At 46.8% G+C, this 72,089-nt stretch overlaps 1 protein-coding gene across 1 annotated transcript; it reads right to left on the reverse strand.

Annotated features, from left to right (window-relative positions):
* Positions 1 to 30,403: 30,403 nt before the first annotated feature.
* Positions 30,404 to 37,088, reverse strand: LOC140076169 (protein-L-isoaspartate O-methyltransferase domain-containing protein 1-like). Its single transcript, XM_072122679.1, has 2 exons — positions 36,161 to 37,088; positions 30,404 to 30,469 (listed from the first exon to the last, which is right to left on the reverse strand). The coding sequence occupies exons 1-2, from the start codon at positions 37,019 to 37,021 to the stop codon at positions 30,404 to 30,406; spliced, it is 927 nt and encodes a 308-aa protein (XP_071978780.1). The 5' UTR covers positions 37,022 to 37,088.
* Between the last annotated feature and the right edge of the window lie 35,001 nt (positions 37,089 to 72,089).

Consider the following 72,089-nt stretch of genomic DNA (forward strand, 5'->3'; position numbering starts at 1 on the left):
CGTGCGCCCGATATCCTGCATGTGTCGCTTCCCCGCTCAGGTCCCTGGAGTTCACCTTCTTCTTCCTGGTGCATCTAAGTGCATTGTCCGTGTATAATGCTCTGTGCGGGGAGTCACTAAGATTGTGCGCCCGATATCCTGCATGTGTCGCTTCCCCGCTCAGGTCCCCGGAGTTCACCTTCTCCTTCCTGGTGCATGTAAGTGCATTGTCCGTGTATAATGCGCTGTGCGGGGAGTCACTAAGATCGTGCACCCGATATCCTGCATGTGTCACTTCCCCGCTCAGGTCCCCGGAGTTCACCTTCTTCTTCCTGGTGCATGTAAGTGTATTGTCCGTGTATAATGCGATGTGCGGGGAGTCACTAAGATCCTGCGCCCGATATCCTGCATGTGTCGCTTCCCCGCTCAGGTCCCTGGAGTTCACCTTCTTCTTCCTGGTGAATGTAAGTGCATTGTCCGTGTATAATGCACTGTGCGGGGAGTCACTAAGATCATGCGCCCGATATCCTGCATGTGTCGCTTCCCCGCTCAGGTCCCCGGAGTTCACCTTCTTCTTCCTGGTGCATGTAAGTGCATTGTCCGTGTATAATGCGCTGTGCGGGGAGTCACTAAGATCATGCGCCCGATATCCTGCATGTGTCGCTCCTCCGCTCAGGTTCAACAGAGTTTAGCTTCTTCTTCCTGGTGCAGGTAAGTGCATTGGGGCACATTTACTTACCCAGTCCCTGCGCGATCCCAGATCTGGACTGTCCGACGAGGATGAACTCTGCCGCGATTCAAGAAGATCAAGCGCCCGATTTCCTGCATGTGTCGCTTCCCCGCTCAGGTCCGAGTTCACCATCTTCTTCCCGGTGAATGTGAGTGCATGGCTTGCAACACAAATTTAAATGTTAAATCCTGCGCGTAGTCTGAATCCATCCGATCGTCCAACGGCCCACCCCCCGATTTGTGGCACGTAAAAGCCAGCACGATTGGGACACAAAACGATTGTATGCGACAAAATCCCCGGCACGATCCCCGAAAAGTCGGGAAGCACGACGAAAATGCCTCATTGTCTTACGACATAATTTGAAAGTTAAATCCCACACTCAGTCCGAATCAGTTGGATTGTCCGAAGTGTGCTACACAATGCCAGCCCAGACCCCTGTTAAATACCTGTCCAAGCCGTGTAAACCCCAAAAACGTTGGAAATTCTGACGAAAGTGCATGCGTGGACCCGGTCCTGCGGATCGCACTTTCATCGGATTTTCGAAATTTGGGGGATATGTTGCGCTGTCACATGTATTTAACTGGGGATTGTGTCACACGTGATCGGATTGTGGTGCAATTGCGCTGCTTTCATGCCACAAAAATCAGGGGACGATCCGACTGATTCGGACTGAGCGCAGGATTTAATATTCAAATTGTGTCGCAACCAATGCACTTACATGCACTGGGAAGAAGAAGAGGTGAACTAGAGCGGACCTGAGCGGGGATCAACACATGCAGGAAATCGGGTGCACAATCTCAGTGAATCGCAGCAAAGTTCATTCTCGCCGGACAACCCACTTAATGGCACTTAATCCAGAAACTTAATCCAGAAACTTAAATCCAAACACTGTTGGAGTCCAACACTATCACCGGTTACAATGTTACCTTCTGATTGCCCACAGAAAATCAATTCATAAGGTAACACCAGTGATCGATACCAGTGCCAGTCATGAATATTACCAATCGGGGTAAGAATTTGGCCTCAGTACCTGGACCTGGATCCTGGACCCAACTTTCAGGTTTGGGCAAACAAGCCTGAACTTGAATACCCATCAATGCCCTAGTGATAAGTAGGTAATTTCCCAGGAAGACCCTTTAAACAGAATTGCACTGCCACCCACATCCTATAGGCAGGTGTTGCACTATTTTTGGAAATATGAGTAGGGATTATTTTTCCATCTCCATTTGGAAAAATATAATTTCATGGACATAAAAATTGAATACAAATTAAAATGCCCAAAAAAATGGCTTCCAAATCATGAACTGAGGTTGTTAGCTACACATGACATATGCTGGGGGCTGTCAGGGTCTCGCTATGGAGATTGCTAAGCGCCTCTCCCTGTGATCCGGCCATTTGTAGCGCAGGGATCTGGTTCCCGCCTTTCCGCCCTTGAACGTTAAGCATTAAAAGAGAGATCGGCGCCGAGTCTTCTCTGCACACGTTCCCGCCGGTGGAGATGGATGAAGCTAATTTCAGATGGCGAGATACGTTAATGCTTTCCTGAACTCTGGGAAGGGGGTCAGACATCCAGATGAATTGAATCTCTAAGTCGTAGCAGTAAATGCTTTGAGATGATATTTTTACAATTTTTTTTTAAAAAAAACATTTTTTAGCCCCCATAACAGCAATTTCTATTCTGAATAAACTCAATGAAATGTCATTGGTAGCAGTCACCGTCTGTGACATTTACCCAAATTACCAGCAGCTAGAGTTCTATGAAGACTCTTTTTTCTCTCTACAAACACATTGGGGGTCATTTACTAAGGGCCCGATTCGCGTTTTCCCGACGTGTTACCCGAATATTTCCGATTTGCGCCGCTTGTACATGAATTGCCCCGGGTTTTTGGCGCACGCGATCGGATTGTGGCGCATCGGGGCCGGCATGCACGCAACAGAAATCGGGGGGCGTGGCCGAACGAAAACCCGACGTGTTCGGAAAAACCGCCGCATTTAAAAACCGAAAATGTGTCGCTTGGGGAGCGCTCACCTTCACCTTCTATGGGATGGTGCATTCCGGGGCGTTAAGATTATTTTCGGCGCTGCAGCGCCACCTGGTGGACGGCGGAGGAACTACCATCTTAAATCCCAGCCGGACCCGAATCCTGTGCAGAGAACGCGCCGCTGGATCGCGAATGGGCCGGCTAAGTAAATCTGCCCCATTGGGGCAGATTTACTTACCCGGCCCATTCGCGATCCAGCGGCGGGAAAACGCGAATCGGGCCCTTAGTAAATGACCCCCATTATATATATATTTTTATTTTATTTATTTATTTATTTTTTTTAAAGTTCCGAGCAATGTTTGGTGTTGAAAGTTGACAAGGACGATGGAATATTCCTCCAAATATTCTCGAGGTAACCTTATGTGACTTTAGACAGTTATTTTAATGTATTTTTCAGGGACGGATCGATGGATGGTCCTCCTAATGAACAAAAATAGTAAAAAATAGAGAAAAAACATCAGGATGTGGGCTCTTTCGAGCAGTGAGGTCAGGCACAGGCTGGGTTATTATGCAGTGAAAGGGATTGATGAAAAGTGAAAAGACTCCGGCAGTTTAAGTTTTTTCTTGAAATTTTTATTAGGTATGCATTAAAAATGTCTAAAAACACCCTGGATGGTGTATGTGTTCATCACAAGCAAGTTATGATACACAGGGGCTTATTTACTAAGGGTCGGGCTGCTCATTTTCATTGGACTTTCCAATGTTTTCAGGGATTACACGGCTTTGACAGGTATTTAACAGGTGTCTGTGCTGGGATTGTGTCGTACACAATCACTGTGCCTGGCACTGTGACTACTGGCTACCATGTTGGGGCACTGTGACTACTGGCTACCATGTTGGGGCCCTGTGAATACTGGCTACCATGTTGGGGCCCTGTGAATACTGGCTACCATTTGGGGGCACTGTGACTACTGGCTACCATGTGGGGCACTGTGACTACTGACTGCCATGTTGGGGCCCTGTGACTACTGGCTACCATGTGAGAGCACTGTAACTACTGGCTAACAAGTGGGGGCACTGTGACTCCTGCCTACCATTGGGGAGCATGGTGACTACTGGCTACCAAAAAGGCACACTGTCACTACTGGCTACCATGTTGGGGCACTGTGACTACTGGGTACTGTGTGAGAGCACTATGTTTATCATGAAGGAGCATGGTGAATACCGGTTACCGTGAGGGGCACTGCTGCCTACCATGTGGTGGCACTGTGACTACTGCGACCATGTTTGGACACTGTGACTGATGGCTACCATGTTGGTTTCACAATATTTATATTCAATTTTAAAGTTTTTGGGAGGGGTACAGAAAAAAAACAAGGAGAGGGGAGGGGGCTACCATGTGGGGGCACTATCATTAATGGCTACTGTGTGGGGCCACTGTAAGTACTGGCTACCATGTGGGGTCACTATCATTAATGGCTACTTTGTGGGGGCACTGTGACTACTGGCTACCATGTGGGGCACTATGACTACTGGCTACCATGTGGGGCACTGTGACTACTGGCTACCATGTGGAGCACTGTGACTACTGGCTACCATGTGGAGCACTGTGACTACTGGCTACCATGTGGGGCACTGTGACTACTGGCTACCATGTGGAGCACTGTGACTACTGGCTACCATGTGGAGCACTGTGACTACTGGCTACCATGTCGGGCACTGTGACTACTGGCTACCATGTGGAGCACTGTGACTACTGGCTACCATGTGGGGAACTGTGACTACTGGCTACCATGTGGGGCACTGTGACTACTGGCTACCATGTGGAGCACTGTGACTACTGGCTACCATGTGGGGCACTGTGACTACTGGCTACCATGTGGAGCACTGTGACTACAGGCTACCATGTGGGGCACTGTGACTACTGGCTACCATGTGGAGCACTGTGACTACTGGCTACCATGTGGGGCACTGTGACTACTGGCTACCATGTGGAGCACTGTGACTACTGGCTACCATGTGGGGCACTGTGACTACTGGCTACCATGTGGAGCACTGTGACTACTGGCTACCATGTGGGGCACTGTGACTACTGGCTACCATGTCGGGGCACCAAGACCACTGACTATGTCCACAACATTCCCCCCCCCCCCCCCAAAAGCCAATTATATTCTCAATTCTACAGGCTCCTATGGTCCATATGGCTGCTGTAAAGCAAACCTCTCAGGAATGATGAAAACTGTGAAAAAATATAAAATATATATAAATATTTTATTATCTGATTTTAATTAGTAAAAAGGAAACCTACGTGACACATTCCCTTTAGAGACGATTTTCTTTTTGTCACTGGGAGAAAAATTAACTTCTGTCTCAGAAGTTTCTTTTTCGCGGAAGACGTGAGTTATTTCTCCAATAAATGTGCCGCGACTTTCTATCATTTCAGAAAATATTAGCACCTGCGTGCTGTCAGGCGATGGCGGCAGCTGTGTGATCAATACCGAGCGCGTCCTTGGAGCCGCAAATGGAGCTTAAACGGAGGAGTCCGTGATTGTCTGGATGTGACAGAGCAAACAGTCGGATAATGAAGCGCTCTGCCGAGACATGTTACAATACAAGAGAACCCTAACAATTATTACTGGCAACATTGTAACGTGTTTGTTTTTGGAAACCGTGAAGTGAAGATTGCTATGACACGTAATTGTTTACAAGGTTGTTTACGTGGTTGTTTAGCGGTTTTGCTCATGCATATCGTGGGATACAATAGTCAAGTAATGGCATTTCCAGATGTGTCCTACAAAAGCTTTTCCTTGGGCTTCAAATATCTCGAAATGTTTGACATAAAATGATCAACTTTTTTAAAGGACACCTAATACCAGGATGAAGGATTGTAAACCAAGCACACTCACATACTGGGGTGTGCCCCCTCTGGCAGGATCTGCTCTTCTTTAAGCTTCCTATGCACTTGTATTTAAGAAAAAAGACTCTATATATTATGCAAATTAGCCTGAGGGGCTCTAGATTCCATTCACAGATGTGGGGGCCAGAGCCCCTCAGGCTCATTTGCATAATTTGAAAAGCCTTAAAAAGAGAAGAGCAGATCCTGCCAGAGGTTGCACACACTAGTATGTCAGTGTGCTTAGTTTACAATCCTTCATCCTGGTCCTTTAAAAAAGTTTATCATTTTATGTCGGGATATTTGAAGGGTTTCACTACTCTTTTACATAAGTTGCCCATGTGCCTTTACTGTGGATAATCCCTAAATGTTCATCAAGTGATTTAGCAGTCCTGCTACTTTTGTACTGTGTTCAGAACATCCATGCTTCTTTGTTAACATGTCTGAGCTCTGATTAATAGGAGGAGCTGCAGCAGGAGATTATGATTCCTCCTGCTTCCTCTCCCTCCAATCTTCCTGTCTCTGTCGTTGAGGACCTACAGTGAAAAGAGAGGCACGGGGGTAACGGCATGAGGGCGCCCTAGAGCAGTGGGACAGAGAAAGCAATGACAGTATTAGCTTCCATTTTTAATTATGAAATATTCTAATTTGATAAATTGCATTAAAAAATTGCACCAAATCTGTGAACCATTGAATAGGTTCACTCATCTCAAGTAAGAACCCAACTGCCAGAAAACCCCACCCCCCGCCCCCCACTATTCATTAAAGGGGGAAGTTATGATCAGAGCCTTCCAGACTGGGTTTGATAGTTTATAATTCTGTACACTTCATCCTGTGCTACCGGAAGGGACAGAATTACTCAACTCCCACATTTTGTTTTAAGCAATCGGGGGTGCAGATCAATACTTAGACCTGGGGGTCCATTAAAGACTTTTGAAGCCAATCTTAGGATTACTTTACATGTCATCAGTGAAAAAAACCTTGGTGTACCTAATAAACAGAGATAATGGGGGTCATTTACTAAGGGCCCGATTTGCATTTTCCCGACGTGTTACCCGAATATTTCCAATTTGCGCCGATTTTTCCCAAATTGCCCCGGGATTTTGGCACACGCAATCGGATTGTGGCGCATCGGCACCGGCATGCACGCGACGAAAATGGGGGGCGTGGCCGTACGAAAACCCAACGGATTTTAAAAAAACGCCACATTTTTTAAAAAAAGTGTCGCTGGACACGCGCTTACCTGCACCCAGCGGAGGACAGTGAAGTTCAGCGCATTCCGATGAACTTCAGCGCAGCAGCGACACCTGGTGGATGTCGGAGGAACTGCCTTAGCGATTCCCATCCGGACCTGAATCCTCCGCAGAGAACGCGCCGCTGGATCGCGAATGGACCGGGTAAGTAAATCTGCCCCAATGTTATAAGGGAAGATTTCCCCCTTTTCTGTGGGTACCACTATCCCACTGTGAACAGGCCCTCACGTTGACTCAAAAAATCATTAGTTTTCTTTCTACTTTCTGTAACATTTACATTAGAGATGGAAAAAGTTGCCAAAACATGATCTAAATACAACCCAGACAAGAACAATAGGAAGAATGTCTGGAATTCTCTTCCCGTCTTATGCCATCGTTAAGAAGGTGTTTTCGAAGCGATGCAGAAAGTGTAACACAAAGACAAACACAAAGATAAAAGGAAAGTGAGAAAATAATTTCTGTAAACATAACATTTTTGAAAGCGAGCGTTCTCTGCCAGGTTGTTGTCCCGGACGCCATTATTTGTCTGTTTGATGCGAATTCAGCCGGAATAAGTAAATACGCGGCATTGCATGTGCCACACAATTAGATGAAGTTCCGGGAATCATTGTGCTGCAATTTGCCGCTACTTGTTTTGACAAATATATCGTTTTATTTGCCTTGAACTGTGCGCCGCTGCAAAATAGCATCCTGGTTTATTTAGCAAATAAAGTAAAGACGCAATATACGTAATTAAGTGCAGGAAAGAGAACTTGGCAAAAGAATGGATGAGAACTGAAATGTGAAAAGCCACAAGACAGAATGTTCATTCCATGTGTTATAAAGCCAAACTGCAAATTTGTCTCTTTCTTGGCTTCCAGTATTATAATTTCTGTCGTAGGGGTGAGTGCTGAGCTATAGATAGTAGCACATAAGATGCAAGGTACAGGGGGCTCGAAACGGCCCAAGGATGAACAGGAGGGTCCACCAGTGGGACCCTGAAATAGGTGGGCCCCCAGGCACTGCATTAGGAGTCCTGGACACAATGGGGCACATTTACTTACTCGGTCCAGTCGCGATCCCACGGCATGTTGTCCAACGTAGATTCAGGTCTGCCGGGATTCACTAAGGTTGTGCGTCTGACATCCTGCAGGTGTTGCTGCTGCGCCGAGGTCCGCCGGAGTTCACCTGCTTCTTCCTGGTGCGTGTGAGTGCTTGATCTTGTGACACAAATCGTTTTTTAAAATCCGCGGTTTGTCCGAATCCGTCATGGTTGTCCATCGGCCACGCCCCCCGATTTCTTTGTGTGAAACCCAGCGCCAATGCGCCACAATCCCGGGGCAATTCGGTGCAAAACGGAAATATTCGGCAAAACCGGACTAAAGTGCGTTCGGACCCTTAGTAAATGAGCCCCATAATCCTCAATTTACATCATACAGATATAATACAACTATCCTATGTATTCATACAATTATATGGATAAACTATGTAACAAACTGGACATGTACCTATGCAATGGTGGACCCCAAGATCAAATCATACCGGTGGACCCTTAGCATCCCAGTCCCTCACTACAAAAGGCACTTGTCCCCGTTACTTTTATTTTACATGACTTGCATTTCTGTATGTGGTACTTATGCTGTGACTTGAGGGGTAGAGATTAGTAAATCAACAAAATTTGCTTCACTGAAATTTCGCCACATTTTTAGGTATGAGTCGATTTGATTCAGGTTGGACCAATGTTGTTTGAATTAATCGGGAAATTGGCATACAATTCGCTCTATTCTTCTAATAAAAGTTTTTTTTCACTTCCCATTGTACTTTTGATTGACAATTAAAGGGCATTGGAAGTAGTTGTTCATGATCACTGGTGAATTTACGATTGTGAGTCTTAACAGTAGCAAAATTACAGTTTTGAAGTAGGGTCAGGGAGTAAGAGTCCTCCTTACAGAGATTTTGCCAATAAAGGCCACCGTTCAGGTTACCTTGCAGGCGTGTAGAGACTTATAGCCATTAAGACTCCATTAGGGGGTTCTAAAAAATATGCAAATAATTTTTCCGGGATGGAACAAGGAAAACTATGACTCTTTTCTTACCTTGAAAAGCACCCCCTTGCCATCAAGCATGACTTTCAGGAAGCCTAATGACTAGAGATGAGCGAGTATACTCGTCCGAGCTTGATGCTCGTTCGAGTATTAAGGTACTCGAAACGGCTCGTGGCTCGGACGAGTATTTCCCCTGCTCGAGATCGAGCATTTAATTAAAAAAACACAGTGAAGAACAATGAAGAATAGAATAAAAACAGTGAACACAGTGACCACAGGATCATTTAAGTGAAAAAGACAGTGAAGAACACAGTGAAGAATAGATTACAGATGTTCGGCACATCTGCTTACTTGTCGGAAGATACGCGCGGAACGGCTGCAGGGAGACATCAAGCAGCAGGGAGACATCAAGCAGCACGGGGAGACATCGGGCAGCACAGGGGAGACATCGGGCAGCACAGGGGAGACATCGGGCAGCACGGGGGAGACATCGGGCAGCACGGGGAGACATCGGGCAGCACGGGGGAGACATCGGGCAGCACGGGGAGACATCGGGCAGCACGGGGAGACATCGGGCAGCACGGGGGAGACATCGGGCAGCGCAGGGAGACATCGGGCAGCACGGGGGAAACATCAGGCAGCACGGGGGAGACATCGGGCAGCACGGGGAGACATCGGGCAGCACGGGGGAGACAGCGGGCAGCACGGGGGAGACATCGGGCAGCACGGGGGAGACATCGGGCAGCACGGGGGAGACATCGGGCAGCACGGGGAGACATCGGGCAGCACGGTGGAGACATCGGGCAGCACGGGGGAGACATCGGGCAGCACGGGGAGACATCGGGCAGCACGGGGGAGACATCGGGCAGCACGGGGGAGACATCGGGCAGCGCGGGGAGACATCGGGCAGCGCGGGGAGACATCGGGCAGCACGGGGAGACATCGGGCAGCACGGGGAGACATCGGGCAGCACGGGGGAGACATCGGCCATCACGGGGGAGACACCGGCCAGCATGGGGGAGACATCGGGCAGCACGGGGAGACATCGGGCAGCACGGGGGAGACATCGGGCAGCACGGGGGAGACATCGGGCAGCACGGGGGAGACATCGGGCAGCACGGGGAGACATCGGGCAGCACGGGGAGACTTCAGTGGAAGAAGAGCAGCGGATCCCGGGACAGCGTATCTCCCGACAAGTAAGCAGATGTGCCGAACATCTGTAATCTATTCTTCACTGTGTTTTTCACTTAAATGATCCTGTGTTCACTGTTTTTATTCTATTCTTCACTGTTCTTCACATCTGCTAACTTGTCGGGAGATAATATACGCACGGAACAGTGAAGAATAGATTGCAGATGTTTGCATACATCTGATCACTTATCAGAAGACATTCTTTTTCAATTAAATAACACATTTTATTCCTGAACCATGGTCCCTTTGAAAAATGCTCGGGTCTCCCATTGACTTCAATGGGGCTCGTTATTCGAGACGAGCACTCGAGCATCAGGAAAAGTTTGTCTCGAATAACGAGCACCCGAGCATTTTAGTGCTCGCTCATCTCTACTAATGACATAAACCAGTTTATATATTCTAGAAGGATCAGCCTCCCAACTGTAGAGAGCACTGTTTCTATGTGGTTGTGTCTCTTCAGTACAGTGTAGGGAACTGGTTTGGCTGAGTGAGAGGATATTTAGAAGGATTAGGGAGTAAAATTTTTTTCCTTGCGGAGACTTTGCCAAATAAGACTGCCTTGTAGGTGTGTGACTTATAGCCATTGACAATCCACTAGGGAATTCTGGGTAATATGCAAATAAGACTGCCTTGTAGGTGTGTGACTTTTAGCCATTGACACTCCACTAGGGAATTCGGGGTTATATGCAAATAAGGCCGCCTTGTAGGTGTGTGACTTAAAGCCATTGAAACTCCACTTCTGGAAAACATGCAAATAGGTTTTCCAGGATGGCACAAGGAAAACCATGACTCTTAGACAGCCCTCTTACCATAAAGCATGACTTTCAGGAAGCCTAATTACACGATGTGGGATTAAAGCCAAACCTAGTCAAAAGGTTTTCAATCAGCTAAACCAGTTCCCTACACTGTAATTAAGAGATGCAACTGCATTGAAACAGAACTGTCTACAGTTGAGAATCTGATCCTTCTGGAATAGATATACTGGTTTGGCTTTAATCCCGTATCATATTATTAGGCTTCCTGAAGGTCATGCTTGATGGTAAGGGGGCTGCCAAAGAGGTACGGTTTTCCCTATACCATCATGAAAAACATATTTGCATATTTCCCATTTTGAAGTAGCAGCAAAACAAATTTTCTAGTTGGGGGTCACCACAACATGAGGAACTACACTCACCGGCCACTTTATTAGGTCCACCATGCTAGTAACGGGTTGGAGCCCCTTTTGCCTTCAGAACTGCCTCAATTCTTCGTGGCATAGATACAACAAGGTGCTGGAAGCTCCTCAGAGATTTTGCTCCATATTGACATGATGGCATCACACAGTTGCCGCAGATTTGTCGGCTGCACATCCATGATGCGAATCTCCCGTTCCACCACATCCCAAAGATGCTCTATTGGATGGAGATCTGGTGACTGTGGAGTCCATTTGTGTCCAGTGACCTCATTGTCATGTTCAAGAAACCAGTCTGAGATGCTTCCAGCTTTATGACATGGCGCATTATCCTGCTGAAAGTAGCCATCAGATGTTACAGGGTACATTGTGCTCATAAAGGGATGGACATGGTCAGCAACAATACTCAGGTAGGCTGTGGCGTTTTTCCAATCTTCTACTGTCCAATTTCGATGAGCTTGTGCAAATTGTAGCCTCAGTTTCCTGTTCTTAGCTGAAAGGAGTGGCCCCCGGTGTGGTCCTCTGCTGCTGTAGCCCATCTGCCTCAAAGTTCAGCGTACTGTGCGTTCAGAGATGCTCTTCTGCCTACCTTGGTTGTAACGGGTGGTGATTTGAGTCACTGTTGCCTTTCTATCAGCTCGAACCTGTCTGCCCATTCTCCTCTGACCTCTGGCATCAACAAGGCATTTCCGCCCACAGAACTGCCGCTCACTGGATGTTTTTTCTTTTTCGGACCATTCTCTGTAAACCCTAGAGATGGTTGTGCGTGAAAATCCCAGTAGATCAGCAGTTTCTGAAATACTCAGACCAGCCCTTCTGGCACCAACAACCATGCCACGTTCACAGGCCACAAATCACCTTTCTTCCCCATACTGATGCTCGGGAGAACTGCAGTAGATTGTCTTGACCATGTCTACATGCCTAAATGCACTGAGTTGCCGCCATGTGATTGGCTGATTAGAAATTAAGTGTTAACGAGCAGTTGGACAGGTGTACCTAATAAAGTGGCCGGTGAGTGTATATTAAAGCGATTAAGATGGTTGAGAACCACAGTTACACTTCTACATCCTACCATAACATTCTTATGTATTCATGATGCCACAGTCAATACATTATTGTACCAAGATATATACATGAGCATTTAAGTAATTAACCCATGTAAATTGCTGAGAAGTTTGTTCCTCTTATGATCTACATCAATATACAACTGCATTTTTGATAGACTTTGCCTGGAGGGGAACCTCTCATGTAGGATGTTTATGGCAGGGAATATCTGTTTGGAGTTGGACAGCTCCATTTACATCAATTCCACTGTGTGAATATGTACACCCAAAATGTCAAGTCATCATCGGCCGGCCTAATGCAGGGAGAAGCATCCGCACATCACCAGAAAGCAATCTCATATCAGCTTTAGAGCATTTACAATGAAATCTGACTTCATTGTCAGCACATTTGCATGGAAACCCCCATTCGAAGGATATTACACATCACTGGGGCGTTTTTAAAGGGGATGTCTCCATTTTCTGTACATTCTTTGATGCTCCATTAGAAAAGTTAGGAAATCTATATTAAGATCCCTAATACTATTGGGAGTGAGAGCGAATATTTGAAGACCCGGTGGCTATTAGGGCCACCCTATGAATGGGTCATGTGAGCTGCTGACAGGTACTGGCTGGCACGGGGAAACTTTGTGGCTAAATTTCTGCCCTGGGGTAATGAGTTTTTGGTTATGAACCTGGCATGGAGGATCCAGAATTGCTATTTTATGGGGAACAAGTATATACAAATGTGACCCAATGTCATTTCATATAGCGCATTACTTAGAAATGTGAGCAATGATATTTTATGTATATAGAGTCCCCAGTGGTACCTGGAATTTTAGGGATTGGGGGACCAGGACTACGACTTCCACAGTGTGGAGTGCCAGTAATATTTTTCATCATGATCACTATGGAATAAGAAATACTAACAAAAAATAACTAATTTACCACTTGAAGAAAACTTAGAGCTAGTTAAAGGGAACCTGTCATTAGGAGGCTTTTATCTGGCTCCCCTGTGTCCCCATAGAGAATAGTGTACATATTACTAAAGTGTTTTTATAATAAAACTGTATTTTCTCCATCTTCAGTCTTGTGCTCCTCGTTGTACTTTCCAGAGGTCCTGAATTTGATCATTGTTTTTTTTAGCAAAACCACTTGGATCAGGGATTAAATAAGATATGTTTCTGCAACAATGTAGCTACGGCATTCTCAAGATATGTTGTGCACACAATGCATAATAACAAATGATAGCTTTCCTTTAACTATTTTGTATTTACCTTAACAATAACTCCTTTATTTATATAGCGCACACAGATTAGGCAGCTCTGCACAGAGATTGACAAATCAGTCCTTGTCCCCAATGGGGCTCACAATCTAAACAACCTACCAGTATGTTTTGGACCCGGAGGAAACCTGACGACCTGGAGGAAACCAACACAAACACAGAGAGAACATACAAACTCTTTGCAGATGTTGACCCTGGGAATTAAACCCAGGACCCCAGCGCTACAAGGCTATAATGCTAACCACTAAGCCACTGTGCTGCCCTTATATGTCTATAACAAATGTTTTATCCTGAGGTTTTCAGAGGATGTCATTGGCAGGTCCCCTGAAGTGTAACCACAGACCATGGCTATAAGGCTATATTCACACTGCCGTTGCCCGCCTGTACCGTACCGTAGCAGGCAACGGCAGTGTACGGGGAGAGGAGGAGGAGGTGAGCGCAGCTCACCCCCGCCCCTCTCCATAGCAACCTATGGCGCACGGCGCCGTATTACGGGAAAAGATAGGACAGGTCCTATCTTTTTCCCGGGTACGGAACGGTACGGTGCCGCACGTGTGCTGCACCGTACCGCTCCCGTAGGGTGCCGTGCGCCCATAGAAGTGTATGGGGGACGTATATCGGCCGTATATACGTCGGCCGTATATACGTCCCCCATACGTTAGTGTGAATGTAGCCTAAGGGAGACCCAAACCTACAAAGTTCAGTGCGAACCCAAACTCTGCAGTTCAGGTCCTCTCAACAGCAGTCATTTGAACACAAGTTTCAAAGCTCTTTTCTCATGCAATTCCAAATTCCCTTAAAATATTGTGATCCTGCATAAAGTGGTTGGTGGTGGGATTTTTTTTTGGACCCGAGTCCTCATGACATTATCCTTTAAATAAGTCATTTCTAAATCTCCAGTCCAAAAAATGCAAAGGACAAATATTCTCCTGACACGAGGATTTAGCGCTGTTGGGTTTCTGGCATTTTGTTTAAATAAGAGTTCAGTGCACTTCACACCCCGGGAAGTGTCTCCTTCACATTCTGCCTGAGCGGAGCGTCCTTCAGCGTTACATGGTGGTAAAACTGAAATCCACTTTACATACACAAAGCTGCAAAAACAGCCGGTAATTTCGGCACATCCCATCTCAGCGCTTTGACCTATTTTTCCTCGCAGCAATGTAAAGACTCTAATAAATAAACGGTGGCGTTCCAGGAGCGTACACTCACTTCTACTGTGATGAATGCAGCCTCAGACTTTGACAAATAGACCCTTCTTCATTATTTAACATAACCGCTGCGCCTCCTGCAATCTTGCCAAAATTTAAATATGCACAGACGAGGCAAAGTGAAAGGGAAGCGGCGCTTTGCCTGAGCACCGAGCAATTACTTCCAGCATATTCAGGGCGTCATGTAAAAGGTAATTGTATCCCCTCCTGAGCCAATTTAATTCTGTAAAATGCATTAAAAATATAAAAATAAGACTTAAAGTGGCTCTCAACCCCAAAAACAAAGGGGGTAGGGGAGTTATCAAGCGATGGTAGCCGTCCCTCCGTAGGTTGCGCCAGGTATTCCAAGAGGCTTCATATAAGATGATATAATGTTAAGGTCTTTCAATGCTGCGACAGATACTAATCCCAGGAACTTCTAGTGCCTCGGACCTACCACCTGACACTTAAGGAGAGTCCGGAGACTCTAGCCCAGAGCTGCAGCTTCCACAACTTGGACACAATTCCACCTCAACTATCCCAACCTGCGTCTACTATCAGGCTGTGTGCACCTTTCCTGCCGACCACTCTCCATGACCACTCCAGCAACCAGAACCTGCCTTTTAACCATTTTGGGCCGTTGCCTGCTGTGCAATAAAGAATCAATTTGCCCCAGTCTGATTCCTGGATACAACTGTCTACCACCACGGGCTCCCCTACCATCACCCAGGGACTCATCCTACAGATACTCAGGGGTTTCCCCAGGGAGAACCAGTACATCAGCCTCTTCCTCCATCATTCTTGCACACACCACCTGCTGGAGACCTGCCACACTATTGGACAGCCCTGTGTGCAGCTATGAAGCTCTCCTGAGTGTCCGTATAGTACATACAGACCCCCCTCTGCATCATCCCCACATATCTTCCCCCACCACTGCATTTCTACATTATTGTGAGGTTCTGCAGCAGCTGAGATACGTAATAGCTAGGACCAAGACAAAATTGTGGTGAACATCAGTAATAAATGTGGCGCATGGTATGGCTAAGCAGTAACAGCCCCTTTAGGTGCAGATTTTTCTGTCCAGTGGGACACAGAGCAGCCATGACACAAAAATGTAGCAGACACGTTATAAAACATGTACAAGCGTCAAAGATGTTCTATCCAGTGCAAAGTCACCAGAAAACTGGTGCAGACACTTTAATGAATGTGTATTATAATGTTCTGCGGCGGCTGGTGCGCATATTATGGTGTCTGCGGCGGTTGGCGGGTGTATTGGGTGGTTCTGCAGTGGCTGGCACTTGTATTTGGAGTTTCTGTGGCGGATGGCACATGTATTGGGTGGTTCTGCAGCAGCTGACACATGTATTGGGTGGTTCTGCAGTGGCTGGCACTTGTATTTGGAGTTTCTGTGGCGGATGGCACGTGTATTGGGGGTTCTGTAGCAGCTGGCACATGTATTGGGAGGTGCTGCAGCAGCTGGAGCGTCTATTGGGAGGCTCTGTAGTAGCTGGTTCGTGTATTGGGAGGTGCTGAACCAGCTGGCACTTGGATTTGGAGTTTCTGTGGCGGATGGCACGTGTATTGGGGGTTCTGTAGCAGCTGGCACATGTATTGGGAGGTGCTGCAGCAGCTGGAGCGTCTATTGGGAGGCTCTGTAGTAGCTGGTTCGTGTATTGGGAGGTGCTGCACCAGCTGGCACTTGGATTTGGAGTTTCTGTGGCGGATGGCACGTGTATTGGGGGTTCTGTAGCAGCTGTTCCTGCTTATCATTGACTTAGGTAAATGGAAACTACAAGTTCCCTGTGGGACTCAGTGCCCTCTTTTTTGTTTATTTTATTTAAGACCAACACTTTAAAAGGGCCACTGACAGAACAATGGCTCCAGCAGTCATTAATACAGCAAAGAGTGTTCCTCCCCCCTGTACTGAGCCACCACTGGACCAAAACAATGGTGACTCCCTGTAAAATTAAAGATAGATAATTTACATTGGAGCTTGTGATGCAGGACATCTCCTCCAGCGCTCTGGCTACAATGCTACGAGGATGAAGTCTGCCGCGATTCACTACAAGCATGCGCCCTATACCCTACATGTGTCGTTTCCCCGCTCAGGTCCCCGGAGCTCACCTTCTTCTTCCTGGTGCATGTAAGTGCATTGTCTGTGTATAATGGGCTGTGCGGGGAGTCACTAAGATCATGCGCCCGATATCCTGCATGTGTCACTTCCCCGCTCAGGTCCCCGGAGTTCACCTTCTTCTGCCTGGTGCATGTAAGTGCATTGTCCGTGTATAATGTGCTGTGCGGGGAGTCACTAAGATCGTGCACCCGATATCCTGCATGTGTCGCTTCCATGCTCAGGTCCCCAGAGTTCACCTTCTTCTTCCTGGTGCATGTAAGTGCATTGTTCGTGTATAATGTGCTGTGCGGGAAGTCACTAAGATCACGCGCCTGATATCCTGCATGTGTCGCTTCCCCGCTCAGGTCCCCGGAGTTCACCTTCTTCCTCCTGGTGCATGTAAGTGCATTGTCCATGTATAATGTGCTGTGCGGGCAGTCACTAAGATCGTGCCCCGATATCCTGCATGTGTCACTTCCCCGCTCGGGTCCCCGGAGTTCACCTTCTTCCTCCTGGTGCATGTAAGTGCATTGTCCATGTATAATGTGCTGTGCGGGGAGTCACTAAGATCGTGCCCCGATATCCTGCATGTGTCGCTTCCCCACTCAGGTTCCCGGAGTTCACCTTCTTCTTCCTGGTGCATGTAAGTGCATTGTCTGTGTATAATGTGCTGTGCAGGGAGTCACTAAGATTCTGCACCCGATATCCTGCATGTGTCGCTTCCCCGCTCAGGTCCCTGGAGTTCACCTTCTTCTTCCTGGTGCATGTAAGTGCATTGTCTATGTATAATGTGCTGTGCGGGGAGTCACTAAGATTCTGCACCCGATATCCTGCATGTGTCGCTTCCCCGCTCAGGTCCCCGGACTTCACCTTCTTCTTCCTGGTGCATGTAAGTGCATTGTCCGTGTATAATGCGCTGTGCAGGGAGTCACTAAGATCGTGCACCCGATATCCTGCATGTGTCGCTTCCCCGCTCAGGTCCCCGAAGTTCACCTTCTTCTTCCTGGTGCATATAAGTGCACTGTCTGTGTATAATGCGCTGTGCGGGGAGTCACTAAGATTGTGCGCCTGATATCCTGCATGTGTCGCTTCCCCGCTCAGGTCCCTGAAGTTCACCTTCTTCTTCCTGGTGCATGTAAGTGCATTGTCCGTGTATAATGTGCTGTGCGGGCAGTCACTAAGATCGTGCCCCGATATCCTGCATGTGTCGCTTCCCCACTCAGGTCCCCGGAGTTCACCTTCTTCTTCCTGGTGCATGTAAGTGCATTGTCTGTGTATAATGTGCTGTGCGGGGAGTCACTAAGATCCTGCGCCCGATATCCTGCATGTGTCGCTTCCCCGCTCAGGTCCCCGGAGTTCACCTTCTTCTTCCTGGTGCATGTAAGTGCATTGTCCGTGTATAATGCGCTGTGCGGGGAGTCACTAAGATTCTGCACCCGATATCCTGCATGTGTCGCTTCCCCGCTCAGGTCCCCGGAGTTCACCTTCTTCTTCCTGGTGCATGTAAGTGCATTGTCCGTGTATAATGCGCTGTGCAGGGAGTCACTAAGATCGTGCACCCGATATCCTGCATGTGTCGCTTCCCCGCTCAGGTCCCCGAAGTTCACCTTCTTCTTCCTGGTGCATATAAGTGCATTGTCTTGTGACACAATTTTAAATGTTAAATCCCTCGCGTTGTCCGAATCCGGAGAAAATCGGGGCGCAAGAGCTTCGTGAATCACGGATGATCAAAATCCTCGTCGGACAACGCACAGTGGGGATCGTGACAGGACAGGTAAGTAAATATGCCCCAATATTGTTGAAGACCAATACATAAGACTGAAAAATGTAATCATTCCGCTCTCCGTCTGAAGTAAATTGTTTATTTTATGGAAAACACAGTCACTTGTGTGGAGCAGCTTGGACCGGCACCAACTGCAGAGGATTTGAGTTTTTGAGCTTTGAAGAAAGGGTCCGCGGCGGCGTCCTGCCCGGATATTCCTGCAGACTCGTCCTCGCGCCAGCCGTCCAGTTTGTTAATCAGATGCCAATGCCTCTTAAAGCGCGATGTATACGGAGGCTTTCAGAACATTGTAATATCTGCAGGACAGCAGTTATCCATATCAAAGACTTTATTATTCCAGTCAAATTTGGGATAATTGCCAGGGCTCCACCGGGCTGGAAGCCGAATAATCAAATGAAGCCGCAGAAAGCATCAGACTTTTCCAAATTGCTCATTTATATTGTTTCTTTGTCATTTTTTTTTTTTTTACCTCCATGACATAAAAGCAACAAAAAGCTGAACGGAAGCTTTGTTTTCGTAGGATTTTAGAAGGTCACAGAAATTTACCATCTAAAAAGTAACATTTAATAATTGTGATTTTCTCGTTACTGTAGAAGATATAAGAGGCAGCGATATGGAAACCAATCAGAGCTCAGCTTTCATTTTATAAACAGCTGAAAATGAAAGCTGAGCTCTGATTGGTTGTCACGGGAAACTAGAATAGTTCTGCTCTAAGAAACTTAAATCTTCCCCACAGTGTATATCAGTGTATTACACTAAACCAGTGCATGCTGGGAGGAAGAGCTCGAGCCAGAGGAGAGTGGGTGGCGGCCCAGTGGGCCAGCAAGGTGCATTCCTGCCCTGCTTCTGCACATTAATTATAATCTGAGCCCGCATAGACCACGTGTCGAAGCAAACCGGAGCCCCCAATGTATCTGGTTCAGTGGAGGGGCGGGGATGGTAGAATCTACTCTCCTCTAGGTGTAGAGGATCACCCCTGTCTAAGTTGATGGTAGAATCACCTCTACTCTAGGTGTAGAGGATGTCCCCTGTCTATGGTGATGGTAGAATCTACTCTCCTCTAGGTGTAGAGGATCACCCCTGTCTAAGTTGATGGTAGAATCACCTCTCCTCTAGGTGTAGAGGATGTCCCCTGTCTATGGTGATGCTAGAACCTCATCTCCTTTAGGTGTAGAGGATGACCCCAGTCTATGGTGATGGTAGAACCTCCTTTCCTCTAGGTGTAGAGGATGTCCCCTGTCTATGGTGATGGTAGAACCTCCTCTCCTCTAGGTGTAGAGGATGCCCCTGTCTATGGTGATGGTAGAACCTCCTCTCCTCTAGGTGTAGAGGATGCCCCCTGTCTATGGTGATGGTAGAACCTCCTCTCCTCTAGGTGTAGAGGATGCCCCCTGTCTGTGGTGATGGTAGAACCTCCTCTCCTCTAGGTGTAGAGGATGCCCCCTGTCTATGGTGATGGTAGAACCTCCTCTCCTCTAGGTGTAGAGGATGCCCTCTGTCTATCATGATGGTAGAACCTCCTCTCCTCTAGGTGTAGAGGATGCCCCCTGTCTATGGCGATGGTAGAACCTCCTCTCCTCTAGGTGTAGAGGATGCCCCCTGTCTATGGTGATGCCCTCTGTCTATCATGATGGTAGAACCTCCTCTCCTCTAGGTGTAGAGGATGCCCCCTGTCTATGGTGATGGTAGAACTTCCTCTCCTCTAGGTGTAGAGGATGTCCCCTGTCTATGGTGATGGTAGAACCTCCTCTCCTCTAGGTGTAGAGGATGCCCCTTTCTATGGTGATGGTAGAGTAGCCTCTCCTCTAGGTGTAGAGGATTCCCCCTGTCTATGGTGATAGTAGAAGCTCCTCTCCTCTAGGTGTAGAGGATGTCCCTGTCTATGATGATGGTAGAACCTCCTCTCCTCTAGGTGTAGAAAATGCCCCCTGTCTATGGTGATAGTAGAAGCTCCTCTACTCTAGGTGTAGAGGATGCCCCCTGTCTATGGTGATGCCCTCTGTCTATCATGATGGTAGAACCTCCTCTCCTCTAGGTGTAGAGGATGCCCCCTGTCTATGGTGATGGTAGAACTTCCTCTCCTCTAGGTGTAGAGGATGTCCCCTGTCTATGGTGATGGTAGAACGTCCTCTCCTCTAGGTGTAGAGGATGCCCCTTTCTATGGTGATGGTAGAGTAGCCTCTCCTCTAGGTGTAGAGGATGTCCCCTGTCTATGGTGATGGTAGAACCCCCTCTCCTCTAGGTGTAGAGGATGTTCCCTGTCTATGGTGATAGTAGAAGCTCCTCTCCTCTAGGTGTAGAGGATGTCCCTGTCTATGATGATGGTAGAACCTCTTCTCCTCTAGGTGTAGAGGATGCCCCCTGTCTATGGTGATGGTAGAACCTCCTCTCCTCTAGGTGTAGAGGATGCCCCCTGTCTATGGTGATGGTAGAACCTCCTCTCCTCTAGGTGTAGAGGATGCCCCCTGTCTATGGTGATGGTAGAACCTCCTCTCCTCTAGGTGTAGAGGATGCCCCCTGTCTATGGTGATGGTAGAACCTCCTCTCCTCTAGGTGTAGAGGATGCCCTCTGTCTATCATGATGGTAGAACCTCCTCTCCTCTAGGTGTAGAGGATGCCCCCTGTCTATGGCGATGGTAGAACCTCCTCTCCTCTAGGTGTAGAGGATGCCCCCTGTCTATGGTGATGCCCTCTGTCTATCATGATGGTAGAACCTCCTCTCCTCTAGGTGTAGAGGATGCCCCCTGTCTATGGTGATGGTAGAACTTCCTCTCCTCTAGGTGTAGAGGATGTCCCCTGTCTATGGTGATGGTAGAACCTCCTCTCCTCTAGGTGTAGAGGATGCCCCTTTCTATGGTGATGGTAGAGTAGCCTCTCCTCTAGGTGTAGAGGATTCCCCCTGTCTATGGTGATAGTAGAAGCTCCTCTCCTCTAGGTGTAGAGGATGTCCCTGTCTATGATGATGGTAGAACCTCTTCTCCTCTAGGTGTAGAGGATGCCCCCTGTCTATGGTGATGGTAGAACCTCCTCTCCTCTAGGTGTAGAGGATGCCCCCTGTCTATGGTGACGGTAGAACCTCCTCTCCTCTAGGTGTAGAGGATGCCCCCTGTCTATGGTGATGGTAGAACCTCCTCTCCTCTAGGTGTAGAGGATGCCCTCTGTCTATCATGATGGTAGAACCTCCTCTCCTCTAGGTGTAGAGGATGCCCCCTGTCTATGGCGATGGTAGAACCTCCTCTCCTCTAGGTGTAGAGGATGCCCCCTGTCTATGGTGATGCCCTCTGTCTATCATGATGGTAGAACCTCCTCTCCTCTAGGTGTAGAGGATGCCCCCTGTCTATGGTGATGGTAGAACTTCCTCTCCTCTAGGTGTAGAGGATGTCCCCTGTCTATGGTGATGGTAGAACCTCCTCTCCTCTAGGTGTAGAGGATGCCCCTTTCTATGGTGATGGTAGAGTAGCCTCTCCTCTAGGTGTAGAGGATTCCCCCTGTCTATGGTGATAGTAGAAGCTCCTCTCCTCTAGGTGTAGAGGATGTCCCTGTCTATGATGATGGTAGAACCTCTTCTCCTCTAGGTGTAGAGGATGCCCCCTGTCTATGGTGATGGTAGAACCTCCTCTCCTCTAGGTGTAGAGGATGCCCCCTGTCTATGGTGACGGTAGAACCTCCTCTCCTCTAGGTGTAGAGGATGCCCCCTGTCTATGGTGATGGTAGAACCTCCTCTCCTCTAGGTGTAGAGGATGCCCCCTGTCTATGGTGATGGTAGAACCTCCTCTCCTCTAGGTGTAGAGGATGCCCTCTGTCTATCATGATGGTAGAACCTCCTCTCCTCTAGGTGTAGAGGATGCCCCCTGTCTATGGCGATGGTAGAACCTCCTCTCCTCTAGGTGTAGAGGATGCCCCCTGTCTATGGTGATGCCCTCTGTCTATCATGATGGTAGAACCTCCTCTCCTCTAGGTGTAGAGGATGCCCCCTGTCTATGGTGATGGTAGAACTTCCTCTCCTCTAGGTGTAGAGGATGTCCCCTGTCTATGGTGATGGTAGAACCTCCTCTCCTCTAGGTGTAGAGGATGCCCCTTTCTATGGTGATGGTAGAGTAGCCTCTCCTCTAGGTGTAGAGGATTCCCCCTGTCTATGGTGATAGTAGAAGCTCCTCTCCTCTAGGTGTAGAGGATGTCCCTGTCTATGATGATGGTAGAACCTCCTCTCCTCTAGGTGTAGAGGATGCCCCCTGTCTATGGTGATAGTAGAAGCTCCTCTACTCTAGGTGTAGAGGATGCCCCCTGTCTATGGTGATGCCCTCTGTCTATCATGATGGTAGAACCTCCTCTCCTCTAGGTGTAGAGGATGCCCCCTGTCTATGGTGATGGTAGAACTTCCTCTCCTCTAGGTGTAGAGGATGTCCCCTGTCTATGGTGATGGTAGAACCTCCTCTCCTCTAGGTGTAGAGGATGCCCCTTTCTATGGTGATGGTAGAGTAGCCTCTCCTCTAGGTGTAGAGGATGTCCCCTGCCTATGGTGATGGTAGAACCCCCTCTCCTCTAGGTGTAGAGGATGCCCCCTGTCTATGGTGATAGTAGAAGCTCCTCTCCTCTAGGTGTAGAGGATGTCCCTGTCTATGATGATGGTAGAACCTCCTCTCCTCTAGGTGTAGAGGATGCCCCCTGTCTATGGTGATGGTAGAATAGCCTCTCCTCTAGGTGTAGAGGATGCCCCCTGTCTATGGTGATAGTAGAAGCTCCTCTACTCTAGGTGTAGAGGATGCCCCTGTCTATGGTGATGGTAGAACCTTCTCTCGTTTAGGTGTAGAGGATGCCCCCTGTCTATGATGATGGTAGAACCTCCTCTTCTCTAGGTGTAGAGGATGCCCCCTGTCTATGGTGATGGTAGAACTTCCTCTCCTCTAGGTGTAGAGGATGTCCCCTGTCTATGGGGATTGTAGAACATCCTCTCATCTGGGTGTAGAGGATGCCCTCTGTCTAAGGTGATGGTAGAGCCTCCTTTCCTCTAGGTGTAAAGGATGCCCCCTGTCTAAGGTGATGGTAGAACTTCCTCTCCTCTAGGTGTAGAGGATGTCCCCTGTCTATGATGATGGTAGAACCTCCTCTTCTCTAGGTGTAGAGGATGCCCCCTGTCTATGGTGATGGTAGAACTTCCTCTCCTCTAGGTGTAGAGGATGTCCCCTGTCTATGGTGATGGTAGAACCACCTCTCCTCTAGGTGTAGAGGATGCCCCCTGTCTATGGTGATGGTAGAACCGCCTCTCCTCTAGGTGTAGAAGATTCCCCCTGTCTATGGTGATGGTAGAACTTCCTCTCCTCTAGGTGTAGAGGATGCCTCCTGTCTATGGTGATGGTAGATCCTCCTCTCCTCTAGGTGTAGAGGATGTCCCCTGTCTATGATGATGGTAGAACCTCCTCTTCTCTAGGTGTAGAGGATGCCCCCTGTCTATGGTGATGGTAGAACTTCCTCTCCTCTAGGTGTAGAGGATGTCCCCTGTCTATGGTGATGGTAGAACCACCTCTCCTCTAGGTGTAGAGGATGCCCCCTGTCTATGGTGATGGTAGAACCGCCTCTCCTCTAGGTGTAGAGGATGTCCCCTGTCTATGGGGATTGTAGAACATCCTCTCATCTGGGTGTAGAGGATGCCCTCTGTCTATGGTGATGGTAGAACCTCCTCTCCTCTAGGTGTAGAGGATGCCCCCTGTCTATGGTGATGGTAGAACCTCATCTCCTCTAGGTGTAGAGGATGCCCCCTGTCTATGGTGATGGTAGAACCTCCTCTCCTCTAGGTGTAGAGGATGCCCCCTGTCTATGGCGATGGTAGAACCTCCTCTCCTCTAGGTGTAGAGGATGCCCCCTGTCTATGGTGATGGTAGAACTTCCTCTCCTCTAGGTGTAGAGGATGTCCCCTGTCTATGGTGATGGTAGAACCTCCTCTCCTCTAGGTGTAGAGGATGCCCCTTTTTATGGTGATGGTAGAGTAGCCTCTCCTCTAGGTGTAGAGGATTCCCCCTGTCTATGGTGATAGTAGAAGCTCCTCTCCTCTAGGTGTAGAGGATGTCCCTGTCTATGATGATGGTAGAACCTCCTCTCCTCTAGGTGTAGAGGATGCCCCCTGTCTATGGTGATAGTAGAAGCTCCTCTACTCTAGGTGTAGAGGATGCCCCCTGTCTATGGTGATGCCCTCTGTCTATCATGATGGTAGAACCTCCTCTCCTCTAGGTGTAGAGGATGCCCCCTGTCTATGGTGATGGTAGAACTTCCTCTCCTCTAGGTGTAGAGGATGTCCCCTGTCTATGGTGATGGTAGAACCTCCTCTCCTCTAGGTGTAGAGGATGCCCCTTTCTATGGTGATGGTAGAGTAGCCTCTCCTCTAGGTGTAGAGGATGTCCCCTGTCTATGGTGATGGTAGAACCCCCTCTCCTCTAGGTGTAGAGGATGCCCCCTGTCTATGGTGATAGTAGAAGCTCCTCTCCTCTAGGTGTAGAGGATGTCCCTGTCTATGATGATGGTAGAACCTCCTCTCCTCTAGGTGTAGAGGATGCCCCCTGTCTATGGTGATGGTAGAATAGCCTCTCCTCTAGGTGTAGAGGATGCCCCCTGTCTATGGTGATAGTAGAAGCTCCTCTACTCTAGGTGTAGAGGATGCCCCTGTCTATGGTGATGGTAGAACCTTCTCTCGTTTAGGTGTAGAGGATGCCCCCTGTCTATGATGATGGTAGAACCTCCTCTTCTCTAGGTGTAGAGGATGCCCCCTGTCTATGGTGATGGTAGAACTTCCTCTCCTCTAGGTGTAGAGGATGTCCCCTGTCTATGGGGATTGTAGAACATCCTCTCATCTGGGTGTAGAGGATGCCCTCTGTCTAAGGTGATGGTAGAGCCTCCTTTCCTCTAGGTGTAAAGGATGCCCCCTGTCTAAGGTGATGGTAGAACTTCCTCTCCTCTAGGTGTAGAGGATGTCCCCTGTCTATGATGATGGTAGAACCTCCTCTTCTCTAGGTGTAGAGGATGCCCCCTGTCTATGGTGATGGTAGAACTTCCTCTCCTCTAGGTGTAGAGGATGTCCCCTGTCTATGGTGATGGTAGAACCACCTCTCCTCTAGGTGTAGAGGATGCCCCCTGTCTATGGTGATGGTAGAACCGCCTCTCCTCTAGGTGTAGAAGATTCCCCCTGTCTATGGTGATGGTAGAACTTCCTCTCCTCTAGGTGTAGAGGATGCCTCCTGTCTATGGTGATGGTAGAACCTCCTCTCCTCTAGGTGTAGAGGATGTCCCCTGTCTATGATGATGGTAGAACCTCCTCTTCTCTAGGTGTAGAGGATGCCCCCTGTCTATGGTGATGGTAGAACTTCCTCTCCTCTAGGTGTAGAGGATGTCCCCTGTCTATGGTGATGGTAGAACCACCTCTCCTCTAGGTGTAGAGGATGCCCCCTGTCTATGGTGATGGTAGAACCGCCTCTCCTCTAGGTGTAGAGGATGTCCCCTGTCTATGGGGATTGTAGAACATCCTCTCATCTGGGTGTAGAGGATGCCCTCTGTCTATGGTGATGGTAGAACCTCCTCTCCTCTAGGTGTAGAGGATGCCCCCTGTCTATGGTGATGGTAGAACCTCCTCTCCTCTAGGTGTAGAGGATGCCCCCTGTCTATGGTGATGGTAGAACCTCCTCTCCTCTAGGTGTAGAGGATGCCCTCTGTCTATGGTGATGGTAGATCCTCCTTTCCTCTAGGTGTAAAGAATGCCCCCTGTCTAAGGTGATGGTAGAACTTCCTCTCCTCTAGGTGTAGAAGATTCCCCTGTCTATGGTGATGGTAGAACCTTCTCTCCTTTAGGTGTAGAGGATGCCCCCTGTCTATGATGATGGTAGAACCTCCTCTTCTCTAGGTGTAGAGGAGGCCCCCTGTCTATGGTGATGGTAGAACTTCCTCTCCTCTAGGTGTAGAGGATGCCCCCTGTCTATGGTGATGGTAGAACCTCCTCTCCTCTAGGTGTAGAGGATGCCCCCTGTCTATGGTGATGGTAGAACCTCCTCTCCTCTAGGTGTAGAGGATGCCCTCTGTCTATGGTGATGGTAGATCCTCCTTTCCTCTAGGTGTAAAGGATGCTTCCTGTCTAAGGTGATGGTAGAACCTCCTCTCCTCTAGGTGTAGAGGATGCCCCTGTCTATGGTGATGGCAGAACCTTCTCTCCTTTAGGTGTAGAGGATGCCCCCTGTCTATGATGATGGTAGAACCTCCTCTTCTCTAGGTGTAGAGGATGCCCCCCGTCTATGGTGATGGTAGAACTTCCTCTCCTCTAGGTGTAGAGGATGTCCCCTGTCTATGGGGATTGTAGAACATCCTCTCATCTGGGTGTAGAGGATGCCCTCTGTCTAAGGTGATGGTAGAGCCTCCTTTCCTCTAGGTGTAAAGGATGCCCCCTGTCTAAGGTGATGGTAGAACTTCCTCTCCTCTAGGTGTAGAGGATGTCCCCTGTCTATGATGATGGTAGAACCTCCTCTTCTCTAGGTGTAGAGGATGCCCCCTGTCTATGGTGATGGTAGAAATTCCTCTCCTCTAGGTGTAGAGGATGTCCCCTGTCTATGGTGATGGTAGAACCACCTCTCCTCTAGGTGTAGAGGATGCCCCCTATCTATGGTGATGGTAGAACCGCCTCTCCTCTAGGTGTAGAAGATTCCCCCCTGTCTATGGTGATGGTAGAACTTCCTCTCCTCTAGGTGTAGAGGATGCCTCCTGTCTATGGTGATGGTAGATCCTCCTCTCCTCTAGGTGTAGAGGATGTCCCCTGTCTATGATGATGGTAGAACCTCCTCTTCTCTAGGTGTAGAGGATGCCCCCTGTCTATGGTGATGGTAGAACTTCCTCTCCTCTAGGTGTAGAGGATGTCCCCTGTCTATGGTGATGGTAGAACCACCTCTCCTCTAGGTGTAGAGGATGCCCCCTGTCTATGGTGATGGTAGAACCGCCTCTCCTCTAGGTGTAGAGGATGTCCCCTGTCTATGGGGATTGTAGAACATCCTCTCATCTGGGTGTAGAGGATGCCTCCTGTCTATGGTGATGGTAGAACCTCCTCTCCTCTAGGTGTAGAGGATGTCCCCTGTCTATGGTGATGGTAGAACCTCCTCTCCTCTAGGTGTAGAGGATGCCCTCTGTCTATGATGATGGTAGAACCTCCTCTCCTCTAGGTGTAGAGGATGTCCCCTGTCTATGGTGATGGTAGAACCTCCTCTCCTCTAGGTGTAGAGGATGTCCCCTGTCTATGGTGATGGTAGAACCACCTCTCCTCTAGGTGTAGAGGATGCCCCCTTTCTATGGTGATGGTAGAACCGCCTCTCCTCTAGGTGTAGAAGATTCCCCCCTGTCTATGGTGATGGTAGAACTTCCTCTCCTCTAGGTGTAGAGGATGCCCCCTGTCTATGGTGATGGTAGAAATTCCTCTCCTCTAGGTGTAGAGGATGTCCCCTGTCTATGGTGATGGTAGAACCACCTCTCCTCTAGGTGTAGAGGATGCCCCCTATCTATGGTGATGGTAGAACCGCCTCTCCTCTAGGTGTAGAAGATTCCCCCCTGTCTATGGTGATGGTAGAACTTCCTCTCCTCTAGGTGTAGAGGATGCCCCCTATCTATGGTGATGGTAGAACCGCCTCTCCTCTAGGTGTAGAAGATTCCCCCCTGTCTATGGTGATGGTAGAACCTCCTCTCCTCTAGGTGTAGAGGATGGCCCCTGTCTATGGTGATGGTAGATCCTCCTCTCCTCTAGGTGTAGAGGATGTCCCCTGTCTATGATGATGGTAGAACCTCCTCTTCTCTAGGTGTAGAGGATGCCTCCTGTCTATGGTGATGGTAGAACCTCCTCTCCTCTAGGTGTAGAGGATGTCCCCTGTCTATGGTGATGGTAGAACCTCCTCTCCTCTAGGTGTAGAGGATGCCCTCTGTCTATGATGATGGTAGAACCTCCTCTCCTCTAGGTGTAGAGGATGTCCCCTGTCTATGGTGATGGTAGAACCTCCTCTCCTCTAGGTGTAGAGGATGCCCCCTGTCTATGGTGATGGTAGAACCTCCTCTCCTCTAGGTGTAGAGGATGCCTTCTGTCTATGGTGATGGTAGATCCTCCTTTCCTCTAGGTGTAAAGGATGCCCCCTGTCTAAGCTGATGGTAGAACTTCCTCTCCTCTAGGTGTAGAAGATTCCCCCCGTCTATGGTGATGGTAGAACCTCCTCTCCTCTAGGTGCGTTATAAGGTTATGAAAGTAATAAAAGTAGAAATATTAATCTTGCTCACACAATGCTGCCCCCCAAAATAACTGGAGCAGCACAGTGGCTCAGTGGTTAGCACTACAGCCTTGCAGTGCTGGGGTCCTGGGTTCACATCCTATCCAGGTCAGCATGGGCAGAGTTTGTATGTTCCCTCTGTGTTTGTGTGGGTTTCCTCCGGTTTCCTCCCACACTCCAAAACATACTGGGGACAGGGACTGATTTGGCAAGTTCTGTGTAGCACTGCAGAATCTGTGTGCGCTATATAGATAAAGAATTATTAAAATATTAAAAAAAAAACTTATACAAACTACTTCTGGCACCCCTATCCTCCCATGGCACCACCTGTCACTACCAGGACAATCAGATCAGAAGCTGATGGAGATTGCTGTCATCTCCATAGAGATGTAACGGGCAGCCTGGCCATGCACAATTAGCTGCTCTGCTCATCTCAGGGAGCAACAAGAGGTCCGACAGAGGTATATTGGACCCCCCAGTCTTGTGATCTGTGGGGTCTCATCACTCATCACCCCTTTAACATGTGCACTGAGCACTGCACTCTGTAACTCTGCACTGAGCGCTCCTATCGGATAAGCTACTGAGCAAGGTGAGGACACATTCCCAGTCAACTTGGAAAAGCTACAATCCTGGAATACAAAAATCCATATTTCACAGTCCTGCTGCTGCTAACAATATACACCAACGTCCAATTACACAACTCTCCAGAACAATTGACTGTATAGTGGCCGTGCATTGTGCTTGAATAGGACTAAGCACTACAGGCATCTGATCAGATTGGGTTGGTGGGTGTTGCTGGTGACCGATGCAAAGGATAGGACATCAATATCTTAAACATATCCAACCCCTTTAAGAAATATGAGTTTAGTTTCTGTACCTACTGGAAGAGACTCAATAAATGCTGATGCTGCTTAACAATGAATTGGTTAACAAATCCTTTTTTTTCGACATTTTCACTTATCTGCCCTTTGTCCAGATGAACGAATCCATAAAGACGTCCTGGGGGCGAATACAAAACATCATTGATCGTCTATTGACGTCGATTTGAAAAGTTTATTAAATTTGACCTGCAATTTTTTTTTACAGAACTTCTCGACATTAGGCCAAATGACGGAGTATTTGCAACCTTAGGGGGTTTGGATTGAATTGTTTTCCAGTGCCGCCCCTCACCCAACGTCCCTCTTCCACACTGCGCTGGACGCTGGCAGGTACAACATCTTGTTACTGAGAAAAATGTCCAGGCCAACCGGACAAACATTGAATGATAGACGACTTGTCATGTCGGGGTATTTCCAAGCAGAACAATTCTCATGTTTAACCAGTTTATGCCGGACACATCGACGCCCGAGGTTTATTTTTTTGTTCTTTTATACAGAATACTAATAGGAGTTCAGTTTTTCATGCAATCTCTTTAGACGACCCGTCTAAGGATCATATTGTCAGATGAGAATATGTGTCACCGTTCCGTTTATACAAGACGTCAAGAGCAAATGGTAACGTCTCAAGAGTTCTGGCTGCGAGAACTTTGCTGCTCGTTGCTTCTTGGTTTGTTGATGTGCGTCACAATCTAAGAAATTTGGAGCAGTCAGAGTATGATCGTTTATCGCAGGATCGTCATTGTTTTGACTAATTATTACTCATTTATTATTTAGAAATTGGGTTGGGGCTTCTATAAAGACCCCTGGGAAAAAAAAAATATTGAATAGACCAGAGCTGTACAAGGACTGAGGACTGTGGGTGGTGTGAGGAGCAGATGCACCATTCCAGGGCACCAGCATGCTTCACCACCGGACCCTAAGATTGGCCGAGTGACATTCCTGGCCAGTCTTAGCCATAACTAGTTGCTAGAGGAGTCAGTTTGCCAGATTGGCTTTTCGACCTCCAGTCCGGCAATATGTCCAGGTCAAGCAGTCGAACCCGAATGCCAAATCCAATCATGGGGTCCTCTCATCTCTATTCACCAGTAGGTAACTGTTGAAGTACTTAGGAAGTCTTCGTACTGTTGTCTTGTTCTCCTATTATTCCCGTTGTTGTCTAGCCGACTCTCTCAGCTTTTTAAAGAGCCAGCTAGCACAAACTAATGTGTCCCCAGCATATTCCAGCTCACTTCGTGTATGTGTATGTCCCAGCGTATGTGGTGTATGTCCCACTACAAGAGCAAATGTTCTTGTCTTGTTGAATTTTGTTATTCTTTGTGTATGATTCTGCTAATTTATTGTGTGTGACCCTTGGCTTGTTCCCTGACTACAACCCAGATCTCTTATCCTCTGTGAGGAGACTTCAAACTTCTGGCTAAGTCCGGGTTAAGGGACCCTATTTCTGTTCTCTGATCTTTGCTGCTTAATGTTCCAGAATTTTGCTATAATGCTGATTGTCCTGTCCTGTTACTGACCACTCTGTTGCCTCAAATCTTGTGTCCCTCTGACCCCCTTGTGCCAGCTGCTACAAACATATAGGTGCCACCTTGACAGTCTGTGGTCTTTTTATCTCCATGTAGCAAACAACAGGGGTGAAAGTATGGAAATATTAGTCAAACCAGTTGGTTGTAACTACACCTTTGGAATTTAGGGACTGCTGGGTGAGATAATCCTTTAGAACAGTAGTGGCAAAGCTATGGCACGCATGCCAGAAGTGGCCCTCTCTATGGGTACCCAGGCCCAGGTCCCAGGTGACTCAAGATATACTTGTCTCAGAGCCTTATATCCCAGGCTGCTTGGGACTGCGGAAACAGTGAGAACAAGTGGAGAAGGACGGAATACCTTTGAAGGTCCTCCTGCTGGCTCCATGTTTCTTCCTGTGAAGGAAGACCCTGGAGAAAAGCCACAATGATGGCCCAAATTTTCACTTCTTCATTTTAGTGTATTAGTAGTTTCAGGAGGCCAATACGACTAAAAGTTGTGGCAGAACAAGAAGCAATAAGTTACTGCTTCAAATGCTGTTTTGGCACTTTGTGGATTTTGGTTGTAGTTCAAGCTCTCAGTCTCTAAAAGGTTCACCATTGCTGCTTACTGTAGAGTATCCCCATCCACTGACCTCAGTTTTCCTTAATTACTGTTGTGAATTTGTGTTGACAAAAGTTTCTGAAATGAATGGGCCACATACATCACTCGTTTTTTCTGTTGGTTTTGCGCCTTTTCATTCAGGCGCACCGTTTTTGCGCCATTTTTGCGATTAAAAGCCAAACTAGCCACGCAGCAAAAATAACCAGCTTTCTCTCATCTATCTTACCAATCCAGATGTTTTGCTGCGCCTAATGATATTCATCACTTGCAACGTTTTCATTTAGGCGCAAAAACGGGCGCAAAAACACTCCAGCCCGAAGGTGGCGTTATCTGAGAAGAAAGCACTGAGCCCCTCTGCAGAACAGCTCATTTCTAGCAGCAGAGCTCAGCCAGACACTAGAACATATAATACAGACATGAGATACTCTGCAGACACTAGAACATATAATAGATACATTAGATACTCTGCAGACACTGGAACATATAATAGATACATTAGATACATTACAGACACTAGTACAGATAATAGATACATTACATACACTGCAGACACTAAAACATATAATAGATACATTAGATACACTACAGACACTGGAACATATAATAGATACATTAGATACATTACAGACACTGGAACATATAATAGGTACATTAGATACTCTGCAGACACTGGAACATATAATACAGACATGAGATACACTGCAGACAGGAGCTGCAGACTCTATTTACAGTTCATCACCTTCTATTTACAAAATATTCTGCAAAACGCTGAGCTCACAGCAAGAGAGAAGAGAACTTTGCAGAAGCTTGCAGAAGTTTGCAGATACTACATACAAGTGTCCCCCAGGTAATTCTGCACAGTGTCTGAGGGGGATATTGTGCAGAATTACAGGGGTGCAGCAGGAGACCAGTACTGGGGGATCCCCTCCAGGAGAAGCCCCTGCTGAGGAGGTCACTGGGTGCTGGGTGTCACACACCTGGGTGCTGCTGTGAGTGTTATCTTCATTCTGGGCTGTGGGAGAAGCAGAGAGGAGCTTGTAGCAGGATCACATGTAAGTGCCTGAATCTAACATTGCGCCTAAACTGCGCCAAAATTGCGCCTAAACTGTGTAAAAGTAAAGTGATTAATAAGAGGCAGAAAATTACCTTATCACAGATGGTTGTAGCTTGTGATAATTCTGGCAAAACAGTGCGCCAGAATTTAGGCGCGACTACTACACTTAGGCGCACAAAAGTGATACATGTGGCCCCATGTCTTTAAATTTCCATTAGTGACTACATTGGGACCATCCAGGGAATACAGACAGTGATATGCAACCAAGAGATTCTTAAAGCCTTGTGAACGAAGCTCCACCGAGGATAAAACTTCTTTCACAAGCGAAGCCAACAATTTGCTTTCTACAATCACATTCCATCACCCAGTCTAACAAACCATAGACAATCCAATACCCATTTGTCTTCCCATAACAACCCCTACGGCTACCAAATAATTTCGGGATGGGATTCAATTTATGTAAATCATCGGAAACAATTAAGACTGATGATTAATTCAGCGCTAGGAGTCAATTCACTTATCACTCAAACACTTATTAAAGGAAACCTACCACTTCTGAAGGTAGGTATGAGATACAAACACCGGGCACCAGCTCAGGGTGAGCTGGTGCCGGTGCTTAGTCTCGTTAGTGTTAAAACCGCGGTATCGCGGTTTTAACACTTTTGAAACTTTCTAGCAGAAACTGCTTCGGCGCTGCGCGCGACCGTGCGCGCGCAACGCCTGCGGCGTTTCCAATGTAGGCGCGCGCACGATCGTGTGCACGAAGCGCCGAAGCAGTTTCTGCTAGAAAGTTTCAAAAGTGTTAAAACCGCGATACCGCGGTTTTAACACTAACGAGACTAAGCACCGGCACCAGCTCACCCTGAGCTGGTGCCCGGTGTTTGTATCTCATACCTACCTTCAGAAGTGGTAGGTTTCCTTTAAATTGTATCGAGAACCTGGGATTTCTCTGTAAAATGTTCAAAATGAGCAACTTCAAAGCCGGACAGATGTTAATTAATGCATATTGTGCAAGTGGAACCTGTAAAATGTTATTTACGCTTTTCTTGAAAACTGTGGGTTTTAACATCAAACAGAAACTCAAATTCTACAAGGTTTGGGGATTAATAGTAAGTTATAAAGTCATTGAAAGTGATACAACTGTATAAAGTAGAGAGTAATAATTTATGGAGCAGGTTCAAGTCCTAAAACACATCTAGTAGACTCTGAATACATTGACTCAATGGAAACTTATATACTACACATACAAATAAGAAAACAGGTGCACTGACAGCCGACGGCCACGCCCCCTGGGCACTGAGGAGCTCATGTACCATTGTTAGCAATTAAATTATTTCTAAAATACAAATTGCTAAGAGATGGAAAGATTTTGTCTGGAAATCTATAAAAGTTCCCTGCATGACGTAGTAGATTTGTCACATACTGGGGGTCATTTACTAAGGGCCCGATTCGTGTTTTCCTGACGTGTTACCCGAATATTTCCGTTTTGCGCCGATTTTCCCTGTATTGCCCCGGGTTTTTGACGCACGTGATCGGATTGTGGCGCATCGGGGCCAGTATGCACGCGACGGAAATCGGGGGGCATGGTCGTACGAAAACCCCATGATTCGGAGAAACCGCCGCATTTTTAAAAAAAAAAGTGTCGCGGGACACGGGCATTCCTTCACCGAGTATAGGATCATTAACTCCGGCGGGCCACGGCGGACTTCAGCGCAGCAGCGACACCTGGTGGACGTCGGAGGAACTGCCGGAAGACCCGAATCCACCGCAGAGCACGCGACGCTGGATCGCGAATGGACCGGGTAAGTAAATCTGCCCCACCATTTTGCTTGGCAAATCTCACCCAGTGTGTCAGTAGCATCATCACTATGGATGAGCAGATCCTTTCAGGTTGAGGTTCGGCAGGTTTGGCCACATCATGAACTAAAGTTTGGTTCAGGTAAGAGAACCACAGTTAACAGCCCTAATCGGTGCTCGTTGGTTGGGTTCAGTGTTTGGGTTTGGTTGCCTGACCTGGAGATATTGCCGGATTGGTGGCCGAACAGATAATCAGCAATTTGACATTCCCAGCAACTAGCCATGGCTATGATTAGCCAGGGGGTAAACCCAACCATCGAGTCCACTTGTCTCTAGTGAAGAGCCATGATAGTAGGCGAGCACGAACGCATATGCAACATCCACCAACGAGGCCTAGCCTTTTCTTGGTGCCTGGAGACAGCCGGGGCCCGCAGTACCTGAGTGGCTGGCGGTTGCGGCCTAGACACGCTAGTGTCACGGTGCTTGGTATGGGGAACCGGAGGGCTGTGCTACAGCCTGGCAGGTCTCCAGCAGGGTGGTGTTGGCAAGAAATTATGAGGGAGAGGCTGCTGTATCTGTTCTCCCTGGGGAAACCCTTTGGTGTCTAGAGTATGAGGCTCTGTGTGGTGGACAGGGTGCCCGTGATGGTGACAGCCGTAGTAGCAGGGACCAGACGGAGGCAGACGTTGAACAAAAATAACTTACAGTTCTTTATTGGAACCGACAGGAACATTAGCAACGTGCCTTGACAAAATGGTAGGATGCTGGAGATGCAGTTGGAGGGAGCCACAGGATGTAGATCATCAACCTGGATGCAGGGGCAGGCTCGGAGATAGCTGTGTCCTGGAAGGATGCTTCAGCTTGTCCTGGGTTGCTTCAGATATCACCCTTGAAGGTAGGATGATACCCCTTTCCTCACTCCCTAACTCACTACACTCAGGCAGGGAGTGGAGCTCTCCTGCTCTGGTCTGGAGTGCTGGCTGCACAGACTTGCTTTTAGTCTGTCTTCCTGTCTAACTAGATTAGACTGCTCTCTAGAAGTTTCCTGACCAGGGGTTTTGTTACTCCCACTGGTCAGGTGGTGGCTACTCCTCCAATTACATCTCAGCTCACAGACATACAGTATAACACATGTGATTGGTTGCTGGAATGACATCACATAAAACAATTAACTCCTGCCTTACCAGGCAGACTCTACCGCTGCAGTGCTCATTTGTGTTATGTAGTGACTATGTAGTGACATGCTGTGGGGCTGATCAGACCCTACACAGGCTGCAAGCTACATGGTGGGACGTATTCGCAACAACCAGTCTGCCTTGCATCGGCGAGGGTGTTGCACATATCTAGGTATGAAAAGATGGCTGCACAGTAGCCCATCAACCAGCTTTTCCAGGTGAGCCCAAACCTCTGGTTTAAGTCCAGGTTTGGGGACTTGAACCTGCAAGGGAGGTGCTTTTGGAGGAATTCCTTTGGCCTGCATCTCGTCATTTATGCAGTTCCTAAGAGTACGGCGGATATAGATACGGGCTAAGTCCTGCAGGCTCCTTACAGCACATGGAGGCAATTTCACAGTTTTGGATTTGTGATTGTCATTCTTACTTGGTTGCATCAAGGGGGCAAAGGAAACCGCTAAAATGTTCTTACTTTCCCATGTGTTCTGTCCTGTTCTCTGGATCTGGGTAAGCTGATCTTCAATTGGCATGACTAAAATTCCTCCAATTTTCAACAAAATTTTCATGTAATTTTCATGATCCTTCTGGACACCAGCACCACAATATATTCGGTCATACTGTGGACTGTCTGATGCTATCTCCAAACAATTCCCAACTACAAAATTAGGCTCACAAAATTCTAATTTGTCAAAGCTATCACTATATTTAATGAAAGCCTCCAATTTTTCCTTGGCATATTCCACCACATCACAATGAAGCTCCACTCCGTGATTAATGCCAAAAGGACCTAGAATTAAGCCCACCATTGTGCTTAAGTATCCAGTTCCACTTCCAAGGTTAAGGAAAGACAATCCAGGTTGAAGTTTCAGTGCCTCCATGACTTCTGAATAGATGCAGGGTGCAGATAAGTGAATGTTGCCATGTTTCCAAGCCAGGTCTTTGTAAGCATTGTCCCTGTATCCTTCCAGGTAATATTCCCCCCGATCAATTGCTCGGAAGGCCTGTTCTACCTTTTCAGTGCGTATATACTGGGCTTCCTTTAGGTTGTCAATCAAGTCATCATTGTCTTCCCCAGCGCTCACGGCTCCTCCCATCTTCTGTCTGCTGCAGAAGTGCAGAAGAAGGTGTCAGCCACTTGTGAGGTCACTTCTAGCGGGTCATCTGAGAGGCCGGCCCAGCGCGTACACCGCGGCGTGCAGCCTCCGCCCGGTCTCCGCGGGTATCGGTGACATCGGGTACGGAGGGGCAGACAGGCCTGAGCACCGGGACTGGTTATTTGTTTTGATGTGCGCGGTGCACTCTGGGAAGCAATGTTCGGCAAGGACCTGAACATTGTGGCTCGGGGACACTCATCACTAACCATAACAAACTCTCTTGACCATTAAAAGTGGTCATAAATGAACCCACTGACGGTCTTTAAAGGGTTTTCCAATTAACTATTATTCTTGATACATTAATAGTCATTAATATCAGACAATGGAGTCCACCATTCCGGTGATTATAAGCTGGATCTAAACTAACAAAACTCGGCCACTAATTGGAGAACGGAGCTATTGATTATTGACTCCAGCACCAGATGATCGGTGGGTTATCTGAGAGTTGAACTCACTTATGCAAAAGACTTTAAATACAAAATGTTGTTATTTTTTTATCAAAATTATATAAAATTCATCTGGAGAGATCGACGAGTGGATAGAATCCCAATGTGAATAATTAAATATGGATGGCGACTGCTAGAATAAATACTTAAGTACAAGCGTCTCCCGTTACATGAAAAATTCAAGCCGTTGCAGCAAATTTCCGCATCATCTGCATATTGGATCCCGTCAAAGCCGTTTGAGTTATTAAAGAAGAAAAAATGGAGAAAAAAAAAAACACCACAAAAACATTTCAATTACAGAAGTTTAAGACATAAACAAAGTTCTCGTCGGATGTTTCATCTTCCCCCGTTTGACAATTAAATTAAATTAGGAAGTTGGATTGCCTCGTGTCGAGGGGTTTTTTTTTTCTCCATAACCGGAAGATAAGTAACGTACCTCCACTTTGATAAACTGGGTCGAATGCTTCATACAATAATATTGAATGTTCCGAGATAACGGGAAGAGGAGAATCATTAATTAAAAGTCAAGAAGGAAATTCTGCAGAATTAATTGTTACATGAGAGGACGCCGAGTCAGGAAGTGCAGAGTAAATTTGAGGACGGGTGAAAAATAACATCCTAGGGATTGGACTGACTGTTTGTAAGCCGTGATCTACAGTACATGGAGGAGAAATAGCAAAAATATGACTTACCTCAAGTAGAAGGGTGAAGAGGGCCATGGAACCATAAGATGTCTCCACCCCAGATGAAGACCAGTTGTATAAATGATACATCACAGTTGGAAGACCTGGTAGAGAGTCACAAAGGGACCCCAGGATTCAATTTACACCTCTACCTCCTTCACCTGTGCAAGATCATATCTACAGGCGGTCCCCTACTTAAGAACACTCAACTTACATACGACCCATAGTTACAAACGGACCTCTGGATATTGGTAATTACTGTACTTTAGTCCTAGGCTACAATAAACAGCTGTAACAGTTATCACAGGCGTCTGTAATGAAGGTTTAGTATTAATCCTGATTCTTATGACAACCCAACATTTTTAAAATCCAATTGTCACTGAGACCAAAAAAGTTCTGGCTGGGATTACAATGATAAAATATACAGTTCCGACTTACATACAAATTCAACTTAAGAACAAACCTACAGACCCTATCTTGTATGTAACCTGGGGACTGCCTGTATATGCCTGATTTTACAGATTGGGGAGGGACTAATCTAGGGGTGTAAGTAGAAATGATTTAGCCCCAGAGCAAATTTTTTCGATTGTACTCCTCATTGAAATTCACTTAACCACTAGCCCCCAAAATGTAACGGGGGTCATTTACTAAGAGCCCGATTCGTGTTTTCCCGACGTGTTACCCGAATATTTCCGTTTTGCCCCGATTTTCCCTGAATTTCCCCGGGATTTTGGCGCACGCGAACGGATTGTGGCGCATCGGCGCCGGCATGCGCGTGACAGAAATCAGGGGGCGTGGCCGCATTTAAAAAAAATGTGTCGCGAATATTGCACTTACCTTCACTCAGCCCGGCTCGGTGTATTCCAGTGAGTTCCGATGCTCTTCAGCGCAGAAACGCCACCTGGTGGACGGCGGAGGAACTACCTTAATAAATCTCGGCCGGACCCGAATCCAGCGCAGAGAACGCGCCGCTGGATCACGAATGGACCGGGTAAGTAAATCTGCCCCATAGTGTTTTTATTGCCCCCCATAGCATAATACCGCTTTACTTTAGCCCCCACTTACAAAGTTTCTTTTCTCTAACCCTCTGATGGGCCCTAATTAAAATGCCTTCTTTTCTGTGACCTCCTAAACATACAACCCTTTCCGAATCCCCATCCTTACCTGAATATTCTTTGATACCTCCAGTTTTATTATGCCCCTCCTTCTGCAGACCGCCGCCTAAACGGGTGTAAATGGCTTCCCACTTGTACTTTTCTTATTCAGTAAAAAAATAAAACTCTACACAAATGACCCCCCCCCCCACACACACACAAACAATTCTCCACTTTTCTTCCGTACCTTTGAGCAGCTCTGAATCAAGCAGAGGAGATGACATCATGACATTGCACTCGATGACTTCTACCTATGGCTCCCTGCTCCGGTATTCCAGTTGACCCAATCTTCATCCAAAAGAGTTATCAGCCACTGCAATCTCCAGAGGGAGGGAAAGTGGTCCACCAGCCTGGTCCACCAACAGTACCAAATTATTCTAAGATAATAAAGGATCCTGAAAATACAACAATAGAAAACCTCCTTTAACGCCTACATGAACCTGTTGCCTAAAGATTGAAGGAGGCCGAGTATCTGCAAGTCCAACACTGACCCCTCATTCCTTGTAGGGATGGTTCTTTACTACATCACTTTGGGTTCTAATTTCTAAATGTGTCATGACAGATCCATTACAGTGCAGGAGGATTGGTTGAATTGAAGGTTCCAAACAGTGACACAATGATGGAACCGGCAGAAGACAACTTAACTGAGCAGTAACGGCAAACCTTTTAGAGAGCAAGTGCCCGACCTACCACAAAAACCCCCAGAGAGGGCTCTTAGTGCCATCTCCGGCACCAGCGCCATAGGTTTGTCACCAATGCAATAGGACATAAAGCCTCTACTTTTCTCCAAAACGGGTCATCTTGCAGTGCTAGTCCATAATGTATATATGAACCTACATTATTTATTGTAATCATATCTAAAAACCTGTCCATGAGGCCTCCTATAGCCACAAGCCTACTGAGGCTGGTGAAGTCCATATTCTCACCTCCAGTTTATTATTCAGACAGAATTCAGATATTCTAGCACCAAATGAAATGTATTGTATATAGAGATGAGCAAGCACTAAAATGCTCGGATACTCGTTATTCGAGACAAACTTTTCCCGATGCACGAGTGCTCGTCTCGAATAACGAGCCCTATTGAAGTCAATGGGAGACTCGAGCATTTTTCAAGGGGACCAAGGCTCTGCACAGGGAAGCTTGGCCAAACACCTGGAAACCTCAGAAAAGGATGGAAACACCACGGAAATGGACAGGAAACAGCAGGGGCAGCATGCATGGATGCCTCTGAGGCTGCATAATCGCACCATTATGCCAAAATTATGGGCAACAGCATGGCCATGACAGAGTGACAGAATGAAGCTAGATAGCATCTAAAACATCCAATAATTGACCCTGACACTATAGGGGACGGCATGCAGAGGCAGCGGCAGCAGGCTAGAGAGTGGCATGGCGACATACCCTAAATGGCTTCAAACCAATGGGTGGCAGAGAGGAACCAAAGGAGGTGAGCAAGAAGCGCTGAAATTATTTCCTCTGTGAACAAAAGGTTGACGGTATATTTAGTCGATAACACAGCATGGTGGCGACATAGTGACCAAGTTCCATAACGTATCTGGTGAAACACCCGAAAAATGAGCCTGACACAGCTCGTTTGATAAGGGGACGACATTTGGAGGCAGCCATGGAGAGGACTTCCATGATTAAGAGCGACAGTATGGGGCATCCATATTGCGCTGCTATGATTGCAACTTCAGGTCTCCAGCATGGTGGCGACAGATGCGCCGAGTTCCATTATGTATTTGGTGAAACACCTGAAAATTCTGCCTGACACAGCTCGTTTGATAAGGGGACCATGTATGGAGGCAGTGAACTAGTAGTAGATTAAAGCAGTTAAAACTATGTTAGTTGGATCTTGGGATGGAGCTGGCGCTCCGCTGCCAGGCGAGCTTTCGCCAATCCAAGCCCCTGTCTCTAGGCTACTCCGCAAACAGCACTTCTAAGAACCTTTTGTATAAGATCAAGTGTAGTAGCGTTCTTATAAGTTTAGGATATGCCGGGTGAGGGGAATGTAAACAGATGCGCAAGAAGCGCTGAAATAATATCGGTAAATGATAAAAGTTTGCCAGTATATTTTGTGGATTACACCGCAGGGTGGCGACAAAGTTAACAAGTTTGATGTGGAAGCCATGAAAACAACCCAAAATTCTGCCTGACACAGCTCGTTTGATAAGGAGACCATGTATGGAGGCAGATTTATGGACGACTTTTGGAGGCAGCTTGGCGATGACTTGGGGAGGTAGCAATGGAGACAACGTGTGGAGGCAGCTAAAAAGACGACATGTGGAGGCTGCTATGGAGACAATTTAATTTGGATAGTGCCTGTATGTGGCAGTCCAAAAGAGTTTTCAAGAAGGGTCTAGATGCCTTTTTACACCTAAATAACATTGATGGTTATGTTATATAGAATTGTTTCCCCTAAATCCCTTCCTCATCCAATCCCTTCCCTTCCTTGGTTGAACTTGATGGACAAGTGTCTTTTTTCAACCGTATAAACTATGAAACTATGAAACCAGAGGAGCAGGTAGGTGGTCCTCCAGAAAAATTAAATAGATTGAGTTCCTGTATGTGGCACTCCCAAAAATTGTTTAAAACAGAGGACCGGGTAGGTGGCCCTCCAGAAAAATTAAATACATAGTGTACTGGCTAGAGCCAGTTGGCCCTGGCAAAAAATAGCCAGTTTCCTCTGCTTCAGTGTACAAAGAGGAGGAGAAGGAGGACAATGAGGAGGAGGAGTGCATACATTATTCAGGTTGAGCTTCTTTCACCTGGTGGAGAATGAAAATCCGGAGAAATCCAGGCTTTATTCATCTTGATAAGCGTCAGCCTGTCAGCGCTGTCAGACGACAGGCGTGTACGCTTATCGTTGATGATGCCACCAGCTGCACTGAAAACCAGCTCGGACAACACGCTAGCGGCAGGGCAGGCAAGAACCTCCAAGGCGTACAGTTCCAGTTCGTGCCACATGTCCAGCTTTGAAACCCAGTAGTTGTAGGGAGCTGTGTGATCATTTAGGACGATGGTATGGTCAGCTACGTACTCCTTCACCATCTTTCTGTAAAGATCAGCCCTACTCTGCCGAGACTGGGGACAGGTGACAGTGTCTTGCTGGGGTGACATAAAGCTGGCAAAAGCCTTGTAAAGCGTACCCTTGCCAGTGCTGGACAAGCTGCCTGCTCGCCTACTCTCCCTCGCTCCTTGTCCCGCAGAAGTACGCCCTCTGCCGCTAGCGCTGTCAGAAGGGAAATACTGTTTCAGCTTGTGCACCAGGGCCTGCTGGTATTCATGCATTCTCACACTCCTTTCCTCTCCAGGGATGAGAGTGGAAAGATTTTGCTTGTACCGTGGGTCCAGGAGAGTGAATACCCAGTAATCGGTGCTGGAATAAATTCTTTGAACGCGAGGGTCACGGGATAGGCAGCCTAGCATGAAATCTGCCATATGCGCCAGAGTCCCAATGCGCAAGAATTCACTCCCCTCACTGGCCTGACTGTCCATTTCCTCCTCCTCCAACTCCTCCAGCTCCTCTTCTTCTGCCCATACACGCTGAACAGTGAAGGACTCAACAATGGTCCCCTCTTGTGTCTCGCCAACATTCTCCTCCTCTTCCTCCTCATCCTCCTCCTCCTCCACCTCCTCCGATATGCGCTGAGAAACAGACCTAAGGGTGCTTTGGCTATCAACAAGGGAATCTTCTTCCCCCGTCTCTTGTGACGAGCGCAAAGCTTCCGACTTCATGCTGACCAGAGAGTTTTTCAACAGGCCAAGCAGCGGGATGGTGAGGCTGATGATGGCGGCATCGCCACTGACCATCTGTGTTGACTTCTCAAAGTTACTCAGCACCTGACAGATATCAGACATCCACGTCCACTCCTCATTGTAGACTTGAGGAAGCTGACTGACCTGACTACCACTTCTGGTGGAAGTTGACATCTGGCAGTCTACAATCGCTCTGCGCTGCTGGTAAACTCTGGATAACATGGTTAATGTTGAATTCCACCTCGTGGGCACGTCGCACAACAGTCGGTAAGCGGGCAGTTGGAGGCGGCGCTGCGCTGCCCTGAGAGTGGCAGCATCTATGCTGGACTTCCTGAAATGCGCACAGATGCGGCGCACCTTTGTGAGCAAATCAGACAGATTGGGGTATGTCTTGAGGAAACGCTGAACTATGAGATTTAACACATGGGCCAGGCATGGCGCATGTGTCAGTCTGCCGAGTTGCAGAGCCGCCACCAGGTTACGGCCGTTGTCACACACAACCATGCCTGGCTTCAGATTCAGCGGTGTCAGCCACAGATTAGTCTGCGCCGTGATGCCCTGTAATAGCTCTTGGGCGGTGTGCCTTTTATCGCCTAGGCTCAGCAGTTTATCGCCTGCTGTCGCTTAGCGATGGCACTGCTGCTGTGCCTAGAGCTACCGACTGATGGCTCCATGCCCACGGATGGTAATTCGGAGGAGGAGGTGGAGGAGGGGTGGGAGGAGGAGGAGGCATAGTAGGCCTTTGAGACCTGGACCGAGGTAGGCCCCGCAATCCTCGGCGTCGGCAGTATATGACCAGCCCCAGGGTCAGACTCGGTCCCAGCCTCCACCAAGTTAACCCAATGTGCCGTCAGCGATATATAGTGGCCCTGCCCAGCAGCACTCATCCACGTGTCCATGGTCAGGTGGACCTTGTCAGAAACGGCGTTGGTCAGGGCACGGATGATGTTCTCTGACACGTGCTTGTGCAGGGCTGGGACGGCACATCGGGAAAAGTAGTGGCGACTGGGGACCGAATACCGGGGGGCGGCCGCCGCCATGAGGTTTCGAAAGGCCTCGGTCTCTACCAGCCTATAGGGCAGCATCTCCAGGCTTTGCAGTTTGGAGATGTGGACGTTGAGGGCTTGGGCGTGTGGGTGGGTTGCACTATACTTCCTTTTGCGCTAAAGCGTCTGTTGTATGGAGAGCTGAACGCTGGTGGATGCTGTGGAGGATCGTGGAGGCGAAGATGGGGTTTTCGCACGGGAGGTGTTTGGGCCGGGGTCCTGGGCAGGGGGCTGACTAGCAGATGACACAGGGGAAGGAGCAGTGGTGTGCCCGGCCGGAGGTGAACGGGCTTAGTGCCATTTCGTGGGGTGTTTAGCATTCATATGCCTGCGCATACTGGTGGTAGTTAAGCTAGTAGTGGTGGAACCCCTGCTGATCCTGGTTTGGCACAGGTTGCACACCACAGTCCATTGGTCATCCGGTGTTTCTTTAAAGAACCTCCAGACTTCTGAAAATCTAGCCCTCACCACGGGAGCTTGACTACGGGAAACATTTGGCGCTGATGCACCAGCTCTGGCCCTGCCTCTCCGTCTGGCTCCACCACTGCCTCTTCCAACCTGTTCTGCTATAGGAGTCGCCTTTGGGTCTGTCACCTCATCATCCTCCGATCCCTCAGTTTGCTCCCCCCTCGGACTTCCTGCCCTGACAACAACTTCACCACTGTCTGACAACCGTGTCTCCTCATCGTCCGACATCTCTTTACACACTTCTTCCACTACGTCAATAATGTCATCATCACCCACAGACTGCGACCGGTGGAAAACCTGGGCATCGGAAAATAGCTCAGCAGCAACCGGACAAGTGGTTTGTGACTGTGGGAAGGGTCCAGAAAACAGTTCCTCAGAGTATGCTGGTTCAAATGCCAAATTTTCCTGGGGGGGGGCAGACTGGGGGGAAGGAGGCTGAGGTGGAGGAGCTGGAGTAGTGCTGATTTCGGTGACATGGGTGGACTGCGTGGAAGACTGACTGGTGGACAAATGGCTAGAAGCATTGTCCGCAATGCACGACATCACCTCTTCGCACTGTTCTGGCCTCAACAGTGCTCTACCACGAGTCCCAGTAACTTGAGACATGATGAACCTAGGGAGTGTACCTCTGCGGCGTTCCCCTGCTCCCTCATCAGCAGGTGGTGTCTCACCCCGCCCAGGACCACGGCCTCTGACCCCTGCAGTAGTTGGACGCCCACGTCCACGCCCTCGTCCTCTACCCCTAGCCCTCGGGTTAAACATTTTCCAAATTAAAGTGTAAACTTATATTTTTTTTTTTTTGTGTTTATTTTTTATTTATTTATTTATTTTTTTTAAACAAAACGATGCAATCCTATTGCTATGGCTAGTTTCTAACCTACACTGACAGCACACAACTGGATTTTGTGCTGTGCCTGATGACTTTGAGTTATAAAAAAAAATAAACGTAAAAAAAAAATAAATCAGCAGACTCTGCCTAATTCAAATCAAACCCCTAATAAATTGTCCCACTTCGGTGTTTAAGGTGGATATGTGCGTCACTAAGAGCTAAACACAACGGTAGCAAGTCCCCCTGCAAATTCCTCACAATATGGTACTAGTTGCACTACTAGTGCCAGCAAGCCCAGCCACAAGCAAACCAAAAAAAAGTAAAATAAAACGCTATTGTAGCCCTAAGAAGGGCTGTTGGGTTCTTGTTGAATCACTCCTGCCTAACAGTAAGCTAATAGAACACCCTAACGCTTTCCCTGACCAGCAGCAGCTCTCTCCCTAGCGGCATCCAGACACAGAATGATCCGAGCAGCGCGGGCAGCGGCTAGTCTATCCCAGGGTCACCTGATCTGGCCAGCCAACCACTGCTATCGACGTGTAAGGGTACCACGTCATGCTGGGTGGAGTGCAGAGTCTCCTGGCTTGTGATTGGCTCTGTTTCTGTCCGCCAAAAAGCAAAACGGCGGGAGATGCCATTTTTTCGAGCTGGCGAGTATGCTCGCTCATCTCTAATTGTATATACTTGAATAAAAAGCCGACCCAATTATAACCCGAGGTACCTATTTTTGCCACAAAAAGAAATGACTTGAGTATAAGCCTAGGGTGAAAAATGCAGCAACTACAATTTAATAAAATGTCCAGTAGCCTCCCCTCATCAATACAATGCTCAGCAGAGCCCCCCTTTTAAAAAGAAATGCCCCACAGAGCTTCTATTTAAGGAGATGTCTAGCAGTACCCCCTTTAAAAAAATGTCCATCAGAGACCCCCTTTTAAAAAGTGTTCGGCTGTGCCACATTTTAATAAAATGTCCAGCTCTGCCCCTCTTATGATAAAATAATAAACTTAGTACTCACCTCCGTCTCTCACCCCCGCGTCCTCTTCGCCCCCGGCTTGTCTTCTCTTCTCAGCTCCGGCTTCCTGGCAGTGCGGACAGAAGCACGTCTATGCTCTCACACTATGACGCGGCGTGTCGCTGTCTGATGACATCACACTGTGTGTGTACATGCAGGCAGAGAGCATGGACCTGCCTCTGCCCGCACTGCCGAGAACCCGAAGCTGAGAAGACAAGCCAGGAGAGAAGGACCAGGGGTGAGTACTCATTTTTTAATATACAGGCGGTCCACTACTTAAGGACACCCAACTTACAGACGACCTCAAGTTAAAGTCGGACCCCTCTCCTCACTGTGACCTCTGGTGACCTCTCTGGAAGCTTTACTATAGTCCCAGACTGCAATGATCAGCTGTAAGGTGTCTGTAATGAAGCTTTATTGATGATCTTTGGTTCCATTTCAGCAAAAAATTTAGAAACTCCAATTGTCACCGGGGTAAAAAGAATTTTTTGTCTGGATCTACAATGATAAAATATACAGTTTTGACTTACATACAAATTCAACTTAAGAACAAACCTATGGAACCAATCTTGTATGTAACCCGGGGACTGCCTGTATACCTGAGACTTGGGGCTTTATCAGCACAAATAATTGTACTGAAAAACTCGGCTTATACTCGAGTATATACAGTATTTTAAAACTGATACATTTGGTAAAATTAAGAAATATTTCTTCACAGTTTTGTAACCATTTTCACTTCTCCTTCCCAAACTTCTCCAGAACCTGCACGAATACAACTCTTGCCCCTCTTCCCATCCTCAGCCTAATGACCCCACGATGGGCAGATGTGGAGCTTCTCTAACCTACAGCCACCACTGAGTCTCTGTACATGAGGAGTAATGCCGCCCCGGGTACGAGCTCCAGACATTCCACATCCAGTAATCCCGAGGGCACGTAGAGCATTTACATGAGAGGAGAAGGCTGTAATTTTGACTCGTTTCTGCTTTCTCTTCAGTAACGTCTGATGCCGGGGACTGGGGAATGAGTTTGACAGGAAGGGCAGCGAGAGGCGATTTCTCCAGCACCAGAGGATCACTCAGCAGATTTGACAGATGCAGCAGATATAATGGGGGTCATTTACTAAGGGCCCGATTCACGGTTTCCTGACGTGTTACCCGAATATTTCCGATTTGCGCCGATTTCCCCTGAATTGCCCCGGGATTTTGACGCACGCGATTGGATTGTGGCGCATCGCCGCCGTCATGCACGCGACGGAAATCGGGGGGCGTGGACGAACGAAAACCCGACGGATTAGGAAAAACCGCCGCATTTTTAAAAAAAAATGTGTCGCAAAAATTGCACTTACCTTCACTCAGCCCGGCACGGTGAACTTGAGCGCGTTCCGATGCTCTTCAGCGCAGTAGCGCCACCTGGTGGACATCGGAGAGAGTACCGAGCACAGCAGTGTGAGGTCTGATTACACATCTCTCTAGGGACAATACATAACACTGGCTGTAGAGAGCACAGAGCACAGCAGTGTGAGGTCTGATTACACATCTCTCCAGGGACAATACATAACACTGTCTGCAGAGAGTATAGAGCACAGCAGTGTGAGGTCTGATTACACATCTCTCCAGGGACAATACATAACACTGGCTGCAGAGAGCACAGAGCACAGCAGTGTGAGGTCTGATTACACATCTCTCCAGGGACAATACATAACACTGTCTGCAGAGAGTATAGAGCACAGCAGTGTGAGGTCTGATTACACATCTCTCCAGGGACAATACATAACACTGGCTGCAGAGAGCACAGAGCACAGCAATGTGAGGTCTGATTACACATCTATCCAGGGACAATACATAACACTGGCTGCAGAGTGCACAGAGCACAGCAGTGTGAGGTCTGATTACACATCTCTCGAGGGACAATACATAACACTGGCTGTAGAGAGCACAGAGCACAGCAGTGTGAGGACTGATTACACATCTCTCCAGGGACAATACATAACACTGGCAGCACAGAGCACAGCAGTGTGAGGTCTGATTACACATCTCTCCAGGGACAATACATAACACTGGCTGTAGAGAGCACAGAGCACAGCAGTGTGAGGTCTGATTACACATCTCTCCAGGGACAATACATAACACTGGCTGCAGAGAGCACAGAGCACAGCAGTGTGAGGTCTGATTACACATCTCTCCAGGGACAATACATAACACTGGCTGCAGAGAGTATAGAGAACAGCAGTGTGAGGTCTGATTACACATCTATCCAGGGACAATACATAACACTGGCTGCAGAGTGCACAGAGCACAGCAGTGTGAGGTCTGATTACACATCTCTCCAGGGACAATACATAACACTGGCTGCAGAGAGTATAGAGCACAGCAGTGTGAGGTCTGATTACACATCTATCCAGGGACAATACATAACACTGGCTGCAGAGTGCACAGAGCACAGCAGTGTGAGGTCTGATTACACATCTCTCCAGGGACAATGCATAACACTGGCTGCAGAGAGCACAGAGCACAGCAGTGTGAGGTCTGATTACACATCTCTCCAGGGACAATACATAACACTGGCTGCAGAGAGTATAGAGCACAGCAGTGTGAGGTCTGATTACACATCTATCCAGGGACAATACATAACACTGGCTGCAGAGTGCACAGAGCACAGCAGTGTGAGGTCTGATTACACATCTCTCGAGGGACAATGCATAACACTGGCTGCAGAGAGCACAGAGCACAGCAGTGTGAGGTCTGATTACACATCTCTCTTGGGACAATACATAACACTGGCTGCAGAGAGCACAGAGCACAGCAGTGTGAGGTCTGATTACACATCTCTCCAGGGACAATACATAACACTGGCTGCAGAGAGTATAGAGCACAGCAGTGTGAGGTCTGATTACACATCTATCCAGGGACAATACATAACACTGGCTGCAGAGTGCACAGAGCACAGCAGTGTGAGGTCTGATTACACATCTCTCGAGGGACAATGCATAACACTGGCTGCAGAGAGCACAGAGCACAGCAGTGTGAGGTCTGATTACACATCTCTCTTGGGACAATACATAACACTGGCTGCAGAGAGCACAGAGCACAGCAGTGTGAGGTCTGATTACACATCTCTCCAGGGACAATACATAACACTGGCTGCAGAGAGTACAGAGCACAGCAGTGTGAGGTCTGATTACACATCTATCCAGGGACAATACATAACACTAGCTGCAGAGTGCACAGAGCACAGCAGTGTGAGGTCTGATTACACATCTCTCCAGGGACAATGCATAACACTGGCTGCAGAGAGCACAGAGCACAGCAGTGTGAGGTCTGATTACACATCTCTCCTGGGACAATACATAACACTGGCTGCAGAGAGCACAGAGCACAGCAGTGTGAGGTCTGATTACACATCTCTCCAGGGACAATACATAACACTGGCTGCAGAGAGCACAGCAGTGTGAGGTATGATTACACGTCTCTCCAGGGACAATACATCACACTGGCTGCAGATGGCATAGAGCACAGCAGTGTGAGGTCTGATTACACATCTCTCCATGGACAATACATAACACTGGCTGCAGAGACTACAGAGCACAGCAGTGTGAGGTCTGATTACACATCTCTCCAGGGACAGTACATAAAACTGGCTGCAGAGAGTACCGAGCACAGCAGTGTGAGGTCTGATTACACATCTCTCCAGGGACAATACATAACACTGGCTGCAGAGAGCACAGAGCACAGCAGTGTGAGGTCTGATTACACATCTCTCCAGGGACAATACATAACACTGGCTGCAGAGACTACAGAGCACAGCAGTGTGAGGTCTGATTACACATCTCTCCAGGGACAGTACATAAAACTGGCTGCAGAGAGTACCGAGCACAGCAGTGTGAGGTCTGATTACACATCTCTCCAGGGACAATACATAACACTGGCTGCAGAGAGCACAGAGCACAGCAGTGTGATGTCTGATTACACATCTCTCCAGGGACAATACATAACACTGGCTGCAGAGACTACAGAGCACAGCAGTGTGAGGTCTGATTACACATCTCTCCAGGGACAGTACATAAAACTGGCTGCAGAGAGTACAGAGCACAGCAGTGTGAGGTCTGATTACACATCTCTCCAGGGACAATACATAACACTGGCTGCAGAGAGCACAGAGCACAGCAATGTGAGGTCTGATTACACATCTCTCCAGGGACAATGCATAACACTGGATACAGAGAGCAGAAAACACAGGGCACAGCAATGTGAAGACACCCCCCAGAGCATCTGAAGAAATTTCAATACTGGAATATAAATCCATATTTTACAGTCCTGCCGCTACTAACCACATACACAAAATTATAAATACACATCTCTCCAGGGACTATACACAACACTGGAAGCAGAGAGCACAGAGCACAGCAGTGTGAGGTCTGATTACACATCTCTCCAGGGATAATACCTAACACTGGCTGCAGAGAGCACAGAGCACAGCAGTGTGAGGTCTAATTACACATCTCTCCAGGGACAATACATAACACTGGCTGCAGAGAGCACAGAGCACAGCAGTGTGAGGTCTGATTACACATCTCTCCAGGGACAATGCATAACACTGGATACAGAGAGCAGAAAACACAGGGCACAGCAATGTGAAGACACCCCCCAGAGCATCTGAAGAAATTTCAATACTGGAATATAAATCCATATTTTACAGTCCTGCCGCTACTAACCACATACACAAAATTATAAATACACATCTCTCCAGGGACTATACACAACACTGGAAGCAGAGAGCACAGAGCACAGCAGTGTGAGGTCTGATTACACATCTCTCCAGGGATAATACCTAACACTGGCTGCAGAGAGCACAGAGCACAGCAGTGTGAGGTCTAATTACACATCTCTCCAGGGATAATACATAACACTGGCTGCAGAGAGCACAGAGCACAGCAATGTGAGGTCTGATTACACATCTCTCCAGGGACAATGCATAACACTGGATACAGAGAGCAGAAAACACAGGGCACAGCAATGTGAAGACACCCCCCAGAGCATCTGAAGAAATTTCAATACTGGAATATAAATCCATATTTTACAGTCCTGCCGCTACTAACCACATACACAAAATTATAAATACACATCTCTCCAGGGACTATATACAACACTGGAAGCAGAGAGCACAGAGCACAGCAGTGTGAGGACACACCCACAGTGCATTTGGACAAACATCCATCCTGTAATATATAAATCCATATATTACAGTCCTGCCGCTACTAACAACTTGGACAAAATTAGGATTACACATCTCTCCTGCGACAATATATCATGCTGACTGCAGAGACCAGAGTACAGCAATGTGAGGACACACTCCTGTACATTTGGAGAAACTACAATCTTGGAATAAAAATCCACATATCACAGTCCTGCTGCTACTAACAGCAAGCACAAAAGTCTCTCCAGGGACAATACCTAACACTGGCTGCATGGTCACACTTGCCGGTAGACCCCTGTTAACACTCAAAGCTTTAAAGTCAAACAACACTTTCCCCTCCGCTGCATCCAGATATTGTCGATGTTTTCCATTGCTCATGAAGCAGAATGGTTTATGAATGTGGTCTCGCTGCGGGACGGACCTGGCTCTATGAAGAGTTTGAGTGGTGTCAGCCGACTCGGCTCTTGTCTTTGTTTCGGAGACAATAATTGCCGGGCAGCTTGACATAATAATCGATACGTGTTCTCCAGACCCGTAACTTTGAGAGGACAAAGCTGGGGAAGGAGCCATGATATTATTTTTTGGATGAGAAGACGTGTCGAAAAAACAGAACCCCAGCGCCTGCCGAATGGTTGGTTTTATTTCTAGGAATGAGGGAGTAATCACAGGTCTCGGGCGGACTAATTCCTGCTAAAGCAAGCGGCATTTCACGGCATCGGCTTGTCAGGGCTTTCAGGATAATAGCTCCGCGTCTGCAACATTGCACATGGCAAGCTCCATTCTGTTTGCACTCGGCTGCCAATCCTTGAGTGCTATTAAAATTATGCAACGGAACATCTTCCCCGGCCCAAGTATTTGTTCTGCAAACAATTTAGTAAGTCCCAGATATTGGATGAATTAGTCATCAGCTTTTGACCTTGACATAGTTATCATGAGATCTGGTTGGCTGGGTCAATGCCTTCCTGTTTGAAGAAGTTTCTCAAAAATGGATTTTACAATCCCTTTAGCAAATTGGATTTACCCCGGTGATTTTCTTTACATCTGATCTATAACCTAAGGATTGAGAATGCATTTTGGAGCTGGCACCGGGACCAGATCTGCTTATATTGTAGACCCGGAGATGGATCATCAACCATAAAGTGATGTGCAAGTGCCAGGTGTCAGCAAAATGTGATATCATTCTGTCTTAACACTTTGAGATCAGGATGTCGCCCTGGTACTACATTATGGAGCTCTTCATATTACACTATAGCGATGCTCCATCTAGGTAGTAGGTGATAGGAGGGACAACTTAGGCTGGACTGTTGCTTCTGCATGCCCAGGAAATGCTCACCTGTAGTGGTCACTGTTGAGATGTGGGGTCCTCTGGCCGTTAAAAAAAAAAAGAAATCTTTACTCAGGCTTCAGGTCCAAAGAAAAGGCTTGCATTTATTTGCACAAAAATAAAATGAACAGAACGAAAATGCAGATAATTCAGGGGTCAGGTTGCAGCGACCTTGGAACAAGCAGCTCCCCTGTGGTCAGATCAGACACTCTGACCTAGAGACAATCCATGTACACACCGGTGTCATTAAATACCCAATTCATTTCCTTGAGTCTTAAAGGGATACACCCCTGGGTTGCACCTTTAACAACAAACATCACACAAAGATATATTTCTTACTTAATATACATAACACCACAATACAATATAATACACAATATAAAAATAAAGGGGAGTTTACAATATACACAAAGTAACCAAAGTAAGAAATACAAACATAAACCGCATGGCTTCAGCTCTGCATCACCTGGCAGTAATCAGGTACAGGCTATATAACCCCAGCTCACCCTCTGCTCAGGTTTTGCACACACACAGGTAAGATCAGGTAATGCTGAGTGGTGACTGCTGAACTAGTTTGTCTGGTGAAACAATAGTGGACAGACACAAAGGTTTGCTGGCCAGCAGGAGGAGAAAAAGAAAAAAAGATGCAAACACACAGACAGACAAACACCATTCACCCCTCAACAGTCACACAAATAATAGACATTCATGGGACTGTGACCAGGTCTAACGTGATGAAAGTTATAAGAAATAATCCAAAATTGCTAGTTTATTGCTAGCACTTGTGATTATTTTCCCCAATCTGAAACCAGTGGGGTATAAAGGGACGTGAAGGAGGGGGAGAGACCAGGCGTGCATACAGCGCGGAAGGCCTGGAGTGGGCCGGTGCGGGTCGTTACTGTCCCCACGACCGCACACTCGCTGCAGCCGGTAAATTTTTGACATGTGAAAATTCACCGGCTGCGTTAATTTCTTCGCCAGGCGGGGCCTGGAGTGAAATTAAATGCTACGCGCCCCCCCCCCCCCCCAGATACATCAGGAGGCTGAAGCCTCTTAATGTATCAGGCTGTGAAAGAGCAGCGGCGGGGCAATTATGCATATCCCCCATATATCCCCCATATCCTTAGTGGTGGTTTAGGGTAGTGAAGTGCTTTAAAGGAAACGTGTAAAAAAGTTTATAAAATAATACTGCAAATACTCACCCCCACTCCTCTTCATCTTGATCTGGATGCTGTCCTCTGCTTGTCTTGACACCAAGAATACTTAGAAAACTCATAATTAGCTGACCGGAGTGTGGGAATAAGATGTCCGATGCTTCGGAATGCTAATTATGCACGCACCTGCACTGTCCTCTCCCATGACATCACGGGGGCGTGCATATTTAGCAGCCCGGAGCACCGCACATCCTCCCCCAGTGCTCTGGCCTGCTAATTAAGTTTCTTTTCTTGGGGATCCCATTGTGTCAAGACTACGCCGGGATCAAGATGAAGAGGAGAGAGAATGAGTATTTGTAGTGTCTTCTATTTACTTTGACACTAGTTGATTTCCTTTAATGTCTGCATCCCAGTTTTTTTAGGGTAATAAAGGGGGTTCTGCGTACATGGTGGTCTAAAGCAATAATCCTAGTGGTCTAGTGAGTGGTCAGTGAAATTGATCATATCTGTATCCATGGTAGTCTAGGATAGTGAAGGGATTCTGAATGCCTGGTGATCTAGAGGCCACAAGCTCGGTGGACTGGTTGGTTAATTATTATTTGTATACCTTGTTGTCTGGGGTAGTAATGGGGTTTTGTATACCTGGTGGTCCAAAGCAGTAAAATCTTGAGGTCTAGGGCAATTAAAGGGGTTATTTGAGTTTAAGAAATAATCAAGGGCCGGGCTGGGCAATTTAAAAAAAAAAAGTGTACTTACCTCCTCTGGCGCTGCTGATGACCCATTCTGCGGTCCATCTGATCTGTGCCCCAGTTTTTTTTACAGGGGTCCACAGGGAACTTCCGGATGGCCCCCCAGAGCTGTGATTTTAGAAGGAAAGAGAATGGATAACACATATAAGAAGGTACAGATTACCGCATACACTGTTATAATTGAGTTCAATCCATAAACAGTATGCAGTAGCTCCCTCTAGTGGTGATTACAGTTGCTGAACTTTTAGCTATATTTTTGCAGGGTATTTGAATCTCTGTATCAGAAAAACTTATTTTCATCTATCGATATAGAATCTAAAAAATCCAAAATGTGACATATGTCTATGAGCACCCTACACAATCTAAGACATTGCATACTAATAAGTCGAACAGTTACGATTTTTCCTAAACTTTTCAGCAGTGATTCTACTCTTAGTGCCGTCAGGAGGCGTACAACAGGTTGGCACATATGTTGTTGTTTGGCTATATATAGTATATACAGTCTGTACTCTATTATACAATGTTATGTTTCTATATCAGAGCACAGAATGTGTTTTATGTGTCTATTTTTCCAAATTTATAGTCTCTAATTTGCATTGTAGGATGTCACTTATGGGAACGATCATTACCTTTATACACAATATCAATTACTGTTTTGTATGATGGCGAAACATGGATTGTCTTCATAGAAGTTTGGGTGATTGCCCCAAGCGCTGTCCGAGGTACTGAAAATCCTAGCAGATACTTAAACTGTTGGGGATTTGAGGATTCTCCTTATCTCAGAAGGAAATTAATAGCATCAACATAAAGTATTTCTAATATATAAAGCTGAGCATATTGGATGTATGTGTGTGTATGATTATATGTATGTATGTATGTATGTATGTGTGTGTATGATTATATGTATGTATGTATGTATGTGTGTGTGTGTATGATTATATGTATGTATGTATGTATGTGTGTGTATGATTATATGTATGTATGTATGTGTGTATGATTATATGTATGTATGCATGTATGTGTGTGTGTGTATGATTATATGTATGTATGTATGTATGTGTGTATGATTATATGTATGTATGTATGTATGTATGTGTGTGTATGATTATATGTATGTATGTATGTGTGTGTGTGTATGATTATATGTATGTATGTATGTATGTGTGTGTATGATTATATGTATGTATGTATGTATGTGTGTGTGTGTATGATTATATGTATGTATGTATGTATGTGTGTGTGTGTATGATTATATGTATGTATGTATGTATGTATGTGTGTGTGTATGATTATATGTATGTATGTATGTATGTGTGTGTGTATGATTATATGTATGTATGTATGTATGTATGTATGTGTGTGTATGATTATATGTATGTATGTATGTGGGAGTTTATGTATGTATGTCCGCTAAAGGAATCTGCACAATCACGTTTATTACCAAATTTTGCACTCCCACTCTCTGTGGGACTCGGTTTTCAGCCAAAATTTTCACCCTGCTCTCCCCAACATACAATTATTAACCCCCATATATGGAGCCAATGGGGGTCATTTACTAAGGGTCCGATTCGTGTTACCCGAATATTTCCAATTTGCACCGATTTTCGCGAGTATTTGGCCCACGTGATCGGATTGTGGTGCATCGGCGCCGGCATGCACGCAACGGAAATCTGGTATCGTGGCCGAATGAAAACCCGACGGATTCGGAGAAACCTCTGCATTTAAAAAAAAAAGTGTCGCTGGACACGCGCTTACCCTCACCAGGAATAGGATCGTGAACTCAGGCGGACCTCGGCGGACTTCAGCGCAGCAGCGACACCTGGTGGACGTCGGAGAAACTGCCTTAGTGAATTGCCAGAAGACCCGAATCCACCGCAGAGAACGCGCCACTGGATCGCGAATGGACTGGGTAAGTAAATCTGCCCCATTATCTTCTGGCTGTTGTGGCAGATAGCAACCAATCACAGCTCAGCTTCTATAAGGCAGCTTATGTATGAGGTATTTTGGATAGAAATAGAGACAGACAGAGAGAAAAACGGATAAACAGATAGAGACAGACAGACAGAGAGACAGACCGAGAAAGACAGAGAGACAGACATAGAGATAGACAGACAGACAGAGAGACAGAGAGATTTAAGGAGAAACAGATAAAAGAATTTAGAAAAAAAGATAACAGAGGAGGACAGCGCCTTGTGTGACAATTGTGGTAAGTCACAATTATGTTGTGCACGGTGCGGATACTCACTGGAGCGACCCTTTAGGTGTAAATTATTGTCTTGTGGCGGAAATAGTGCAATACTAATGAAAACACATGATTAATACATGTGCAAGCAGTTTGCACTTGTATTTATGCAGAAATGATGCCAGAATACTGGCACAAACACGTTAATATATCTGGGCCACTGTCTGCCAGCCTTTAAAAGTAACTACAAAGGGTTTTTTTTTCCACATATCAATAGTTCTTGGGAAGTAAAACAACTTTGCCTATTATCTTTGTTACCTATTTTCAGCAGTTTCTTTGCTATCCCCCTCAGATTACCTCATTGCTACAATGAATGCCTCCTCTACATGTTCTGATAAGCCCGGAGTCCGTGGTTTGTTTATCTGTCAGTTTTATGGGCTGCTACTCAAAGAGTAGGTCCTGGTAGGTCATGCGATGCAGCAGAGATGAGGGTGCTCAAAACGGTGGATACAGATGTCTCCTGCACAGAATAGTGAGGTACAAGATCTCCCCTGTTCCTTAATAGTCCCTCCATCCCAGTCTGTGAGTCTACAGAACTTTCACTGTACCTCATGCTGTTTTCCTGCCTCTCCTTGTCATCGGCAGTATTAGCTCTGTGCAGATAAGCTATTGACCCGTAGTGCTCACAAAACACAGGCTATAGACTTTATGCACTACTGATTTCTACCATTTATTACATGTTCCCTGCTCCTCCATGTGATGGAAGCTGCCAGGCTGTCACCATATACATCCTGTATGTACTGTACATGTCCCCTGCTCCTCCATGTGATGGATGCTGCCGGGCTGTCACCATATACATCCTGTATGTACTGTAAATGTTCCCTGCTCCTCCATGTGATGGAAGCTTCCAGGCTGTCACCATATACATCCTGTATGTACTGTACATGTCCCTGCTCCTCCATGTGATGGAAGCTGCCAGGCTGTCACCATATACATCCTGTATGTACTGCACATGTTCCCTGCTCCTACATGTGATGGAAGCTGCCGGGCTGTCACCATATACATCCTGTATGTACTGTACATGTCCCCTGCTCCTCCATGTGATGGAAGCTGCCGGGCTGTCACCATATAAATCCTGTATGTACTGTACATGTCCCCTGCTCCTCCATGTGATGGAAGCTGCAAGGCTGTCACCATATACATCCTGTATGTACTGTACATGTCCCCTGCTCCTCCATGTGATGGAAGCTGCAAGGCTGTCACCATATACATCCTGTATGTGCTGTACATGTCCCCTGCTCCTCCATGTGATGGAAGCTGCTGGGCTGTAACCATATACATCCTGTATGTGCTGTACATGTCCCCTGCTCCTCCATGTGATGGAAGCTACCAGCTTGTCACCATATACATCCTGTATGTACTGTACATGTCCCCTGCTCCTCCATGTGATGGAAGCTGCCGGGCTGTCACCATATACATCCTGTATGTAATGTACATGTCCCCAGCTCCTCCATGTGATGGAAGCTGCCAGGCTGTCACCATATACATCCTGTATGTACTGTACATGTCCCTAGCTCCTCCATGTGATGGAAGCTGCCGGGCTGTCACCATATACATCCTGTATGTACTGTACATGTCCCCTGCTCCTCCATGTGATGGAAGCTGCCGGGCTGTCACCATATACATCCTGTATGTACTGTACATGTCCCCTGCTCCTCCATGTGATGGAAGCTACCAGCTTGTCACCATATACATCCTGTATGTACTGTACATGTCCCTTGCTCCTCCATGTGATGGAAGCTACCAGCTTGTCACCATATACATCCTGTATGTACTGTACATGTCCCTTGCTCCTCCATGTGATGGAAGCTACCAGCTTGTCACCATATACATCCTGTATGTACTGTACATGTCCCTAGCTCCTCCATGTGATGGAAGCTGCCTGGCTGTCACCATATACATCCTGTATGTACTGTACATATCCCTGCTCCTCCATGTGATGGAAGCTACCGGGCTGTCACCATATACATCCTGTATGTACTGTACATGTTCCCTGCTCCTCCATGTGATGGGAGCTGCCAGGCTGTCACCATATACATCCTGTATGTGCTGTACATGTCACCTGCTCCTCCATGTGATGGAAGCTGCCAGGCTGTTACCATATACATCCTGTATGTACTGTACATGTCCCCTGCTCCTCCATGTGATGGGAGCTGCCAGGCTGTCACCATATACATCCTGTATGTGCTGTACATGTCACCTGCTCCTCCATGTGATGGAAGCTGCCAGGCTGTTACCATATACATCCTGTATGTACTGTACATGTCCCTTGCTCCTCCATGTGATGGAAGCTGCCAGGCTGTCACCATATACATCCTGTAATTACTGTACATGTCCCTTGCTCCTCCATGTAATGGAAGCTGCCGGGCTGTCACCATATAAATCCTGTATGTACTGTACATGTCCCCTGCTCCTCCATGTGATGGAAGCTACCGGGCTGTCACCATATACATCCTGTATGTACTGTACATGTCCCCTGCTCCTCCATGTGATGGAAGCTGCCAGGCTGTTACCATATACATCCTGTATGTACTGTACATGTCCCCTGCTCCTCCATGTGATGGGAGCTGCCAGGCTGTCACCATATACATCCTGTATGTGCTGTACATGTCACCTGCTCCTCCATGTGATGGAAGCTGCCAGGCTGTTACCATATACATCCTGTATGTACTGTACATGTCCCTTGCTCCTCCATGTGATGGAAGCTGCCAGGCTGTCACCATATACATCCTGTAATTACTGTACATGTCCCTTGCTCCTCCATGTAATGGAAGCTGCCGGGCTGTCACCATATAAATCCTGTATGTACTGTACATGTCCCCTGCTCCTCCATGTGATGGAAGCTACCGGGCTGTCACCATATACATCCTGTATGTACTGTACATGTCCCCTGCTCCTCCATGTGATGGAAGCTACTGGGCTGTCACCATATACATCCTGTATGTACTGTACATGTCCCCTGCTCCTCCATGTGATGGGAGCTGCCAGGCTGTCACCATATACATCCTGTATGTGCTGTACATGTCACCTGCTCCTCCATGTGATGGAAGCTGCCAGGCTTTTACCATATACATCCTGTATGTACTGTACATGTCCCTTGCTCCTCCATGTGATGGAAGCTGCCAGGCTGTCACCATATACATCCTGTAATTACTGTACATGTCCCTTGCTCCTCCATGTGATGGGAGCTGCCAGGCTGTCACCATATACATCCTGTATGTGCTGTACATGTCACCTGCTCCTCCATGTGATGGAAGCTGCCAGGCTGTCACCATGTACATCCTGTATGTATTGTACATGTCCTCTGCTCCTCCATGTGCTGGAAGCTGCCAGGCTGTCACCATATACATCCTGTATGTACTGTACATGTCCCCTGCTCCTCCATGTGATGGAAGCTGCTGGGCTGTCACCATATACATCCTGTATGTACTGTACATGTGCCCTGCTCCTCCATTTGATGGAAGCTGCCAGGCTGTCACCATGTACATCCTGTATGTATTGTACATGTCCCCTGCTCCTCCATGTGCTGGAAGCTGCCAGGCTGTCACCATATACATCCTGTATGTACTGTACATGTCCCCTGCTCCTCCATGTGATGGAAGCTGCCGGGCTGTCACCATATACATCCTGTATGTACTGTACATGTCCCCTGCTCCTCCATGTGATGGAAGCTGCCAGGCTGTCACCATATACATCCTGTATGTACTGTACATGTCTCCTGCTCCTCCATGTGATGGAAGCTGCCAGGCTGTCACCATGTACATCCTGTATGTATTGTACATGTCCCCTGCTCCTCCATGTGATGGAAGCTGCCAGGCTGTCACCATATACATCCTGTATGTACTGTACATGTCCCCTGCTCCTCCATGTGATGGAAGCTGCCAGGCTGTCACCATATACATCCTGTATGTGCTGTACATGTCTCCTGCTCCTCCATGTGATGGAAGCTGCCAGGCTGTCACCATATACATCCTGTATGTACTGTGCATGTCCCCTGCTCCTCCATGTGATGGAAGCTGCCAGGCTGTCACCATATACATCCTATATGTACTGTACATGTCCCCTGCTCCTCCATGTGATGGAAGCTGCCGGGCTGTCACCATATACATCCTGTATGTACTGTACATGTCCCCTGCTCCTCCATGTGATGGAAGCTGCCTGGCTGTCACCATATACATCCTGTATGTGCTGTACATGTCCCCTGCTCCTCCATGTGATGGAGCTGCCAGGCTGTCACCATGTACATCCTGTATGTACTGTACATGTCCCCTGCTCCTCCATGTGATGGAAGCTGCCAGGCTGTCACCATATACATCCTGTATGTACTGTACATGTCCCTTGCTCCTCCATGTGATGGAAGCTGCCAGGCTGTCACCATGTACATCCTGTATGTATTGTACATGTCCCCTGCTCCTCCATGTGATGGAGCTGCCAGGCTGTCACCATGTACATCCTGTATGTATTGTACATGTCCCCTGCTCCTCCATGTGATGGAAGCTGCCAGGCTGTCACCATATACATCCTGTATGTACTGTACATGTCCCTTGCTCCTCCATGTGATGGAAGCTGCCAGGCTGTCACCATATACATCCTGTATCTGCTCTGTGCAGTTTTCAGTGGATTTACTTAAGTGGAAGCTAAATTAATTTAATACTAAATTACTTTGAAAGAGAACATAAGGCATCATGGGATCTATGGGCAAGCTAACTGGCCTCAGCTTGAGGGCATAGACAGACAGACATTAGGCTCCGCCCACTTCACCTCTGGTGAGAAAGATTTTTGTCAAACACTTTCAGAACAGAAAATGTCAGAACTTTTGAAAGAGAAGGATGAGCAGCACAAAGTAGACATTGTTCCTCTTTTGAAAGGGGAAATAACATAATAATTTTGGTAAAATCACTATAACTTTATAGTTACGCTTTAAGCTATAATTTATCATTCTATTCATTAACCAGACTCATGTACATAAATACTTGGAGCATTTATCATACTGGTGACCAGAGGGGTCATTAGACGAGGCTTGGGATGCGACTAGTACTTGTGTATCTTCTATAGGAATGTTCTTAAAAGTAAAGCAATGTCCCAGATGATGTTATTTCCTAAAATACCTCATTTCACAGATTTTCAATTATTTCAGTAAATCTGTCCCACTTTTTAAAATTAAAATTAATTGCAATTCAGTTAATATGCGAAAAGTCCAGATTGTCTTAATTAACAAAAAAAAAAAAAAATTCAAACAGGACAGAAATGGAGTGTAGAAAAACTCCAGTTGCAGAATATAAGAGCCTGTTCACACTACGACAGGTGGCTTTGTCATGTCTCCATCTGTCTGCTTCTATCACAGTCTGTACAGGTTCGACATCTGGAGAGTGAGAACAAGTCAGAAAGAAAGAAAAGAAAAAAGTTAGAAAAAAGTTTTATCAAAGTTGGTGAATTACTGTATGAACATGATTGATCCCTCTTAAAGGAACATTAGTGACAATAAACCATCCACAGATCTTTCATTTTTTAAATCCAATTGTCACAGAGACCAAAAAAGTTCTGGGTGGGATTACAATGATAAAATATGCAGTTCCGACTTACATACAAATGCAACTTAAGAACAAACCTACAGACCCTATCTTGTAAGTAACCCGGGGACTGCCTCTACTTTAGTGCCATAAATTGCCTTATAAGGGCGCTGTGCACTCAAACATGCCTGATCCTTGTCCTCTGGTGGTTTCATGGTGAGAAGGTTACGCCAGCAATGGTGTGTATGGACCAAACCTCAAGCACATAAGCAATAAAACCGAGATGTACCTTCTCATCATTTCTGAAGAAGACTCAAGAAGAACCAAGGTCTCATCATACTCTTCTCTAGGTAACTACTAGTGTGTGTGTGTTTTTCATGGAGCACCAGAGAGCGTCCATATATGGTCCTCTGGTGGTCCATCAGGATCTATCACAAAAATTGTAGATACTTTTCTTTCTGCTTTATGTTCGTGAATATTTCCCACAGAGTAGTAAGTAGGACAGATCAAAAATTACAACGTTTTGGTCATCTCCACCTTTGTCAAGTTGATCTGGTTTGGGAGGAGAGTATAACAAGTGGACTTGTTTTTTCTCATAGACCCCAACGAATCCAGTTTAAAATGGAGTCTAAGGGGCACATCTACATACCCGTCCGGAGGAGTTCACAGAAAGTGCATTGTCCGTGTATAATGTGCTGTGCGGGAGTCACTAAGATCGTGCCCCGATATCCTGCATGTGTTGCTTCCCCGCTCAGGTCCCCGGAGTTCACCTTCTTCTTCCTGGTGCATGTAAGTGCATTGTCCGTGTATAATGCGCTGTGCGGGGAGTCACTAAGATCCTGCGCCCGATATCCTGCATGTGTCGCTTCCCCGCTCAGGTCCCCGGAGTTCACCTTCTTCTTCCTGGTGCATGTAAGTGCATTGTCCGTGTATAATGCGCTGTGCGGGGAGTCACTAAGATCCTGCGCCCGATATCCTGCATGTGTCGCTTCCCCGCTCAGGTCTGACAGAGTTCACCTTTTTCTTCCTGGTGCATGTAAGTGCATGGGTTGCAACACAATTTGAATTTTAAATCCCGCGCTCAGTCCAAATGAGTCGGATCGTCCAACAGCCCGCCCCGAAATTCTATATCATGAAAGCAGTGCAGTTGCAGCAGAAAAGGATCCTGTGCAACACAATCTCAGCACAGACAGTCATTAAATACTTGTGCAGGCCGTGTAATCCCTGGAAAAGGTGAGCAGTCCGATGCAAGTGCAGTGTGCGACCCTTAGTAAATTAGTCCCTAAGTGTCCCAGTGTTCAGATTTTAACATGCCCTCTCAAGAGCCACTCAACACCAGTGATTATTTCCATACTTAAAGGGAACCTGTCACCAGGGTTTACCCCATTAATACCCCCCTCTAATACCCTATATTAGCGATAAGAATCTGTAAGTTCTGTATCTCACAGAACCAAAAACCTCATGCAATCTGGATGATGAGACAGCGGCATCTGAAGTAACAATGCTCCTGCAGCCTCTAAACTTGACCTATTTTAAAGTATTCTACTCATTTTGTCATGATTTTGGAGAAGATTTTTAATATGTAAATGTGTGAGATTTCACATAAAAGATTGAATTGTAGAAAGGACATTTCATCTCCAACCTGAGGTTCTGCTAGTTTAATGGGGTAAAATCTGATTTGCAGTGGCGTAACTAGAAGCTGATGGGCCCCAGTGCGAAGTCTGTGCCAGGCCCCCGACTATAATGTATGGTTTATAGTAATAGTCTTCTCATATGGGAAAGTGACACCATAAGGGCCCCCTAAACCTCTTGGGCCCGGGTGCAACTGCAACCTCTGCACCCCCTAAAGTTACGCCCCTGCTGATTTATATAGAAGACGACCTCAGTCCCATCCCAATAAATCCCAGAACGCAGTTGAGTGATTTTTATAGTTATAGCCCAGTATATGATTATGGACTAGCATTAGCATGTGGTTACTTGGTCGTTTCTCCTACTGTCTCACACCGAACTCGTATGAGGGCAACAGGATGTTTTGTAAAAAAAAAAATTCTATCCTTTTAAGAAGAAATTGAACTTCTAACTGTATCATACACGCCTTTACCGTGATATCACTTGTCTTAAGCACAACCTAGATACAGCACCGAGGCTGAGGCACATAACTTCTGGACAACTTTAATGACTTGTCAGAAAATAAAATTAGCTTTGAGATTTCGAGGAGTCGTACACGGTCCCTTCGAGGTTTAATCCATCTGCTCTTGCTTCCCCCTTCCATCGCTTTGACATCATGTGAGGTTTCCCTTGTCACACTTTTCAATCAACAATTCAGCACAAACTGTGCCAAAGTTTTTTATGCAACTTCTAGAAGTAACCTAAAAAAAGTAAGAAAAAGTAAAATCAGTAAAGACAAGTCCTTAAATGAACAACCTAGTCACAGATAATTTATTGAATAATGCATGGTGCAGGGCCTGAAGGGAGGATCATGACTGTCAATCACCAGGGGTGGTGGACCCACTGGACCACCATGGACAATGACATAAGCCGATACCTGGGAGCGGAGTCTAAGTGGCACACAGTTTTCACCAGAGCCCGCTGCAAAGTGGGTTGGACTTGCTGCATCGTGGTACCACCAGGACGCTCCACAGGCACGACTTTGGCCGTGTTGGTGGTCAAGGCGTCCCTCATGTTTTGTCCCCGATGTTTTATTGGTGGCCTCAAAGTCGTGAGGCAGAAGCGTGGTCGGGAAATTCAGAAGATTGAAACAGGCAGCAAAGGATCGGAGTCGGGGACTTAGCAGTAGGTCAGGACAGGCAGCACAGGAGTCAGGAACTGAATCGAAGACACAACGGGAAATCAGGATAATCGTAAAGGGCATGGAACAGAGCTTTCTCTCAGGCATAGCAGTACAAATATCCGGCAAGGGTCACCGGAAGAGGCTGAGCATTTATAGGTTGTCAGGAGACCAGCGGCCAATTAGCGGTGAGCCAGCTCTTTAAATTTCAGACAGCCGGCACACGCGTGCCCTAGGAGGCAGGGACGCACTATGAATCGAGGAGATCACCACTAGAGCATGGCTAGGTGAGTGAGTATGCTGCAGCTGGTGTGAGGCAGAACAGGGCGGCACACGGGTTCACCTGCGCACCGGAACATGGGTCTCAGGATCACCTGTGACAATGACTCCTGCTCCTCCCTGCTCCTCCCTCCACAACTTCTACAAAGTATAATTCACTGAATCAGCTGTGACTGGAGTGTTCCTATAAGAAACTAAGTTCTATTGATTCTTTAGAATTTCTTTACAAGAAATCTACCATCAAAATCCATCATGATAAACCAGAGACACTTACTCGTAGATCCAGGCAAAGTCGCCGTGGTAATCTTCTCATATTTGTTATCCATGGCCTCCTTCCTTCTAATATCAACTTTTAAAACTATGCTAACAATCCTAGGCGGCTACCATTGTCCCTCTGTCACCTAGCTTTATAGGCTGTTACACTGTCTCACACAGATTGGGTAAAATCCAAGGTCATCTTGAAAAGAAAAAGGGTAAAAACGGTTTTGCTTAGGGATACAAAAAGACCTTTCCCCAAGATAGGTCATCAATATCAGATCCAACACTTGCCTGACCCTGGAATCAACAAGTAGAACATAACAGGAGTAACATATCCATAACTGTTTTAATGAGCCATTCATAGTTCTGTCATTACAAGTATTTTGTAATTAGACATGGACCTCACTCCTTTGTACATTAAGTGATCACACAATTACCTCCAGAGATGAAGTTCTCTATTGGAGAATATCTTTCATATGACCCTCTTACATGTTAACTTGAAATAATAATGGAGATTTTTTAAAAATCTGATACAATGTTTTTTTATTGTCAGAAAAAAAGTGAAGAAAGAAAAGTGCTTCTTTCTCCAATAACTTGGCTCCTTTATGCCCCCTACCCAATAGTTTCACTCTAAAATTTTGCTGAACTCTGTCTTGCTACCAAGAATGCTAGATGTTCACTACGGTTGCAAATGACATAGTTGTCTATAAAGAAGGAGGGGGAACTGTGAATTAGAAGCATAAGACAGAAAAATCCAATGGAAGAGAAGAGTTTTTTGTATCAGTCTGATGGGACCATAAGCACTAGAGACAAGACTCTGCTACTGGAAACAACAAAGGACCACTGTGTGATTTTCAGTCCTCATTGTGCAGAGGGGCTGAGCCCTAGGGGGAGCAATAACTCACTGCTCCCCCTCTATCTCCATAGACTACTATGTAATTCCCTTTTGGTCAGTGAGGTGAGGAAAACATGACTAATCAACATGAGCTTGATAACTCATACACAGCAACTGAGAGATGGTGCAGCAATTGATTATTATGCCTTCAGGCCTCCAGGGATTACATCATCCTCTCCTGTAGAGAATAACTCATGTGCTAGGAGAAGTGCTGAACCAGCCATAGAACCGATAGAGCCTCATTATTATAATGTTATATCTGTTTTATCAGCAGAACCACTCAGCTCAGGGATTAACCATGATACGATCCTGCATCAGTGTAGCTACAGCAGTCTCATAATGCATCAAATCACATGGTAGGTTTCCTTTAAGATGAGCCTTTTATAAATGAAAGAACAAATTTGTTTACACCCATAAATAATACAAATTTGTGACTTTTTCTTATAATTTACTTTTGCTCCATTTAGTGAGAAAATCATAAGTATGATGTGAGCGTGGCCGGTGATCAAGCTCCTTCTACTGAACCAAATTAAACGTAAACGGCTTAATATAAGGCTCTTCAATCACGCTGAAGGTAAGGAGTGGAGCGAAGGTTACATCTCATTACCTGGGCTCCCGCTCCTCATTATTACTTAAGTCTTTTATTATGAACGAGGCTGCGATAACAAAGCTCTAAGCGAAACCCAAATGTCTCTCCATTTACCGTGTTGTGATGCCGCCCACTGGAATGAAGTTATAAAGTTTTTAGAGAGTTCAACGTGGAGGTGTGTTAGTCAGTAACTGAGGTCAGCACTTGATGAATCCCTAATTAATTTTGCTAAAAAAAAAAAATCAGTCATCAAACAATAAGTAATATCTGATATAACCTGAATATCGAGGAGCGGATTACGACTCCCATGGGCCCTGGGCTGTATGGATATTATGGCCCCTACAGGTCTGGAATCACCTCCTACATCTGGTACTAGAATCAGCTTCTTGGAAATGGTGGATGCGCCCCTTCTGTCTGCTTTCAATCTGCAGTTTCTGGATCTTTATAGGTCCTGAAATGGCTCCAGTGTACATGTATATTGAGATCAGGAATAGATGTACGAGGATTTCATGGGTGAAGGTCCTTCTGAGTATAATTTTGGTGGGTGGTTTGGGTGTCCATGGGCTCCTTGAAGACTTGAGCAGTGGGTTACCGCCCAAAGCGCATATATTATAATCCACTGCTGTTGATAATTCTGTGTCCAATAGCGGATTGTCAGGGGGAAAGGGATATAATTTATGTGTTGAGCCTTGTACAGCAAAGCTTTGAAGGGGTTTCACCAGATTTAAAAAGGAAATTTTAAAAAAAGGAAACCACTTCTCAAGATGTACGCTCAGTCACAGCCATGGATCTCGGCTCTCCAATGCTTATGGGGCGTGTTTCAGTGGAAGTGATGGCAAAAAGTGAGGACTAGCCACATATGTATGAGCAGCTTATGGCCAACATGTCCAGAGATTGACTCAGTTATCATGTGCAACAATATACATGAAGTTATCTGTAGCAGGGTGTGGATGGGGCACATTTATCTTACACTGGAGATAAGTGCGGTGTCCCTGCCCTCCGGGACTTGCCGGATCTATCAGAAGGCTTCGTTGTGCCACCAGGGCACTTTACACCAGGTCTGACCTTAATTGGCGCAAGCTATAGACAGTGCGCTGGCGCAGTGCAGAAACTTCCCATGCCGACCCAACATCGCCACATCCAACTGGAAAAGAAAACGGAGAAGTTGCAATTCCTGGCTCTGCGCTCGGAATTGCAACTAAATCATAGCACGCAAACCTGTTTTTTTAGGTATACCAGCCGTAATAAATCCCCCCCAAAATGTTCTTTTTTCCATACCCGAGCACCAGCCTCCTATTTATCAAAATCTGCTTTGTGGTACCTGCTCAAGATTTTCAAAGTTCTGTGTAGTGACGTGTAGCTGGGGGCAGTGCGGAGGGAGAAGTTTATGAGACAGAGCTTCCATGTGGAGTCGAGGGAGCTTGACTGGATCCAAGAGCTGATAAAGTTGAGCAGAACCAAAACACAAAGCTTGGGCTCATGTTGAACCTTATAGTTTCGGGTCCCAAGAACCTGACCTCAAAATTCATTATAATATCAGAACCATGTTCGAATCAACTCCCTGCCCTCAACGCCCACAATCGGTGGTATCGCCCATCTTGGGTGTTAGTTGCCAGCAGCATTTCAATTGTCATGGCCGAATGTGTTGGCACAATGATGCACCAATTTGGAGAGGATCGGCACTCCTTGATGACAGCACATGGGGCGATGACCCTCCCCAAAATAGAAGAGCACAGTCGGCAGCATTGCTTTAAATAGCGCTGGCAACTTTTTAGGCATTTATACAGTTAACAACCGCAATTGGCACAAGTACTGATAACGATTGTTACTGGTGGGGTCAGGATACAGATTTTTAACATTTTAACGGGTCCCCTCATAACGGCTGACTTTCCTCCTTGACTGGATATCTGAGAGAAGACAAGTGGAATAAAAGTCATTTTCAGACAGCTGTCCAGTCTTCTATAGGGTAATGTGTGGGGTTCATTTAGTAGGAAGAAGCTGACAGGTTCCCTGTAAGAGTGGACGCTGAGCCAACATACACAGAACAGAACCAAAAACAGTTGAAAAGTTAAATGAACCCATATGACTTTATATAAATCGCTCTGAACTAGGACAGATCACACTTTGTCACTTATGTCTAGTCCATCTGTCATTGCAGCTGATCAGATCATTCTGGATGTCCCCAGTCCTATCGCTGCGAATGTCAAATCCTGGAAAAATTACATTAAAAATACAAGAGATGAAGGCCCTAATAAGCCCCAGCTCCAGCACAGAGCTGCTCCTCCAGAAATGAGTCCCTACGAGCCGTTCCCCATCAGCCGGTGCCTCAACATGTTCTCATTAATTACCGGAGTCTTGACATGTGAAGACATTTACAGAGGAAGAGAAAGAGCTAATGTATTATAGATATTAGTATTAATAATAAGCTATACACTGGTAGTAACCAGGATGGTGCACAGAAGAGAAGGTGACTCCTTCAGTGGGGTCCCATACCAGGATCGGGCCAGACCACCCCCCACTTATCTTCTTCTGACTGCACTTTACATAAATAGGCAACAAACATAATCACAACCAGCCAAAGCATCAACTACTGGGATCAGGTAGAGGACATGTCTGTGAGAGACAGAGTCAGAAACAAACAGTTAAAGATATTGGGGCCTGTTTACTAAGTGTCTGAGTACGCAGCTTTGTTGGACTTTTTCCGAAGTTTTCGGGATTTGCGCAGCTGTGTTGCTTCCATGTGACAGAAATCGGGGGCAGGCTGTCCGACAATCCAATGGATTCGGACTGAGTGCAGGATTCAATATTCAAATTGTGTCATAAGACAATGCACTTACATGCACCAGGAAGAAGAAGGTGAACTCCGGGGACCTGAGCGGGGAAGCGATACATGCAGGATATCGGGCGCACGATCTTAGTGACTCCCCGCACAGTGCATTATACACGGACAATGCACTTACATGCACCAGGAAGAAGAAGGTGAACTCCGGGGACCAGAGCGGGGAAGCGGAACATGCAGGATATCGGGAGCACGATCTTAGTGACTCCCCGCACAGCGCATTATACACGGACAATGCACTTACATGCACCAGGAAGAAGAAGGTGAACTCCGGGGACCTGAGCGGGGAAGCGACACATGCAGGATATCGGACGCACGTTTGGGTGTTAAACAACAGGAATAATCGTTATTATGTTTAGAAAGATCTGACCTTTTGGGATGTGGCGATACCTAACATGTTAATGTTCTAGGAAAAGAGGGGTGAGTTGAAATTTTAGATTTTTTTAATTAATTTCTTTTTTTTTTTAATTAATTTCTTTTACTATTTTTCAGGCCCCTTTGGGTACTTTAACACTAGTTTGTCTGATTGATGTGTTTTACACATCATCTCTTACAATGTGCAAATCACACGTTGTATTAGATTGGCTAAAATCAGACAGTCTTGTGTCTTTGTATCTTTGTATGTAATTAGTGCATATCCTTACCATAAAGCGTTAAGATCCAGGTTGTCTTCTTCAGCCCTGGACCTCTGACCTGAAAACAATATGCTGCTCAGGGATCAGGTCCAATGGTGATGGGCAGTGCCAAAGCTATGCTGGTTCTGCCAGGCACGAGGTGTCGAGGTGTCATCACGTGTCGCTGCTCTCCGGAAAGAATGGTAAGACCTGGGGCACCTCAATGGAAAATAAGTTCAGAGTGTCAGGGTCAGCAATAACAGTGATAGTGACAAAGAGCTGCCTTTTCCAATCTCCTCTCTGGCAGAAGAAGGGTTAATGCTGAGGAACGGCCTAGACTTGCTGTCCCTCTCTTTCTCAGAAGGCTGGTATCCGGGTCACAGGCTGGAGCCCGGGGTCTATGGGAGAGGATCCCGTCTCAGCTTCTTCTTCTGGTTGCTCAGGTAGACTGGAAGTCTTCTCCTCCAAGATCTGCTCCCTAACTGCAAACCTGCTCCTAACTGCAAGACGCTCAGGACTGGGACCATTCTCTTCATATACTTTTTACCGGGGGAGGAGTGCTTACATTTTAGCACAAAAAGAATGACAAGGCATTTTCCAATAGACTTACATTGATGCCCATAATATTCTAGGGTTCTAAAGTGTAAACAACTTTCCAGACAGCGCCTGTCATTCTAAAGGTCTGGATATCTGGTAAACAAGTCCGTTTTTTCTTCTGCAAAACAATCTGTACTATAGCTGGAAAGCGACTAGCTTCTCATTGTTCATTAACCCTTTCTACTAGTCTATACAGATATAGTAATAATAAAGAGAATGAACATAACAAAACACTATAGATTAATGCAAGTTAACCCTCGATGTAATATTAAGTAAGAAGTGCTGAATTCATATAGGGGAAACATTCACATGTTCACAAATGTCCAAAATCGAATGCTCCTCTGCTCCAGGGCAATACGGATGAAGTACAGGCGGTCCCCTACTTAAGAACACTCGACTTACATACGACCCCTAGTTACAAACGGACCTCTGGATATTGGTAATTTATTTTACTTTAGTCCCAGGCTACAATAATCAGCTATAACAGTTATCACCGGTGTCTGTAATGAAGCTTTAGTGTTAATCCTGATTCTTATGACAGCCCAACATTTTTAAAATCCAATTGTCACAGAGACCAAAA

Source organism: Engystomops pustulosus, chromosome 8 (genome assembly GCF_040894005.1).
Source record: "Engystomops pustulosus chromosome 8, aEngPut4.maternal, whole genome shotgun sequence".
Classification (NCBI taxonomy): domain Eukaryota; kingdom Metazoa; phylum Chordata; class Amphibia; order Anura; family Leptodactylidae; genus Engystomops; species Engystomops pustulosus.

Excerpts from the sequence above, each read along its gene's own strand:
- LOC140076169 (XM_072122679.1), bottom strand. The coding sequence starts at position 37,021 with ATGGGAGGAGCCGTGAGCGCTGGGGAAGACAATGATGACTTGATTGAC. Across the intron at positions 30,470-36,160 it reads AACCTGGACTTAAACCAGAG|ATTGTGACGCACATCAACAA; the intron begins GTTTGGGCTCAC and ends CAAATTTCTTAG.